The 72,089-nt window shown below is 35.0% G+C and overlaps 1 protein-coding gene across 1 annotated transcript; it reads right to left on the bottom strand.

Moving 5' to 3' along the window:
- Positions 1-42,124: 42,124 nt before the first annotated feature.
- Positions 42,125-49,636, bottom strand: LOC131039478 (lipase-like PAD4). The gene is made up of 4 exons (XM_057972252.2): positions 49,187-49,636; positions 48,590-48,881; positions 47,270-48,034; positions 42,125-43,171 (listed from the first exon to the last, which is right to left on the bottom strand). Exons 1-4 carry the CDS (start codon positions 49,216-49,218, stop codon positions 42,425-42,427), a joined length of 1,836 nt encoding a protein of 611 aa, XP_057828235.2. The 5' UTR covers positions 49,219-49,636; the 3' UTR covers positions 42,125-42,424.
- Positions 49,637-72,089: the final 22,453 nt, after the last annotated feature.

Raw genomic sequence — 72,089 nt, 5'->3', positions numbered from 1 at the left:
GGACCATCAAGCAAATGGTCATGTGGTGGATGGTGAGGGGAGTTGAAAACAAATTGTCCTGTATTCCCACTCTCACGTCCTCTCCCATCTCCCTTCAGCCTTCACGTGGTATGTGTTATGGTTGCAGAAGACCCCAGGCTTCTATGTGGGTGTTGAAACCCTTGCATGGAGTGTAGAAGAGTGTTGGTTGGGTGTTGAAAATGCAGCAGATTAGCAAGGCAAGTATGCCAAGAAAAAACCACTTCTCACATGCCCTCCCATCTCCCTCCAAACTGGGCGAGGTAAGCTAAGGAATAATACTTTGAACCCAATGCAATGATGGGTGTAAAGCCAATACCCTGTGTAAAAGGGCGTTGAAATTTTCAAAACCTCCCATAGCAGCAATGCCTCCTCCTACGTGATGTCTTGAGGAAGGCAGAAATCGCCAAAGACAAATGTAATTTCCCCTTTCTCACGTGGCATGTTTGAAGGTTTATAAACCTTCTAATTTCCTCCTCTAGTGTTCCTTTGCATGGCTTTGTAGGATGCATAGAACTTTTCAAGCAATTGCAATTAGCAGGTGCATAACTTGTGTTGGCTTCTGTGGTATCTCCTTGTTGTGCATGGAGTGGTGTAAGTGCAGAAACTTCATAAATGAATGCAATCGATAGCCAATGCCTCCTCCTTGCATGGTGTGTGGAGTATAGAAGGCGTTAAACCTCCTGTGCATGGTCGAAAAGGGCATTGAAATTTCAATCAAGTGCAAAGAGGAGCCATTACACTCAGAGAAAGCTTAAAAAACATAGTCCCAGGCTAAACACATTATCCCACATTGACTGGGAAATGAACATTTTCAGTATTTAAAAGCAAGAACACACACTAGTAATATGTCAAAGCCATTAAGGCTTTTGACGGACGGTGCCCGTTGGGCGCCCAAGGTGGGCTCACACGTGGGCATGGATCCCAAGGCGATCGGAGGAGGTGATAGATGGCGATAGGTGGACCCCACTCAAGCACGCTTCCCAAGGCAAACGGGCAAAATTTTGCAGAGAAACGCCGACTTAACCAGCGAGCATGTCCGAGATGGATCGACGATCTGCGCTGCTTCGTGAAGGTGAGATGCATGAACGTTAGAAGCCGCGAAATGGCGAAAAGCATTTCCGAAAATTGAGCAGGGTAAAGATCGTGCATGTTTCAGGAGATCGGACGATCCGCGCTGCTTCGCGAAGGTGAGATGCTCACTCGTTAGAGGCCACGAAATGGCGAAAGCCAGGCGGCGCTCAGGTGGCAGGTACAGTCAGATATCTAGCAGGCGGGTCCCATCCCAATGGCGCCTAGGTGGCGATGAGTTGGTACACAGATGGCGACAAGTGGACAGACAAGTGGTGGTGATGTGGCATACACATGGCAGTGATGAGGTGTCATCCCAGGTGGCGTCCAGTCAACCCTATCGACCAATCAGGTCCCACCACGTGGCAAGACATCAGGGCACAATTAGAGCAAAAATCAAAGTTAAATGCATGTTAATTATATAGTTCAGACTATATGAATAAATGAAAAATTTAAATGATGTGCACACATGTGAATGATTAATTCGCCTAGGGCTCCATTTTTGGTCAAAATGGTAAGTATCATATATCACCGGAAAGTTCTCAAGATGAGGAATGCAGTTATGAAGTTTGTTTCAACAAAGATTAGATCTTTTGAGAGCAGTTTCCATAGGAAAAAGGAAGGAATTGAAATTCAGTTGGAAAAGGAGACATCTGGCAATTTCGGTTGCAGACCTAATTTTTCCCTCCTCTTCATATTTCCAATTTCTTCTCATTTGTAAGGATCTCAAGAATTTTGTAAGAAAACTCTGGCAAAAAATATATTTGGGGGCCTTTTTCTGGATTTGAAGAATTACTCTGAGTTAGATGTAGAATTTAATGATGGATATCAATATACATACCAGATCATTTTGAGCTCACATTTTTGTTGTCTTCTTGCATGCATTTATTGATTTACTGTGTTCTTCTAAATAATCAAGGGTTATTTGATTGGATGGGGATTGCAAGGAAATCTTGCAGAGGTATTTTAGGTTTTTCTCTCAAGGGGAGGAATTAAATATACGTAGAACCCCTCTGTTAGTGAATCGGTAGTGTTTTCTACTTGAATTTGATGAACAGGTTTCGCAAAAAGGAAAAACTTACATATATGTCAGGCATAATTAATGAAGTTGAAATGATAGAATGTACTGAAATGTCCAAATTCAGAATTCTTGTATAGCTTAGGTGACTCTGAAGCCCAGGATAAGGCACTGGTATAGTTTTTCTAGGTTCCATAACCTTCTTGGTGATCAATATTGAAGATAAACGGATATTCTTTTTAAATGTTTTCAAGTATTTGCAAAGGTGATGAGGTTCATAGGTTTTTATGCATTGGTTTAATGTGGATCTCTGTTTAAAAGTGTGAATTTATTCACAAAAGGTATACCCACCTGAACTTTAGACAAGTTCAAAGTGTAGAAGGTTTTCAAACCTTGTTATATGTTGTTCTTGAGTTCTATTTCCCTGATCTCTTCGTATGCAGACAGAGTTATTCATTTTCTTACAAGAGGATAGGAGGGGGAAATCAAAATTTGTGACCAACAAAAGTGGCGACTCTGTTGGGGAGTTGCTAAATAAGAATTACCTAATTTCATATCCAGCCAATCTGTCCATTGTGTATGCACAAAGTTTTGGAAGTGTTTTTATGATGAAATAAATGTTCCTTGTTCTAGATCTGAAGAATGATATGTGTTTCATGTCATATTTTATGGAGTAACAGTGAATGTATGTTGTTGAGTTGTGAGCAAGTCCTTGCAGCTGTATGCAAGCTTTTCCCCAATTCCTTATTTGGGTGGCAACTCTGTGGTTCATACCAGTGTTAAATAGCCTGGAAGAATTTTTGATGTAGCAAGATTGAAGGAGGAAATAGAGATTTAAACTTGTGTTGAATGGTGTTCTGTTGTTCAAAATATCCTCTTTGCAAGAGGTGGTGACTCTGATGTAAAAGACCTTGCTAAAATTGGAAGTAAATCTTCAGATCTAAAGTTTTATATAGCTGCGAATCTCTAGGTATTTTCAGAGGTTTCAAATGCAAAGGATATTTGTTCTAAAAATTTGAATGTGTAATGTTGTTTTCCCATTTAGTGAATAGCACTATTCTAGAGGGAAAGAGGAATCACAAAATTAATTTGCATATCTATGATGCTAAAGTATCCAATGTATATGATCTTCCATAGTATGCAAATTCGGAAAACCTTATGTCAAGCAATGTTAATGAATAGATTTGAATAAGGGTATGTGCTTGAAGTTTTTTATCCAAGATTGTATAATCATTTGTGGGAGGAGGAAAAAATGAGCAGTGAAGTTTTTCAGCCTTGTGTATTTCCACATATGACCATGTCCAATGAAATAGAACAACCATGTAATAGGAAGAGTTTCAATATGAAGTGTTATGCTACTCTAAACTTTGAAGGTATTCCGGGTTACCCAAATCCCATACCCACAAAAATTAGAAAGTATTTGCCAATTTTCAGTGGGAAGAAATCAGAATCAGCATGTCAACATGTGAAAAGATTTTCAGATTTGATGGGAGAGTTTGAAATTAGTCAAGAAGATGTGTGCATGAAGTTGTTTGTCCAGTCAGTGAAAGAGGATGCAAGGGATTGGTTCTCTTTTTTGTTAGTGAATTCTATTACCTCATGGGAAGAATTGATTTCAGATTTTATGGATCCATTTGATGAAAAAATGAGTGATTATGATATGATGAAAGAGTTCACTTATATACAAATCAGGGAAGATGAATTGGTACCAACATTTAATATCAGATTTTCACAAGCATTGACTAAAATTTCCAGAAAGTATAAGTTTGATGATACGGTATGTCTGGATATTTATATGAGTGCTTTTGGTAAGAAGATGGGTTTCCTATTGAGAAACAAAGAACCCAAAACCTTGTATGAAGCTTTTAACACAGCTAGGGACATCGAAAATAATTTGAAATTTGGGATAGCCAAGAAATTTGTCTGTTGTAGTTTCTTGTCAAAGCACCTTCAATGGTGAAATACCACTTGAAACTGATCAAAACATTTTGTGTCAAAATATTTCAAGCCCTGCTGTTCCAAGTGGTTTTGTTGATATATATGATTCAAATTTAGATGAGAGTCAAGAACCTTTGCTGTCAATGTTGGTTGTCTCTCACAGTAATGATGGAATGATCAGTGGGAATTGTTGTGATAATGCTGATATAGAGATAGACATATATAAGGGATATGTACCATTTGATTTGTATGCCAGTTATGCTGATTATGTAGCTGCCAATTATGAAGTGAATCATGCATCTCTAAAGGATAGTGAAATTGAAAACAATGATGGTAATGACCATCGATCTTTACATGGTGTTGATGTATTAGATGTTGAAATGCCAAGTACTGAAGGATCACCAAATGTGGCTGATTATGCAAGTGAAAATGTGCAATACAATATAAATCAGATTTTGTTTAAGTCTGATAAATCTGAAAATGAAATTATGAATGATGTTGATGATGTGTTCAGTGCAAGTGTACCCAGTGATGAATGTGTTTCAGAATGGAGTGGTGTTGCTGATTATGAGGACAATGAGTTCTATTCCCAGCACCTTGAAGGTATGCAAATGAACAATGAAGATCAATTTCAGAATGAGAACGATCTTGGCACAAGTGTTTCACTTTCTTTTGATCAGCAAATGAATGTCAGTCATGCAGCTGATGATGGTTATGAGAATTCTTATTATTCATCTTATGAAGATGATATAAGAGAAGACCAAGTTATGTGCCTCAGTTATGAATCTGAAAACGAAAGTGTTTTTGAAGATAAGAATGTATGTGACAGTATTGATAATGCTCTATTTTCATATTTAAGTAAACCCGTGTTTGAATGCTTTCAGAGCTTGAGGTACCATGAAGAGAATGAAAATGATGATAGTATGCTTGAACCAGATATGGAGTTCTTTGCTTTTGATACTAATGTTCATGGTGCTGATTTCATTGATGAAAATGCTGAAGTTTTCCCTTGTTTTTAACAAGTTTGTAATGCTGATAAAGTTTCGAACAGCAGTAACATGGGTTGTAAAAATTTACTTCATGATGAAGACAAGAGGCATGGGTTATGTGATGATTAATTCAGACCACAAATGGAAGTGTTTCAGGTGGATGTAAGCTTGAATGAGAAAGATTTAGCTGAGGATTTGCTTCAACCAGAGGTATGCATTCTTTTCCATGAATGGGATATTGAGGATGTAGATGTGTTGAGTTTGATAAACAAAGACAATATAGAGTGTGATCAACATAGTGAAATATCACATCTGGATTGTGATATTTATGTTCCTTGTTTTTATCATTCAGATAGTAATGCCCTTCATTCTATGATTCTAATTGGTAATAAGGCATGTGCTGATGAGGATTACAATGTTGAGAATGAATGTTTTATTTTTGAGATTCAGCATGATGATGCCCTTGCAAATGGTAGAATTGATTGGGATAGTGAAGTGCACTGCAGCTTGTGGGAAGGCCTCTATGGTGAATTGTCTCATGTTTTTACTTGTGTTGAAGTAGTGTGTGATTACAAAGTTTAGAATCAGACAAGAGGTATGTACACCAGTTGTTACAGTAATGAGACAACAGAGGTTGATTATAAAAGTTAAGCTCAGTTGTTATTGAAAGGTGCCTTTGTTTGGATCATGATATCAAGAGATGAAAATCAGATTTTTGACAGAGGTAAATGTTGAGAAAAGTTGAGCAGCTTTTACAAAGTTTTAAGCATGTTTGTATCTATTGTATAGTTTATTTGCTTCAGTTGTGTGGTTTTCAATAAAGTGTCATGTTGTTTGGGTAGAATAAGGAAGCCCTATTTTTTAGAAGAGAAGAGAAAGTGATCCATTTTTGGGTGGTCTGCTTAACCATTGATTCTATGTTCTTGTGTTGATCTTGCAATCAACCATCCCCAGTCAGAGCCACTGTTGGGACTCATTAAGTTTGAGTCAAGTTTAGAGGCCCATTTCAAAATTTTGCCCTGCATTTCCAAATGATAAAAATGAGTCTATTTGAATGGCCTAGTTAGAGAGGGGGTAAAATGGAGCCAGTTGATTTTCAGGAGGTAAGGCTCGGAATTCATGTCCTACACCTTTCATTTGGCCTATTCAGTGATGTGCAACTTTCAGAATTCAGTTTGGATAAGTTTACCAGGTACCCATTTCGAAAGGTGAGCTGAAAGTGCATTTTAGGCACAAATGCAGATTTTATTGAGTAGCCTACTTTGAGAAATTATATCTTTTTCCCTGTTGATCGTCATGAAGAAATTAAAAGTGGATTAGATTCTATGCATAAATTTGAGTCAGCTTGCAAAATTTCAAGTCCTAATGAATCCATTTGCTCAGTTTTCAAAGCCAAATCCGTTTGTAGTTTGTGTGTTTTGGCAAATACCTGTTTCGACAGCTAGTCAGAGCCCTGTTTTGCATAAGTGTAAAAGTTGCCTCAGTGGGTGTCATGTCATAATGTTTCTTTTGGGATGTTTTTGGTATAAATAATGAGCTATGTTTCAAATTTCAAGCCTTTGCCAATCCATTTGATCAGTTTTCAAAAGGGTTCATTTAGCCATCGTTTTCAATTATCTGTACTTCCAGTGTTGTATCAGTTAATGTAGCCATTTTTGTGAGCACACCATTTGCATCCTATCAATATTGTGATTGAACTAAGATTTCCAAGTTTTAATATGTACTTCAAGGTACCTATGTTTCAAATTTGAGAGCCTACGGAGGTCGTTTGATATTTTTGAGAAAGGCATCATGTGTTGCCAGAACATTGACTTCATCAGGTCCGCAGTGTCAACAGAGCCAGTTTGTCATTTTCGCCAATTAATATCTCTTCGCTCGAGACTCGTTTTGAGAAACCGTGTGGTAGAGTTCATCCTTGTATTTCAGAGTACACGCCTGTCAGATGGCGAGGTCCAGAAAGGTGTTTTGACCAGTTTGAAAAATACGTCTTCGCGATTAAATGCGAAAATGTGGCACAAGTGCCTGAAAGTTGTGAAATACGGATTAATGATCTGAAAACAATGCCGATCATTTCCAGAGGTAAGGGTAAGGTTCCTGAAGCATTTTTCGAGTGTCAGTTGCATGGAAACGAAAATTTTGTTTAGTCGGACCCACTTTGGGGCTCGACTTGGCTCATGCTTGTGCACTATTTTTTGTGGCAAACTATTCTTATTTTATGGCATCCAATCTCCCATTTGACAAATCAATCTGGCACATGGTGTTTGAAGGAGGACTGCATAAGATGCAAGTAAATTCAACTTCAGCGTAGCATCCTCCCTCACGTGCCCCCCATCTCGCAAAGCTCACGTGTGTGTCTAAAGGGAAGCAACATGGCACATTGACTGCAACGTTGCTGGTGAAGAACTCCCCTCTCTGCGTGACAGGGAAGATAAGGGAGCAACAACAATGACCATCAAGCAAATGGTCACGTGGTGGATGGTGAGGGGAGTTGAAAACAAATTGTCCTGTATTCCCATTCTCACGTGCTCTCCCATCTCCCTTCAGCCTTCGCATGGTATGTGTTATGGTTGCAGAAGACCCCAGGCTTCTATGTGGGTGTTGAATCCCTTGCGTGGAGTGTAGAAGAGTGTTGGTTGGGTGTTGAAAATGCAGCAAATTAGCAAGGCAAGTGTGCCAAGAAAAAACCACTTCTCACATGCCCTCCCATCTCCCTCCAAGCTGGGCGTGGTAAGCTAAGGAATAATACTTTGAACCCAATGCAATGATGGGTGTAAAGCCAGTACCCTATGTAAAAGGGCGTTGAAAGTTTCAAAACCTCCTATAGTAGCAATGCCTCCTCCTGCATGATGTCTTGAGGAAGGCAGAAATCGCCAAAGACAAATGCAATTTCCCCTTTCTCACGTGGCATGTTTGAAGGTTTATAAACCTTCTAATTTCCTCCTTCAGTGTTCCTTTGCATGGCTTTGTAGGATGCATAGAAATTTTCAAGCAATTGCAATTAGCAGGTGCATAACTTGTGTTGGCTTCTGTGGTATCTTTTTGTTGTGCATGGAGTGGTGTAAGTGCAGAAACTTCATAAATGAATGCAATCGATACCCAATGCCTCCTCCTTGCGTCGTGTGTGGAGTATAGAAGGTGTTAAACCTCCTATGCATGGTCGAAAAGGAAATTGAAACTTCAATCAAGTGCAAAGAGGAGCCATTACACTCCGAGAAAGCTTAAAAAATGCAGTCCCAGGCTAAACACATTATCCCACATTGACTGGGAAATGAACATTTTCAGTATTTAAAAGCAAGAACACACACTAGTAATATGTCAAAGCCATCAAGGCTTTTGACGGACGGTGCCCGTTGGGTGCCCAAGGTGGGCCCACATGTGGGTGCGGATCCCAAGGTGATCGAAGGAGGTGATAGACAGCGACAGATGGACCCCACGCAAGCACGCTTCCCGAGGTGGACTGGCAAAATTTTGCAGAGAAAGGCCGACTTAACCAGCGAGCATGTCCGAGGTGGATCGATGATCCGCACTGCTTCGTGAAGGCGAGATGCATAAACATTAGAGGCTGCAAAATGGCGAAAAGCATTTCCGAAAATTGAGCAGGGTAAAGATCGTGCATGTTTCAAGAGATCGAATGATCCACGCTGCTTCGCGAAGGTAAGATGCTCACTTGTTAGAGGCCACGAAATGGCGAAAGGCGAAATGCAAAATGGTGAAAGCCAGGTGGCACTCAGGTGGTAGGTACAGTCAAATATCCAGCAGGTAGGTCCCATCCCGATGGCACCTAGGTGGCAATGATGTGGCGTACAAATGGCGATAGGTGGACAGACAAGTGGGGGTGATGTGGCATACACATCCAACGATGATGAGGTGTCATCCCAGGTGGCGTCCAGTCAACTCCAACGGTGATGAGGTGTCATCCTAGGTGGCGTCCAGTCAACCCTATCGACCAATCAGGTCCCACCACATGGCAAGACGTCAGGGCACAATCAAAGCAAAAATCAAAGTTAAATGCATGTTAATTATATAGTTCAGACTATATGAATAAATGAAAAATTTAAATGATGAGCACACATGTGAATGATTAATTCGCCCAGGGCTCCATTTTTGGTCAAAATGACAAGTATCATATATCATCGAAAAGCTCTCGAGATGAGGAATACATTTATGAAGTTTGTTTCAACAAAGATCAGATATTTTGAGAGAATTTTCCATGGGAAAAAGGAAGGAATTGAAATTCAGTTGGAAAAGGAGACATCTGGCAATTTCGGTTGCAGACCTAATTTTTCCCTCCTCTTCATATTTCCAATTTCTTCTCATTTGTAAGGATCTCAATAATTTTGTAAGAAAACTCTGGAAAAAAATATATTTGGGGGCCTTTTTCTGGATTTGAAGAATTACTCTGAGTTAGATGTAGAATTTGATGATGGATATCAATATACAAACCAGATCATTTTGAGCTCACATTTCTGTTGTCTTCTTGCATGCATTTATTGATTTACTGTGTTCTTCTAAATAATCAAGGTTATTTGATTGGATGGGGATTGCAAGGCAATCTTGCAGAGGTATTTTAGGTTTTTCTCTTAAGGGGAGGAATTAAATATACGTAGAACCCCTCTGTTAGTGAATCAGTAGTGTTTTCTGCTTGAATTTGATGAACAGGTTTAGCATAAAGGAAAAACTTACATATATGTCAGGCATATATTAAGTTAATGAAGTTGAAGTGATAGAATGTATTGAAATGTCCAAATTCAGAATTCTTGTATAGCTTAGGTGACTCTGAAGCCCAGGATAAGGCACTAGTATAGTTTTTCTAGGCTCCATAACCTTCTTGGTGATCAATATTGAAGATAAATGCATATTCTTTTCAAAATTTTTCAAGTATTTGCAAAGGTGATGAGGTCCATAGGTTTTTATGCATTGGTTTAATGTGGATCTTTGTTTAAAAGTGTGAATTTATTCACAAAAGGTATACCCACCTGAACTTCAAACAAGTTCAAAGTGTAGAAGGTTCTCAAACCTTGTTATATGTTGTTCTTGAGTTCTATTTCCCTAATCTCTTTGTATGCAGACAGAGTTATTCATTTTCTTACAAGAGGATAGGAGGGAAATAAGAATTTGTGACCAACAAATTCTACTCCCCCTTTGATAACAATGCCAAATTGAAAAAGAAAAAAAAAAAAATATATATATATATATATATATATATATAGAGAGAGAGAGAGAGAGAGAGAGAGAGAAAATGTGTATCAAAGTATTTATCATATACATCAGCATCTTGAAAAACTTAAATCAAAGTTTATGTATAGGCAAGTCTCATGAAAATAACATTGAAGTTCTGCTTCAACTATGACAAGGCATTTTTTTCCAAGTTTCCAACACGTTCTCAGTGTACTTGAATGTAGTCATAAGTTGTGCATGGAACTCTTCCATTGAATCAAGTGTATAGGTTTCAGGAGTTGCTAAAATAGCTTCAGCATTTGAGTGGGCTCTCTGAAGTATATCTACTTGTGATGTGAGCATACTCTTGATTTCCTTTAGAGACTGGAGTCTCTTTGCCTTCTCTTGATCATAAATGTCCAACCTATTATGCAGCTCATCTAAGGATTTGCTAAAGGCAAATATAGAATCTTGGAGTGGGGAAAATGCATTGCATAGTTTTGCTAGCTCTTGCTCTGTTTCTCCTCTCCTTTGTGAAATGTCAGAATAAAAGAAAGAAACATTAGAGATGGAGGCAAGATATTTTCTGCCTGCTTCAATAGTATTTCTCAACAAATCTTTATTGTGTGATAGAGCCATTTTTCTATTTTCAATGTTCTTTGCCAGTTTTTCTCCATACTTCTTCTTGTGACTCTTTTCAGCATAGTTTTGAGTAGCATCTTCAAGTGACTTGATTTGATCAGATGCATCTGCAACTAACTGACCAAGTTTGCTAATAGGGGTAGATAGATGTGTTGTAGATGTTTCTGGTAGCAGACTAGATAAAATATCTACTGCGGGCTGAATTGTTTTTGCCTCAACCCTTTGCTCTTTTAGTCTCTTTTTATGTGCCCTAGATTGCATGACATTAGCAATCTTCATCATTTCTGATGCGCTCATTTTGTCTACATCAATACGTCCTAAAATGCTTAACGAATCATCATCATCCTCATCAGCATTTGCTTTGTTGGTTCAGAGGATACAACTTTAATGATCGCTTTCTCTTTATTCTTCTCTGGTTCCTTTTCAAAAATCTGTGTGACAATATTTTCTATAGACTCTTTCTGAATAACTTGAATGATCGATGGAGATTGGGGTTTCTCTAGTTGTTCTGTCTTTGGTGGATCGACCACTTTTAGTTGAGTAGCCAGCTGCTCAACTAATTTGACCCGTGAATTAGTTATTTCACATAGAGTGACATCTACAGATTGAACATCATCAATAACAAGAATAGGGGTGTCTTCCTTCTTTTTAATAGGATAGACCACATCTACTCGAACAATTTCTTCTTCATCCATTTCTGATCTATTAACGACAACATCTTCTGCATCTTTAGAAGATAGTACAATTTATTCCATCCTTTTGACATTATGAGCTATATGATGGGTCTCAGTTTCAATAATTGACCTCTTTCTACTAAGAAGCTTCAATCTTCTTGGTTTGAACATAAACTGAGCTATGTACCATTCAACTAGATCACTAATTTCATCCTTAGATAATTCAGGAAAATATTGTACAATTACTTCATCAATGATTTCTTTTTCTATTTTTACAACTTCCTCCCATTTATTTAAAAGAATAGTATATAAAGAATTTGAAATATCTTTTTCAATATCATGGGGCAATCGACTATAATGGCAGAACTGAGTAACTACATGTTGAAGAACTTGCTCTTTCTCATCTTCATTGAAGGAATCAAAATGTTCCTTGACATTGTCAAATCTATTTCTCCCCAATGTCTTTATTGTTCTTTCAAAGTGGCTCTCGGGTTTGAAGGTAGAAACGTCAAGAGGCACATTTTCCTTCGGCACTTCTTTCACTTTCTTAGATATTATGTCGGTAGCCTTTATCTTCTTAGGTTCTTCATCAGAGTCTGTACCCTAAGATTCTGCTTGCAGAATTAGCTTTCTTCCTCTCTTCTTCACTGCATTCTCCTTCTTTACACATACCTTAGGTGTCGGTTCCTTCTTGGTTTGGATACTCTGAGTCACCCTTGTACTTTTGATTGCAGGAGATACTTCCTCATCTTTCTTTTTCCTTCCTTTTCCACTAAGAGCAATACTGGTTTCTGCTGGTGCATCCTGGACAACCATAATATCCAGTTTTGCCTTCTTTTTGTCCTTAGGAGATGCCAACAGGTTATTGGCATAACCAACCAGTAGGTCATAGTTAACCTCATAACTCATGTCCTCCCTTTCCTCCTCTCTCGGTTCAATTGCTTGCATCAAACAAAAATCAGTGGTAATGGTAAAGACTATATCCTATGCAAAATGACTTACCACATCTTCAGGTAATCGCATCCTCATGCTCATTTTCTTCTGAAATTCATTGAAGTGCTTATTCATAGCGGTAGGGAAGATATTCTTTACAGCCTTGATGTTGTTCTTGATTTGTGTTGATACCAGTAGGTCCTTTGACCATTTAATATCACCTATACCTGGTAGGAAATTTTAAAAATAAAAGAATAACCCAACCAATAACCGCCCATACTTGAACTTCTGACTGCTATCCTTTTTTATTGATTGCAACTTTTGAAACAATTGTCTTCTAATAGCCTCGCAAAGATCATAGTCAGCATTTTCAGCTATCATCATGTGAGCTGTGTGAATTGTTGCAGATGGAACATTGTTTAGTCTGTTGGAGTAAAATACTTGGTAACTAATCACCATTGTTACCAATTTTACAGCTGGGTCCCTGATGGTGTTGATAGAAAAAGCTCGTTTGTCAGAAACTGAACCGATTAGTGAGTATACCGTCTCTTTTGAAATTCTCCTTAACTCAGGTACTCTACCAGTTGAGAAATAACTAGTTATAGCCTGAATGGATTTCTTGGTAATTGTGTGAGTTCTCTCTAAATACATGTTTTCACCATGAACTCTACTCAAAATTATTTTGATATGCTTTTCCTTGAAATCCTCAAGAAAATAAGTGGCATTATGGAAACCCTTCTCGAAAATCCTAGCATACTTTGTTTGAAGCTTTCCATTCTCATCATAGAGGGATTTCAATTGAGTGTAAATGTACAGATATCCTAGATCTTCTATCTTACAGTCAATATAACTTGACAAATCACCTTTAACCAAAACTCCACTAGGAACTTGCGACAATGCGTTATATGACACAATTTGTTCAGTCTCTACAACTTCCATTGGCTCAGATATAATTATTAATCTTTCTAAAGACTTCAAAGAAGATTCCATTGCAGATAAACAAGATTCGAAGCAAAATTTTCAAAATACCTTTTCTTGCGCACACTGCCTCGTTTTGTGTTGAATGTCCCAAATGCACACTAGTTAGATCTTTTGCAACCTTCAAGTCAACTTGATCACAAATCTTAATGCAAGTTCGACAATTATCAACCAACAATTTTCTAAGCTCAACAGTCACTCCAAATTTCTTTCTCGAATACGTTAGGGTAAAAATGACAAAGTAAAAATAGCTTTTATCCTTTTTACCTACTGCATTAAATGCTCGCCTGTTAGGGGTACAAACCCTAATTTCACCGCTTAAGATAAAAACCAGTTGATAACTAGTGACAAAAAGTTATCAAAACTCTATGCATCAAAAATTCTCTTACCACTCATTCATTTCAAGGGGTCTGAAAGTGGATTTACCGTTAAGCTCCCCTTTGCCATATGAAAAGGCTTGATTCACCGATGCAGGATTCTCTTCACTAGGTGAAGGAACAGCTTCCTCGATAGGTGAGTCATCACTCTTTTTCTTCCATATCCTATTCATTTCCTCTCTAGTTTCTTCAACATTAACTTTTGGTTTTCCTTTTTTATCCTTGGAGGGATTGACCGGTTTGTTATTTCTGGATCTACAGAATTTTGCAAGATGTCCCGGTTTGTTACAGTGATAACAGGCCATACCAGATGATTTCCAAGGTCTTGTATTTCCTCTCCCAGTTCTTCTTCTACAGTTCATAGCCACATGACCAAAGTTATTACAAATAGTGCAAATGACATTTGTTACCTTTTCCATCTCAAATGGACTAAACCGGTTGTCATAGGGTCTTGGCCAGTTCATGTTGACCCGGTTGTCAAAATTCCTCATCCAGTTGCCATTAGGTCTTGGATGCATATGTAGAATGGGATTATTTGCTCCATATCTGCACTCAACTGATCTATGTCCATACATTCTACATGTGAAGCAATGACCTTCAAATTTCTTCGACACATACCTAGCATTAGTGTTGTAACTTGTATTTCTGTTAGGATTGTCTCTACAAACATTTGTAGTGTGACCAGTTTTATGGCAAACAAAACAAACAGGTTTAAAGATCTTCTTACTGGTAGGATTTTTAATCTTAGGAGCAGATCTATTCTTAGGAATGTTGCTCTTGGTACTGAAGGATTCACCTTTTTCAAATGTGTGAAAATCAAGTCCAGAGGTATCACCTTTCATCCTTTATGATTTGATTTGTTCATCTAGCAAGGTAGAACTCTTGTTGAACTTTTCCAACTTCTCATTTGCTTCAGTAAGTTGTGTGGTGAGATTTTCATTATTCTTAGACAGGTTCTCTCTCATATAGGATGCTAGATCAAGATCTAACTGCATATTTTCCTTCTCTTCTCTTTCAAAATTCAAATGCTCATGCAAGATAGCATTTTCTCACTTGATCTTGGCAATCTCATGATTTCTTTCCTTGATAAGGTCTTCAGTAACCTCGGTGGAGGATTTCTGAATTCAAACTAATGAATCACCTTGTTAAAGGATTTGAACATAGAAGCTTGTTAGAGCTTACCTGGTTAGGGGATTTGATATCTGTTGTGATTGTTAGAAAATAATAGGAATAGTTTGATATGTCTGAGTAGCACAATAATTGCTTAATTAGATCCTTCTAAACATTTTCAACACTACTCTTCAGCACACTCCTCACCTTATCACTTCTTCTCTCGCATACATAAAATCTTTTCGCTCTTCATACATAAAATAATTCACTCAAATGCCAATATATAGACACTTGGATTTCATGTCGGCCTAAGGAAATCATAATACAATTTCCTAGGTGCAGTGTATCTAGTCAAGTGATCATAACACATCACAAAAATACCGCCAAAAAATTGTTAGTGGGATAACTCATCACGAAATTACCAAAATACCGGTTGGTACAATCAATACCAGTTTGAGTTAAACATATGAACTGTTATCCTTTAATCTTTTGTCATGATCTCTACTTGATCTTCATGTTGATGCCGAATAATGAATATCCATTATTGTCTCTAATACACATATCGGTTGTCTCAAAGTACCGGTTAGAGATAAACCTTTAGTATACCGGTTGTAGTGTAAACATCTTGAAGTTACACCGGTAGACAATATGAACATATGTGTGTGTATGTGTTTTATCAATGATAACATATGATGAATATATTACAAATCATCATCGAGCCAACACTTTCTTTACCATTGCGTCTTCTATTTTCAAACCATTCTCAATCATCTTAGCAAAAGAAGGAGGACATTGCATTTTTAGACAATGACTCATTTCATTGATAAGATTATCAATGAATATGTCCATCTTTTCTTGGTCAGGTACATCTCTTGGATACCTATTAAACATTTGTTTCCATCGCTGCAAGAAGATCATAAAAGATTCACCATTCTTTTGTTTAACATTGCATAAATTTGGCATTGTTATCTCATTCCTTACATTGTAGGAGTATTGTGAAATAAACCTATTCATGGGTTCTTCAAAAGATTTGATTCCAGATGGTAATCTGGAGAACCATTCCATTGATTGAACATTTAAACTCCTACAGAATAGACACATCAAGTAAGTTTCATCATGTGCAAATTCCATACTCATACTACAAAACTCTCTAATGTGGTCTTGAGGATCAGATTTCCCATCGTATTTGTCATATTTAGGGATCTCGCAATGTTGTGGAAATGGTATCATATTCAAACTTTTATTGAAAGGATATGGGTAGATATCTTCCAATGAATACTTCTTGGAGCTTGTTCCATTTTGCATATCTTGTATTTGTTGTTGTAGAGTTTGCATTTGCTAAGTGAGATTTAACAATGGATTATCCATATGGTTTCTCCTTGTTTCTTCGTAAGTTCTTCTATCACTATGCTCTCTTCTTGTGTCATCGTGTTCTTTTCTTGTTTCTTCACAACTTTCTTTGTTCATATCTTCGTTATTTGGATCATCTGTATTTTGAGTATTACTCATGTCCACATCTTGTTTCAAGGCTTCTATGTTAAAGTCTTATGGCAATTTAGCTCTTGATTTTGCCAACATCAAAAGATATTTTTATTTTTGCTTTGCTAATAATTTTTTCATCAGTCTATCAAATTTGAAATATTGCTCAAGGTCTCTAATGGTGTTGTTAATTTCTTCTTCATCAACAGTTGTATACCCAAAAGTGTGGAATGTTGAATTATCTTCTTCTTCTATTTATTTTTGTTGTTTTCTTAGTTGTTCGTATTGAGCTCTAGTCCAAACTAGCATGTGATCATTTCAATTTTTTTGAAGTTCTGACCTTCTAAAAACAACTCAAAAGGTGATTATCGGTTTAGGAAGGTATGATTTGTTGATTTTACCACTGTTGTTGGTTCATTGTGATAAAGCATCTCTTTGTTGAAAAGCACGTCCTTGAAAAATTTCTTCATCAAATTATGTCCCGCAGCCACGTAAAAAGTGACGAAAATGGTGTAGGAATGTCCTATTTTTTAAATATACAAGAATCTTATTCTTTTCTGAGTAGCTTTATAACTGGGTTTTCTTTTCTTAAGGTGGTACTCAAAATTCATATAAGCATATGATAGTTTACAAGTTCACTTGATTCCAATGTGAGCACAATTTTGATTTTGATACAACCTAGGTTCAAAGTAGGAAAGATATATCCAAGATAATGAACACAAGGTGGATTGATCAAGTTTTTTGATAGAGGATTTGATATATCCTGATTTGAAACTGATAATGATGTTGGTTTTATGTGCTTAATATGATTGAATCACTAGCTTGTTGATATGCTTTATGCTTATGGAAACTTTTTGGGATTAGCATGTTGGATTGGCAACCCAATTATCGAACTAGTTTGAAACTATGTGATAGTTTAAAGAAAATTCTAATCAAGAAGTTGTTACTAATTACTAAGTTGCCATTAGTTTTATATCCAAAGTCATTCTATATACTCTAGTCAGTTACTACTACTGAAATATTCAGTCGGTAAGCATAGAGCAGTCGGTTATAGAAGAAAGTAGTCACAGAGCCTAGTATACACCGAGCTATCTACCAAGTATCACTCTATGTCTACCAAGTAGCAATAATGATACACCGAGTTGATATACACCGAGTGAAACGTGTTACCAGATTCATTGAACCTAGACACACATGGGAAACGTGTTACAAGATCGAGGAACAAACAGTTGTTATCTCATTGGAAATTGCACTTAAAGATTTTGTATGATTTTGAGGTCATCTATCCAATGAAATATTTTGTATGGTTATTCATTTGATGAATCATGTTTGTAAGATCGAAGCATGATCAGATCACCGACATAAGAGATCTATTTATACAGCATGAATTGGGATCAGATAAAGATATAAGAGACATATGAAGCAAAGACATGTGCAATAGATAAGGAAGCACTGAGTATTGTGACTATCAGAGACACAGAGGTCACCGAGAAGGATTTCAGAGAATAGTCAAGGAACAGAGTAAACAGATGGGTTTACCGAGTTAATCTATGGATTACCGAGGTATGCTATAAGCAAGGTAATCTCATTTTGAGCACATAGAATCTGCTATAACATTTCAGATGTAAAGTTGCAAATATTTGTAAAGATTTTATTGTAATATTTTGAGTTGTAAAAGAAACCTTTAACGAGGTAAAAGACTCTAACAAAGTTTATAAATTGTAAAGCCTTTAACCAGGTGTAGCATTTAGAATAAGTGTTGTAAAATCCTTTAGCAAGGTAGATCTAACGATCTTGATACTCCTAACAGGGTAAGCTATCAGAAATAGCTAAACATGTAGCTCTAACCGAGCAACCTTTATTATTGCAGTAGTGAAGTTGTGGGTGCCATCCCCACCGCAGTTTTTCTCTCTAACCAAGAGTTTCTTCATAACCAAAATATATGTGTTATGGAGTGAATCATGTATGATAAGCAGTTTTTGGTTTATGCATAACAGTAAAGTTATTGTTGAAGAAAGAATTTGAAGTATTGATTCACCCCTCCCCTCTAGTACATTAGCTTTTCATATTGGGCCTAACATTTGGTATCAGAGCTTCAATCTTGGAAAAGGGATTAATAGCCTAAAGAAAAAGATCTTATCAATGGAAGGCTATAAACAATCTCGTAGAATTGTGTATCTGCAAGAAGAGTTGGATCATGCTAATCAAGTGATTGCAGACATGCAAAGACAAATGCAAAAATCATTGAAAGTTAGAAGAAGATTGTCTGATGATTTGCAGGACTCTCAAGAGTTAGTGGAACAAATTGAGACATTATTTGAGAACAGTATATCTGAAGAGACTGAAGAGATGATTGGAGAACTGAAAGAAAAGAACAAAGCACTGACTGATCAGCTAAAAGCAATGAAGAGAGGACATGAACATTTCAGCACACAGATGACTGAAAATCTTGATGCATTGAGGACAGCCGAGGATAAAGTAAGAGATCTAGAAAGAGAAAAACAATAGCTTGAAGCATTAGTATCTGAAAATAATGATGAAATCACAAGGTTGACTGGGATTCAACAAAATCTATCAGATCAATTGGGTTATGCACATCATGAAGCAAATCTGAAAGATGATGAGAATCAAGCATTAAAACTTGAACTATCAAGATTGACCTATGAACTTGAAATAGAGAGGAAATCCAAAGAAACACTGAAAAAGAGTTATGAAGCATCAAAGATGTTGGATGAGCAACTAAATACAAAAAGACCCAACAAAGTTGCAGAACTCGGTTACAAAGGAAAAGACTCTACCGAGAAGAGAATTCACACTACCGAGAGAGGAGAACCATCAAAGCAAGCCGGAAACAAGAAGAAAATCAAAGGAAAGAAGCCTATTTGCAACTACTGTGGAAAACAAGGACATACTGCTAATATGTGCCAAATCAGAAAAGGTAAACAACCAAATGTCACTAGGTCTAATGGTTATTATCACAATTGAAATAAATATGGTCACGCATCTAACTAATGTAGGACAAAGTCTGCTAGAAATTATTAGAAGGCAAAATTCAAAGGATTTTGTAAAAATTGCAATAGATATGGACATAGTACCAAGAAGTGTTGGTTTAAGCAAAAGAACTATATGTGGTCTGCACACCGAGCAAATACTAGAGGCTACCGAACTCACACAAATCCTAACCGACAGTATTCTATAGTACCATGGGATTACAATACAAGGATATGGTGTGAATGTTGTCGAAGATATGGACACATAAGTGCCAACTGATTTATAAGGTTTGGAATGAACAACCGAAGATCATGGAGAAATCCCGGTATGGCATGTTTTCATTGTCACAAAGTTGGACACTTGGCTAGAGATTGAAGAGATCAACCTAGAGGAGACACTGAGGAAATAAAAGGCAAATTACAGATGATTTGGATAAAGAAGTAAATTGTGTCAAATGAAGAAATCACCTTACCTACCGAGTTAGGTGCACCTATTCCAAATTAATCGGTGAAGGTATGAAGGGACTGCATTCTCTCAAGGTTAAATCTTAACAGTTCCTATTTTATCATGTACTTAATTCAAAATCTGCATAACTAAGATGCATAAGGAAAATTGAAATTCTATCTAGTCTTTCAGAGCACCAGTCAAGTCGGTAAATAGAGGAAGTTTGGCTACTCGGTAAAAGCATAAAAAGGAAGTGGTATCGAGTGCATTTAATGTTTTTGACCTAACTGCACAGATCCCGATAAGGTATATTGTGTACTTAAAGCTTTTGCGTGGTCATTTTACACTTACCAAGTTTTCAAGAGAGCAGAGCAAAGCGATTCAAAGGCAATCAAACCTCCTACGAAGCAAAAGTCAAGGTATTTACACATTGATCTCAAGCATTTCTAAAAGCTAGCTACCGGGAAATATCAGTGTGATTATCTGTTTTATATTTACTAAGTGAAAGCATTTGTTGGTTAAAGTTTTCAAACCCTAAGGATCTTTTGTTAAGTGATTATCTGAAATTTGCAATGGCACCTAAGATCCAGAAGCCCATTGTTGTTGAAAACATTGAAAAGCCCTCACTGAAATACTCTCTAACTCCCAAAGTAGCATCTGAACCAGATGATAAAACTGCATTTTCACTCATTCCGGATAGAATTTTATTAGTTGAGGAACTAGGTCATGTTGAGATCAAGGACAAATATGATGAATTGTGTACCGATGGGAAATTTGATAGCAAGTATGAACACATCAAAATCAAGGGATTGATCGAAGCCCTAACCTACCCGCGAGTCTTCGAACCCCAGTGGGTCAAGTTTGTTCTGAGCAGGGTTCATGATGATTTCATGTGGTTAGAGGAGAAACCATTCAAAATCACCAAGGAAATCATTCATTTGATCACCGGTTACTCTATTTTTTATCATGCTTGAGCTCAGAAAATGATATCACAGAAGGAATTGATCACTCTAACCGGAGTTGAATCTGATTGCAGAGGTCTAAAATTAAACAATGTGATAGATGCAGAGCTGAAGTTTGCCATTAGAGTCATAGTTTATTGTTTCTTCCAATCGGCAAGCGAAAACAGTGTACCCTGTACAGCAATCAATTTAGCATATAAAATTGTGAAGAAGGGAATGAAAATTGATCTTTGTGAAGTACTGTTGAAAAACCTGTTTGAGAATCTAAACACCATAAGGAAGTTGAAGAAGAACAACTCGGCTAACACACTGAAGTTTGGATCACTTCTGGTATGCATGTTTTTCTATTTTGAGAAATTCTTTCCATAAGTCGGTAATGTAGTTTGGGAGCTACACCGACCAATCACCCATCAAATCAATGACTTCATCAAACAACTAGGTGATAACTTTAATGATATTATGGATGATTACTTTAGCAAGTTTCAAGAAAAGATGCATAACAGGTATAGAATTCCACCCCAATTAGTAGAGAAATACAAGGATGACATATGCTTTGAAGTAGACACCGACTATTGCTATGTTAATGTTGTGGAACCGAGAACTCAATCTTTGCCACCTATGGGTTATGAGATTGATTTTGACATAGCACAATACCAGATAGATACTTTTCTTACATTACCAAGGCATGCTACTGAGCTGAGATACGATACATATGAAGAAGTTAAAGAGAAAATAAAGATGAGTATTGTAGTACCCAAGGCTACAAGGAAAGGAACAAAAATGATCAAGGCATTAATGGAGAAATTTGGAGAAGGTTCTTCCTCCACACCTGTCAAGGACACTCTAGTCATCACCGAGGAGGAATCTGAAGCCCAAGAGGCAGCTATTACATTGAGCACCGAGTTGCCTAAAGGGAAATTTTTGAAAAGGAAGAAACAGGATACATCAAAGGTATCACCGACTCCTTCAGTAAAGCGCCCAAACACAAGATCATCTATAGCATCACCAAGTAAGAAACCAAAGAATGTTGCCACACCCAAGATAACAAAAACTTATGAGAAATCAACTCAGAGACTCATTTTGACTAAAGAGTCTAGTGACACCGAATCTGAAGACAAAAACAAATTTCAGATTGTCAAGAGTAAAAAGGTAGATGTACATAGTGTTGATAATTTTTGTGCTAATCTGAAGCAATATGGTGGATTTGGAGCATTCAGATATGTTAAGTATGAATCCAAATCTGGTGATGAAAAGAGACAAATAGAAGAAGTTGTCATCTGCACACTTCTGAAATTCCAATTGGTCCCATTGAAAGTATCTAAATCTCTTCCAAATGAATTATATTTGCATATTGATAACAGGTGGAAGTATGCTATGGACTTAAAGAAACATATGAGAGAAAGAAGTCCGGTACATCTCTTTCCAGACATGTCGATAGATGAGATCAATGAACATCTGAAAAACTGCCACATAAACTTCCTAGTCAAGCAAAGAGCCTTGAAATTGATGAATGGCCTTTACTTGGATGTAGAGAATGAGACCAAGGAAAAGTGGCAAGAAATCTTTCGAATCAAGAATGCTGGTGAGCAAGTTGAAGTTGAAATAGTTGATGTCACCGAGCAAGACCCTGCTGACACTATACAAATTGATGAGGATATCATGGACACCGAGGCACAAGAACAGGAAATGATAGAAGGGAATGCATATGATAAACTGGTATCCAATGAGTCTATTTTGGAACAAGTTCAGCCCTACCCTCTGGTCACTCAGCCTGTTTCAACTGAGGCCCCTCAGGGTACTGAACAAGGAATAGAGGATCACAAGTCTACAGAAGGAGAAGCTACTTCTCAGGCCACCGGGGGACAAACTTCTCAAGCACCTGCAAACACAGAAACTGTTGCCACCAAGACCCCAAGCACAGAAGCACCGAAAAACACAACAGAAGCTACATAAACTGACAAAAGTGTTGCATCTACCGAGCAACCTACCAAGGGTCAACAAGCCTCCCAAGCCATTGTGCTAGTTCAACCGGTGAAAACCAAAGAAAAGAAAATGAAAAAGAATAGTTTCAAATTAGATTTGTCAAAACCAATAGTGTTGCCAAATGTAGACATATCCAAATTAAAAGGGCAAGCACTCATTGAATTCAGTGAACTATGCAAAGCCAAAGCAGAACAAGAAAAACAAATGGCTATTCAAAAGAAAAACAAAGTACTTCAGAAGGTGAAAGCACTATTAACAGATATGCTACCTGAAGCTACAGTGTCAAAAGATGCATCCATCCATATTTAACTGGATGAACTCCTAACTAAAATAGAGACATCTAGAGTAGACGCATCTAAATATTTGAGCAAATTGAAGGACAAAGAGCTCACTGCTAAAACGATTGAAGAGGTATAGAAAGCTATTGCCATTGGCAAAGTAAAACTTGTCAATTTTATTGCTGAGTTGTCCCCTCAACTCAAGCACATTCTTTATTTATTTCAGAAACTCTATACATTTTCTTTATTCATTAAAGATATCAAAAATAAAATAGAAGTGATTGAGAAAGAGATCGCCGATCTCTCAAATAAGTTGACCACTGAGCCAAATTCTATTCAACATTTCTATACAAAGTTACAAAAGCTCATGGCTCAACAATTGGAACTTAGGAATGAAGAGCACAAGATCAGGATGGATATAATGACTCTTCAAACATTATTCATTCCTCATCTTTCATCTGTCCAAGAGCAGATCAACAAGGCTACCTCCCTATCCACTCAACAAGAGGGAAGCACCTTAGATGGACTAATCTCACTGTTAGCTGACATTACAGCTCAGAATTCACTCATGGATAGTGTCAAGGATACCCTCTCTGTCGCTCTCACCAATGCAAGGACAAAGTACAAATCCATTTTTGACCAATTGCCTCCACCGAATGGTAACTAAGTTTTGATGTTTGTCAAAAAGGGGGAGTGAGTATAGCATCAAAGTATCAAAGGGGGAGTGTAGTATACAAGGGGAGTATACCGAATAGAGTGTCCAAATGTACAGCACCGACCAGTGATCACCGAGTAGTGAACCAAGCAATTAATACAAAATATTGATCACCAAGCATGCAAAATCAGAGTTATGTATAGTATATTGATAAGGGGAGTATATCTGAATATACTATTTCATTGACAAATGTATATACTGTCAGTTTAGTCAAATTTTGTAAGTATATAGATTTTTGAGTTATGACTTCGAAAGAAGTTTTGTCAAACATCTCAACTAATGTCAAAAGGGAAAATTGTTACTACTTACTAAGTTGCCATTAGTTTTATATCCAAAGTCATTCTATATACTCTAGTCAGTTACTACTACCGAAATATTCAATTGGTAAGCATAGAGCAGTCGGTTATAGAAGAAATTAGTCACAGAGCCTAGTATACACCGAGTTGTCTACCGAGTATCACTCTATGTCTACCGAGCAACAATAATGATACACCGAGTTGATATACACCGAGCGAAACGTGTTACCAGATTCATTGAACCTAGACACACATGGGAAACATGTTACAAGATCAAGGAACAAAGAACTGTTATCTCATTGGAAATTGCACTTAAAGATTTTGTATGATTTTGAGGTCATCTATCCAATGAAATATTTTGTATGGTTATTCATTCGATGAATCATGTTTGTAAGATCGAAGCATGAACAAATCACCGACATAAGAGATCTATTTATACAGCATGAATTGGGATCAAATAAAGATATAAGAGACATATGAAGCAAAGACATGTGCAATAGATAAGGAAGCACTAAGTATTGTGACTGTCAGAGACACAGAGGTCACCGAGAAGGATTTCAGAGAACAGTCAAGGAACAGAGTAAATAGAAGGGTTTACCGAGTTAATCTATGGATTACCGAGGTATGTTATAAGCAAGGTAATCTCATTTTGAGCACATAGAATCTGCTATAACATTTTAGATGTAAAGTTGCATATATTTGTAAAGATTTAATTGTAATATTTTGAGTTCTAAAAGAAACCTTTAACAGGGTAAAAGACTCTAACAAAGTCTATAAATTGTAAAGCCTTTAACCAGGTGTGGCATTTAGAATAAGTGTTGTAAAATCCTTTAGCAAGGTAGATCTAACGATCTTGATACTCCTAACAAGGTAAGCTATCAGAAATAGCTAAACATGTAGCTCTAACTGAGCAACCTTTATTATTGCAGTAGTGAAGTTGTTGGTGCCATCCCCACCGCAGTTTTTCTCTCTAACCAAGAGTTTTTGCGTAACCAAAATATATGTGTTATGGAGTGAATCATGTATGATTGTTATTTATTTGTTTTAGCTTTATGTTATGTTATAGTAGTTTTTGGTTTATGCATAACAGTAAAGTTATTGTTGAAGATAGGATTTGAAGTACTGATTCACCCCTCCCCTCTCAGTACATTAGCTTTCCATAATGGGCCTAACAGAAGTGTTGTGATACTGACTTTGAAATTTTGGTTTGATATGATTTGTCTCAAATGTGAGAAAGCATTTGTACTAACTCTTTTGGTCAAAAGTGCTAACTTATGGGACAAATGCGCTAATTTGTTGTTTGAGAGTGCTGCTTTGACTATGTTTCAAGGACTCTTTTCAATTTTTCCAGCAAGTTGTTGGATTTTTGCTCATTTTTAAATAATGATTTTCTTCAATTTTTTACCATTTTGAGCATGTTATAGATATAGAAGACACAATGTTTGAAAAACAAAATGCACAAGCAAGTACAAATCGTATGGCTAGCTGAGAAAATAATCGTTGAATCTCACATGGGGTTTCCCCCGAGGCTATGCTATTCAAAGCGGATATTTAGATGCTTGACCCCACTGGCTCCACCCTGGGCACTCACTTCTACAGGGCAGCCAAGCACCAGTTTCCATGAAAACTCCCCATGGAAAACTTTATATCTCTACTAAGAACCGTATGTGTGTGAGCCGCTTCGGAGGTCCAACCTCTTGCGCCAACAATTAGAAGGATTTTGGCAATTAGTACAAGTGGTTTTTAGTAAAGGCTTCCGATCATGTGGCCATACATGTGACACTTTCAGCTCTATAAATACAGAAGGTTCCCAGCCTATAGAGGTTACGCTCCATAGGGTTTATGGGGAAACATAGTGTCGGTATGAACTTATCAGCACATGTTTCTTGTGACTTTCGTCACAAACATGATTTATTTAGAGTGGATTGGAAGGAGTCGGTATTAGCTCGTTTCCACTTTAGGTCGTTCCCCTCTCATTGGCCCCCTCAAGGAAACTCGGGAAGGTAGACCTTCTAAAGGCTATACATAAAAGAAAGTAGGTCTAGTTTTCTGATCATCATATGAGGGTGAGAGCATACTTACCTACTACTTCAATCAAGCATGGAAAACACAAGTTTATTTTAGCTTTATAAAATCTATGTGCAACTACTTTAAAGAAGTCACTCAAAATGCAAGTTGCATGTTGTAGATTTATCCCATTAATTAAGCTAAATGAGCAAGATATGATGTGCTACTTTTCAAAATAAAAGTTAATTAACTATGTGAGGAAATGAATGAAATTTGCTTAAAAACAACCCTGCACATAGATACGTCGGTAGTTTGAAAAATTTAACTTCTTGGACATTCGGACCTGCAAAAAAAGTTTGTTGGTTGCAACTAAAAGCGTTATCCTAACAAATGCGTTATCTTCCACCTCAAAAGCGCAACATGTTAGTTTCACAAAATACAAAGGAAATTCTAGAGGAAATCCAAACTCAACTAATGAAACTACATGAAATGAATATTAAAATAAAAACATTACTTTTACCTTCATGATTTAAGTCTCATTGTGTCCTAACTCCACTGTTCTTGGTTGTAGATGATCTTCTCTTAGACAAGCACTGGTAGCTTCCAAGATGGCATATGAAGAATGTACTGATAACTAATAGTTAACTGATACTATGATATGCAATGCTAAATTGCTTATGTAAATGAGAAATGCAAAATTTCTTCAAGATAAAACTCACAGATGCATAAGTTTTCGCAAATGGTTAACGTGAAAACTCAATTCAAGACTAACTTGAAGACTAACTCTTTCTCAACTCAAACTCCCACATTTATAGACTTTCAGAAGATAAGATGATGTGGCTTGGATCAACGGTCATGATCAGATCTGCAGATTTGGATTGTTGTGAGCAAAGGTGAAGGTTGAGAGAAAGGGGGAAGGAGAAGACAAGTGTCACACATCTCACCTTGACTGGGTTGCTAACTGAGGGAATATAGGGATGGTTGGAGAAGATTTAGGCATGAGAGGACAAGTGGACTCAAGTCCTTCCTAAGATGTAAGGATGTAGGAGACAATATAGAAGAAGGTTAAGAAATATGCGTACGTACACAATGTTTCATTTATTTAGGAGGTTGGAGATAAGTGGCTAATAAATATTTATTTATTTTAATTTTGTTGAATTAATTTAGCCACGTGATGGATGAGTTGGCAAAGGGAAGATGAAGTGGAGATGAAAGGATGAGTTGGAAAAGGAATTAAATAATTGAAGAAATTATTTAATATTTGAGACTATAGGATAGAAGAATAACTATTAAATATTAGATATTTAATTGATTGAGAGGAATAATTAAATATTAAATATTTAATTAATTAATCAGAAGAAAAGGATAAATGAATTAATTAATAAAATATTTCAATTAAATTAATTAATAGAAGGACATGAAATGAATTAAATAAATTAATCTTTTCAAATTAACTATTTAATAGAAGAATATTTATTTAATTGCTCATAGTCATTTTTATGTGTATATAGACTCCACTAACTATACTATTGAGGAGAAAACTTTAGCTGCTAAAGTTGAAGAGAAAGATGAATGGGTGATTGGTAGTTGTTGTTCACATCATATGACCGGTGGTAAAAGCAATTTTGTAAGCATGGAAAGATATGATGGTGGAATAGTCAGATTTGGAGATGACAAAGCCTGTGTGATCATGGGAGAGGTTCTATTTCTTTTGATGGTAAGAATAACACTGATGATGTCTTGTATGTTGAAGGTTTGAAGCATAATCTTTTGAGTGTTGGACAGATGGTTGATAAGGGTTATGATCTATAATTCAAGGATGGTAAATGCAAGATCTTAAATGCCTCTGATATAGAGATTGCATCTAGAACTAAGACTTAAGGTAACATTTTTCATTTGAATGTTGGTGAGAAAAGTTGTGTGATTCCTTAGATTGATGAGAGTTGGTTATGGCATAGGAGAATGTGTCAAGTAAATTTTGATTCAATGATTAAGATCTGTTCAACACATATTGTTAGAGATCTACCTAAGATTGTTAAGCCTGCTAAGGTCCTCATCATCCAAGCCCTCATCTTTGCTTAATATTATGTGGAGATAGAGATCATGAATGAAATGCATAACATCATCTTCTCTACAAATGTTTTGATGTTTAAGATAAGCTCTTGGAGAATAAGGAGGATCTAAAGAGATGGAAACACCGATATTTTGATCTTACCCCCCTTGCGCAAGGGTGTGTGTATGAGAAGAAGATGGTGCCATGTTTCTCTTCAATGCTTTCTCTCCATTAGAGAGATCATTGATAGGAGTATTATTTCTTTCTTCATTCACATTAGATACCCTAGGATAGGTACAAGTATTAGATTTCTCATTGTCATCTCTAGGATTAGGATCTACAAAAGCTTTTAGGTGATCTACGTATGAAATGCATTTGCCCAAAAACATCACCATAACACAACGTACATGGTAAATGAAATATTTGAGATCTAATTTATCAAAAGGAATCAACTTGGAAATCCAAAAAATGCAATATGTCCAAGTGCTATGAATGAAAAGAAGTAACATGAAGTGAAAGAAGCCATTATCCAACACATGATTATAATAAATGTACGTAAAAAGCAATGTAACATATGTGAAATAGAAAATAAATAAAATCCATTAATTGCCATGATGAATATTGAAATTTAAGTCCAAACAAATTAATTGAAATAAATTAGGATTTTATAGATAAAACCACTTAATTTATGTAAATTGATGAGATTCAAATTTGACTGATTTTTTTTTTTGAGATTTAAATTTTGAAAAATGTAAAATGAAAATTTGAAAGTTAGAATTTGGAAATTGGAATTTGTAAAATAATTGAATAATGTAAAATTTTAGAAAAATGATTATTCAATTTTTTAAAAATTATGCAACCTCTTGGGAAATTTAAATTTACAATTAAGGATTTAAAATTACCCACTAGAAGATTTGAATTTACCTAATAAAAATTTAAATTTAAAATTAATGCTTTGCTAAATAACCTCTTAACTTTCAAATTTAAATTTAAAGTTATCCATAAGAAAATTAAATTTAAAATTAGGGCCTTGTAAAAAGAACCTCTTAATTTTAAAATTTAGAATTAGATCTAGGATTGAAATTTGGAAATTGAAATAATTAATGCAAAATGCACAAGGTTTATTTAAATTTAAAAATTAAGGCTCCTTTAATTAACCAATTAATTTTTAAAATTAAAGTTGAAATTTGATCCAAGATTGTAATTTTAAATTGGAATTTAAATTAACAACCAAATTTGAAGTGTGAAATTCAAAATTTAAACAACCCACAAGGTCAATTTAAAAAAAAAAATTAAATTAGGGTTTTTGAAATTAACCACTTAATTTTTAAAATTTAATTATAAAATTTGACTTGTAGATAAAAATTTGAAATTTGAAATTGAAGAAGCAATCAAATCTGAAATTGTAACGTCCTAAAATTGCACTTCTTAAAAAAATTTACTGCATTTGGGTCTTCGACATAGTGTTTGCACCCCTCAGCCTGATTGGAGACCTAATTATGCTCATACATATCAAAAATTTCATGCAACTCAATGATGCACCCTGTCTGCACCTTGATCCTGCCCCAAATTAGGATAAGACCAGGGCATGTCTCCTTGGTCCCCCTTAATGGGGACCTATCTTGGACCCCTCTCCCTCTCCTACCTCAAATTTGAAGCGGTAAAATCCCCCCTATGTCGGCTCATGTCAGAAAATTAGTAAATTATCCTACGGACAAGTATATAAGGGGGATTTCTCCTCTCATTTGACATCATCCACAATCATTATCAAGCATTTGAGCATTCAAGAGATCAAGCATTCAAGAGAAATTGAGCATTTTCAATCTTCCTTCAAGCTTTGGGGCAACAATAGAGTCAAGATTTCAAGCATTGAATAGGAGATCATCATTTTACATCATGAAATTATAATTCCATGTGGAGGCAAGCAAAAATTTACAAGGAGGTATAAACATTTCATTTTCAGTCAATTCAACATCCCCTCAAAGAGGAGAATTTCTATTTTCAGTCATTTCAATTACATTATTTCAACCACTTGGTTAATTCCAAAACCGGGGTCTTACCTAAAGGCAAAACCCCTAGTCCTGACATATTTCCCTTTCCTTCTATGTATAGAAAGCAGGTGCACAGTTATACTTTTGGAATTAAGCTTTATTTGCAAAGAAAAAAAATTTTGATGCACGGAAAGTTCGAAGGACAAATAGGAGGGCAACCTAGTATAGACACACGGTCCCTGTAACTTTTGGCAGATTTCATAGAGCGGCTCTAAATCATCTCAAACTTCTCTGATCCAGGTGCACAATGAAATACCAAATATGTAGCTTGTTGTTTTCTCATACTTTGTCTTTATTCAATTAATCAACTTACAAAAGAGGGTCAATTACATTCCAAACACAACACATCTACTTAATATTCAATCCTTGTATCATTTAGGATTGGATCTAGTAGACTCATCCCCTCTTTTGAATGTAAAGTCTCTCCAATTGAAAATTGAGCTTAGCGAACTCTCCTTTCCCTATGGTGGATTTTCTAAGCTCCCGATTTTTCGCCTTACAAAAATAATTAACCCAAATTAAGCAATTCACAAGCTCAATTTTGAATTTTTAAAAATCAGGGTTCTAGTGAAATTAACCTCTAAATTTTTTAAATTTGCAAGGAAATCAAACTTGTAAATGAAAACTTGAATTTTAAATTGCATACACTCAAATCTGGGAACAAAAAACAAAACTAAAGGTGTAAGGCGTCGGGTTCACCAAAATGTAAAGGGGAAAATTTGATTTGGCAATTTGTAACATGGAAGGAGAAATCACAAAATCAATTTTTGCTTTGGGGGACGAATTCTTTTACATTCAAAAGAGGGGATAAATCTTCTAGATTCAATCATAAATCAGATAAGGACATAATACTAAGTGTGTTGATTGATTATGATGTGTTTTTCCCTCTTTTGTAAGTTGAAATGCTGATTTAGGCTAAAGTGTTGAAATTAAAGACAAAACTGAGGAAATAATGAGCTATAGGTTTAGGATTTTGTCATGCACCTGGATCTGAGTAATATAAGTTGATTCAGATCTGTCCCATGAAAATGCCCCAAAAAAGTAGGGATGGTGATGTGGCCACACGGTCCTTCAAATTTTTTGCACACCAAAAAGGGTTGTTTTGTCTTTGTGTCTAAATCTTATCCTAAGAAGTATAGTTGAGCACATGTTTCCTGCACAGAGAAAGAAAGGGAAATAGGTTGAGAACAAGGGATTTCCTAAGTCAAACCTTGGTTGAGGAATCAACCTTGAATGAAATATTGTAAATACTTGAAATAAAATGACAGAAAGGTATATACCTCAAACCTGCAATTAATGATGATGATGCTTTTCTTCTTGAATGTAATGACACATGTATGAAATGGCATGAACATGATAAAACCCTAATCACACACACATTCTTACAAATTAATGATGTAATGTTGCTCCACAATGGATATATGAAGAATGTCCTACCTTGAAGACCTCTAGAAATGCTTGATGATGAATGTTTCAATGCTTGAATGCTTGATTATAGTTCCCCTTGCCTTATCACCTCATTGTCATCTTATATCGAATGAGAGGGGAGGACCTCCTTATATACTTGCCTATCGTCAAACATATTAATTGTCTGACATAGGCTGACATGAAGAAGTAATTCCCGCTCAAATTTTGGATAGGACCTAGGGTTCAAATTGGACCCCAATTGGGGAGGATCATGGTGTGGTGCCATGGTCCCAGTGAGGACCAAGGCGCTACGCCCTGGTCCTACCCCAAAATGGGCCAAGGTTAAGGGGTCCCAACAAGGCACAAGATGAAGATATCACATTTATTGCATGGCAATAGGTCCTGATCAAGCATGAGGATGAGAACACTAAGGTGGGAACCCCGAATGCGGTCAAAATTGCAAAGGGTGCAATTTTAGGACGCTACAGTTGCTCCTCACCCTATGGCACTACTAGTAAACTTCATTGCAGGCTCTTTGTCATTAGTGGTGATACATTTTCAATTACAATCATACTTGCATAGAAACATAATTCTTTCTTCTCTTTTTCTTAGGGAGAAAGGATAGTACATTCAATTCTCTCTATCTTCTTTTGGAAGATTATCTCTTCTTTTGAGCTGTATCTTGCATTATTTGATGTCTTTTCTTGCATTGAATTTTTCCTTCATTTGAGTACCTATTTGTTCCTTGTTTAGGACCTTTTCTTTGTTTGAAGAGCTACATCTTCTTATGTATAATCTTTCTTTGGAAGTTGTGCAACGCTTATCTTTGTCCCTATGCTTAAGGGTATTGATTTCTTTTATGCTTTCTAAGGATCCACTTCCCTATTGTTGAGTGGTGTTTGCTTATCATACAATATTATTCCTTGTGTGAAGAAGGATTCTCTCTCATGCAAGAGTTGTGTATCCCTGTGGAGCAGTCACGGATAGGAGGGTCCTTAAGGAGAACAGTCCAGACTATGCAGCAAGAGTAAACACAATAGAAGCAACACCATGTGATAGAGGCAATGCAGAATCAACTTTTATTATATCAAGGAATTCAAACACAAATTAGTCGGCAAAATGTGGTCTTACAGGTTTGGCACACAAGCCTGATTACAAACATGCTCAAAATTTAGTATTCGGGCTCAAGCAAGAATGTGAACCAACTCTATATCTCTTAATCTTCCAATTTTTCTTCTACATCTTAAAAATTGTCTACCATATGCTTAGTTACATTAATTTATATGATATTCACAGCTCTAGGATAATCTGTGTCGGTCCAAGATGGAACAATTATCGATGAATAAAGATGTAACGTGTAGAACAACCAAGTCGGCCTCCACCAAAAGAATTCCTCCGAAAATAACATACAATGATGTGTAGACCTAGGTGAAGGAAAGCCACAAACAAAGGAACATTGGGGGATATGAAATTAGTCTCCGCAAGCAATGAAAATGATCCACAAGATTCTCCAAATGTTAGCAGATAGGTCCAAGTAGCTCTGGTGCACAAGTCAGAAAACTATGCCACATTCCAGAAGTGATGACTTTCCAAAAAAAGATCCAAACGACCCATGGACCTAGGATAAGGTAGATGAACATGTCCACAAACAAAATCCAGCTCCATAAGATCTAGTGAATAAATGCAATAAAACATAAAATAGAATGTTGAAACTACAAGACCAAAATGAATAGGAAACAAACTGAAGTGTAAATGTTTTTGGTTGATGCAAGATTGCCAAGAACCAGGGATGCTCCTGCATCAGACATCCAGGGTTGATGAAAAGTGAGCCCCTCAGTTTGTAGGGCCCAGAGGAAAATCAAGATGATCTACCTCGTCCTAAGAAATCCATGACGATTCTTCAACTAGTTTTCTCTTCCAATTTACAAGATACTCTTTGTATTGTCTGCCTCGGGTGCTACACCTAATTCTATTATCCAAAATGTCTTCAATTTGATCTGATACCCTCTAGGGCATCTGCTTCTCCAAGTCTATTGTGTTTTCTTCACTAAGTTTTTCCTCGTGATATTGATATAGGTCTGCAATGTTCAATATAGGTGAGATATCCAAGGTATCAGGTAACTCCACTTCATATACATTTATGGAACTAAATTTCCTCAAGATCTTACAAGGTCCAAACTTCCTCATCTTCAACTTATTATGGGTACCAAATGGAAAATTTTATTTTCTTAGATACACCATCACTTCATCTCTAACTCCGAATTATTTGTGTTTCATCTTTTCATCTGCTTTTTCCTTATACCAATCGTTCATGTCCTCCAAATGTTGTTTGACTTGACTATGTATAGTCTTCATATGTTCTACAAATAATTCTGATTGTACACTCATTTTATTTACTGATGTCTCTTAATTCTAATGTGCCTCTAGGGTGTACTCCGATAACAATCTCAAAGGGTGTCTTTTTGGTAGTCCTATTCACTAAATTGTTGTAGGCAAACTCTGCTTGTGCAAGAACCAAATCTCAACTTTCAGTTTTCTCTCCAACTAAGCATCTCACAAATTTCCCAGATTTCTATTTACTACGTTTGTCTATCCAACAGTTTGTGGGTGAAAAGTAGAACTACATTTTAAATCTATCTTCATCTTCTTCCAAAGTGTTCTCCAAAAATATCCAATGAATTTAATGTCTCTGTCAGAAACTATGCTCCTAGATAATCCATGTAGTCTCACCACCTCCTTGAAAATAGGTCAGCTATATGCATAACATATGTTGTCTTCTTACAAGGTATGAAATGTGTCATCTTTAAGAATCTATCCACCACCACAAATATAGAATCATTTCATTTTTGTGTCTTAGGCAATTGAAGTATGAAATCCATGATTATGTCCTCCCAAGGTCTCTCCAGACCTGTCAAAGGCTTATACAATCCAACATTCTGGTTTCTACCTTTTTCAAGTTGACAAATTCTACAGCTTTGAACAAATTTCCTAACATCCTTATGAATTTGAAGCCAAAAGTAATTCTCACTAACCAAGGCTATTGTCTTATCAACACCAAAGTGTCCTCACAGTCCTCCACTATGCTTCTCTTTTTATCACATTCTCCCTCATAGAGCTCCTAGGTATACAAAACTAGATTCCTCTCAACAACATATCATCTTAAATGAAATAATCTAGCCACCTACACCTATCTACCACAACAGGTTCCTTACAAGCTTTCCAAGGTTTTACAAAATCATGGTCATTCTCCTACAAGTTCTTCAACTCCTCAAAACCCAGTACCTATACTCTTATCTCTATCAACAAGTTCCTCCTACTCAAGGCATCAACAACTTTATTTGACTTCCCACTTCTATGCTTCAAAACAAAGGTATAACTCTCTAAGAACTCTACCAATCTCATGTCTTCGATTCAACTTACCTTGACTATTCAAATATTGCAAAGCTTGATGATTGGTATACAACACAAACTCTTTAGGTAGTAAATAATGTCTCCACTTCTTCAATGCTTGGATTATTGCATAAAACTCTTGATCATACATAGAATATCTTCTTGCATCATTCAATTTTTCACTAAAATAAGCTACCAGTCTTCCTTCCTGACTTAACACTACTCCAACTGCATTCCCACTTGCATCACAATCCACTTGAAATACCTTGCTAAAATCCAATAAAGCCAACACAGGCTACTCTGTCACCTTTTGCTTCAACAACTCAAAACTCTTATTTTCTTCGGATGTCCACTTGAAATCATTCCTATCTCCTCTCATTGTTTCCATCATAGGACTACAAATTGAACTGAAATTTCTGATGATCTTCCTGTAGAAACTAGCCAATCCAGGAAATGATCTTACCTCCCAAATGCTTTTCAGTGTACGCCATTCAACAATTGCTCTTACCTTTTCAAGATCCATCTTCAATCCATTCGTAGATATCACAAATCCCAAATAGACTAACTCTTCCTTGATGAAACTGCACTTCTTAATGTTTATCAACAACTTGTCTTCTTTCAACCTCTGCAAAACTTGTCTCAAATGCAACATATGTTCTTCCTTTGTCTTATTGATAATCAAGATTTCATCTAAGTACACAATAACAAACTTACCCAAGAATTTCTTCAATTTCTCATTCATCAACCTCATGAAAGTACTTGGTGCATTAGTCAATCCATAAGGCATTACAAACCATTCATACAGTCCTTCATTTGTCTTGAATGTTGTCTTCCACTCATCCCCTTCTCTGATTCTGATCTAGTGGTATCCACTTTTCAAATCTATCTTTGTGTGATATTTGACTCCACTTAAACAATCCATTATGTCATCCATCCTAGGCAAAGGAAATATGTACTTCACTGTGATCTTGTTTATTGCTCCAAAGTTAGTACACATCCTCCATTCTCCATTCTTCTTAGGTGCAAATATTGTTGGGACTACACAAGGGCTCAAACTTTTTATAATCCAACCTTTCCTTAATAACTCATGCACTTGTCTATTCAACTCCTCATTCTTGTAACCATCATTTTATTTTCTCCGGTAAAACTTTTTGTCACCCCTCTAATATGAATTATCATCTTTGCTAACTTCCTTGTCTTTATTATGATATACACAGGGTCCTCTTCCTCAGGTATAGGTTCTTCCTCCTTGAAATCTTCCTCCTCTACCTCTTTTCTTATGGTCATGTCTTTTATTCAACTTATCCTCCGCCTTCAGGGCATACTGGTAAGCTTCCTCAACACTCTGCAACTTGATTAGACTGAGTTCATCCTATATAGCCATTTGAAACCCATTCAAGTATCTAGCGACTAGTTCAATCTCATCATTTGTGTGTCCGGATCTGATATTCAACTTGTAGAATGATTTAGTATATTCCTTCACACTAGATTCCTTCTACTTCAAGTTCTGCAACTTCCAGAACAGATTCACTTGGCAATCGGCAGGCAAGAACTTTGATTTCAACTCGTTAACCATCCGCTCCCAAGATTTAATCTTTTCTTTACCTCTTCTCTATCTACCTACCTACAAGTGTTCCAACCAAAGAGACATGTGTCCTTTCAACTTGGTACAAGCATATTTCACCTTCTTGTCTTCGGTAGTGTTCTCAAAATCAAAATACTTTTCCATCTCCATAATCCAATCGAGCAATTCATCGGAATCTAACTTGCCATCATAGTCCAATGGGTTAAAATGTGGTCTGGTATTCACTCTTGTCAGGGCTCTTATGAGCCTCTCTTCTTCTGGATCATTCGTTAGTAGATTTGCTCCTTCTTCTCTCGCCACCTCTTCTTATTCATCATCGCTCATATCTTCAATATGTCAGTCCCTCTTCTCAGGGTTGTTTCAACAACTTCCAATCAAGCTGCAATTCCTCTCAGCATTTTCATCACAGCAAGGTCTGCATTTTCACGCACTCCACCACCTCTAACATTTCTCTGGGCCATCTTTACGCAAGTCCTCTACAACTGCGAGTCGAATCCTCAATCTGCCACCCCACAACAAAAATTCTTATAGGACTCTGCAATCCCCGAAATGAAAATTCACTTTGATACCACTTGGAGCAAGCACGGCTAGGAGGGTCCTCAAGGAGAATAGTCTGGACCGCACAACAAGAGTAAACATAACAAAAACAACACAATGTGATGGAGGAAATGCAGAATCGGACTTTTATTATATCAAGGAATTCAAATACAAATTAGGCAGCAACATGTAGGCTTACAGGTTCGACACACGGGCTTGATTACAAACATGCTCAAAATTCAGCATTCGGGCTCAAGCAAGAATGCGAGCCAACTCCAGATCTCCTAATCTTTTGATTATTCTTCTACATCCTAAAAATTGTCTACCATATGCTTAGTTACATTGATTTATATAATATTCATAGCTCTAGGATAATCCATGTCAACCCAAGATGGAACAATTGTCGATGAATAAAGATGTAACGTGTAGAACAACTAAGTCAGCCTCCGCCAAAAGAATTCCTCCAAAAACAACATAGAATGATGTGTGGACCCAGAGGAATGTCGGCCATGAACCAAGGAACATTGGGGGATACGAAATTAGGCTCCACAAGCAACGAAAATGATCCACAAGATTATCCATTAGCAGATAGATCCAAGCGGCTCCGGTGAATAGGTCAGAAAACTGTCCCACATTCCAGAAGCACTAACTTGTCAAAAAAAGATCCAAAAAACCTACGGACCTAGGATAAGCTAGATGAATATGTCCACGAACAAAATATAGCTCCATAAGATGCAATGAACAAATGCGGCAAAATGCAGAATAGATTGTTGAAACTGCAAGGCTAAACTGAACAGAAAACAAAGTGAAATGTAAATGTTTTTAGTTGATGCAAGATTGTCAGGAACCAGGGATGCTTCTGTATCACCTTGTTTACAACCTCTTCTTCACTTGGCAATGTATATCTATTATAAACAAACCCTTCACTTTGGGTCAAAAGTGTGTTATCCTTCATCAATAATCTCTTTACCAAGCAATAGGAGGAAGATATGCATTCTTGTTCTCCTTCCTTTCTTTTGGTGGATGATGTTATTTTTGTTCAAAATCTCCTCTTTGAGGTGGATATCTTTGAGCAAAGATCTCTTCCCCTCCAAGGAGTCCCTTTACACTTGTTGCAAGATATCTTTTTAATACAACTATATTTTCCTTTCTTATAGGAGTTAAAATCTCTTTGCTTGGAATTATGCACATTATTGGCAAAAGGATATCTCCTTGGTGTTGAAGGTATGTGGTGCAGTCATAATCCGGAGGGTCCTCAAAGAGAACAATCCAAATCATCCAACAAGAGTAACACAACAGAAGCAACAACAAAACATACAGAAAATGTTGATTCAAACATCCACAACATCATAGATTCACCATAAACCAACTGGCAACATCCGGTGTACATACAAACTAACAAGCCTAGAACAACTTAATTCCAGAATACAATCCATCCGAACCCCCAAGAGGTACCCAAATTACATAACATGAACTCATCTCCTTACCATATTTCACTTCCCTCTAAGGATCAATTACAACAATATATATAGCATCTAGAACACATCTGAGTTGGCCACAAAAGATCGCATTCCCCAAAGACAGGAAAAGGAAACATGTAAGATAGATTAGACCCAAAACGTGAAGATCACCTCTGCCAAAGACAATAACGATGTGCGGACCACCAAGGAAGATCGGCCAAGGGCCTAGGAACATCGAACGTGGTGCCAATTAGATCCGCAATTCGATAAATTGCTCTACAAGAAAAAAATAAATCTCCAACTAGCCGTTAAGCTCAAAAATTGCTCCAAAACCAAGAAAGAGCCAATCTGGAAGCAATAACCTGCCAGAAAAGAGTCCAAATGAACTGGAAATCTAGAACAAGGAATAAGAACACGTCTGGAAGCTAAGAATCTAATCCGCAACAAAAAATGAACAACTACCAGAGAATTCTGGAAGTAACACAGAAACAACAACACAGAACAAGAATAAACTAAAAAGCAAATTATATATTTTTGGTTGATGTAAGATTGGTCATTCACTGAGGATGCTCCTAAATCAGTGTGTATCATTGTTTCCAACTCCCTTAAGACGTCAACATAGGACTATGTTGACATCTTAAGAGGAGGGCATATTGTTGGCATTGAGTTTTCATTGATGTCAACCGGTATTGCAGACTGTTATCGGTAGGGTTTGTCAACCTAGTATGAAGAAGATTGAACCAGCATAAGGAAGATTGACATGAAGGCTTGTCAACCGGTATGGTGGAAGACAACTAGGTATTGAGACTGTCAGTGACATCACCGGTAATAGGTGATATGAGGTTGTGTGTTGGCTTGACCAATTGTAACCAGTATAAAGGTTGGTTGTTTGCTTGTGATAACGATTGTGATAAAGAGGCAGAATGACAAAGAGATCACAAACTACCAAAAGTGAAATTCTGCTACCAATGTAGTGTCCACTATCGGGTAGCAGAAGGAGAAGGTCTCACCGGTAAGGGCTTGTGCCAGTATGAGTTTGTTGAATGTTCAAGTTTAAACCGACCTTGTGTCGGTAAGCTGAGTGTATGCCGATGTGATGACACGTGGAGCTGAGGTGGTAAGCATGCAAAGGTCGGTGAAGTTTCTATCGACATGGTTGTTGGAGCATTTAGTCAACATTAATGAAACAACCACAAATCATGGGTCGATAACAGATTGATGTGACTCAAGGAAGAATGAACGACAAAGAAAGATCAGGGAGTTGTTGGCGCCTAGATCGAAGCAAGGAAATTGGATTGCAAGAGGACCTCAAGAAGGAAACAACTAGGTCATAAATCAGTCGACAGATTTCAAGGCCAGAAATCATGGTCAGAATTGCTATTTTTGGCAAACATACCTTGGACAGATGGAAAACGTGTGATGGTTTATTCCTCCAATGCAGGTGTGTGATCCAAGGCGGATTGAATCAGATTGGATGTAGATTTGGTCAGTAGAAGAAAACCCTAGCCACCCTTTGTTTGAATTGGTTTTTGGTGGGAAAGCTTCAATTTAAATATGGCAACTCAAGACAGATAGTGGTGTTGCTAAAGAGTGAAGGAGGGTGTGAAATTGTTGTCTAAGAACCAAAGAGATAAACACTTGAAGTGTTTATGACTGAAGAATGTACCGATAAGGAGAAGTGGGGTAAACCGATGTAAGGAACAAACCGGTAGAGTGAGCATAGAATGCAGAGGTGAAAAACTGAAGGAAGCAATATCTGATAGAGAGTAACCAAGTGTGATTTGAATTTAGCAGAATAGATGGAGAGAATATTAAGCAAAGTTAGAACCAACATAAAGGCTGAGTTGCAGTGTGTATTGAGCTGATACAAACCGATAAGTTAGTAACTGATAGTGGAGAACTTTGAAGGGTTACAAATCTTCATTTGCAGCAAGGATCTCATTTGTATATATGAATTTTCATATTATTTTCACTGAGTAGGTTCTTAGTGCAAGGGTTGTAGCTCCTTTAGGTTGTAGCCAATAAATTGTGTAGAGGTTGGCGCTCCTTTGAGTTGGTTCTCATAAATCAGGGGTTGGTGCTCCTTATATCGGTGTCCTAAAGTTTGTAATCAGATCTTTTCATTGTGAGGTTGGATTGGAGCAGAATATCTCCAACAGCTATTATCACTAAGGTTTTTCCCACATTGGGTTTTCCTCGTACATTTAGTGTTATGTGTTGCATATTCATGTGTGTGAAATATTAACCCTTTAGTTATTTCTCCTACACGCATTGTTTGCATTGCTTTAGTAACAAGTTTGTATCTTGTGTATCTCACCTTGAACCGATATTGCTCTGATTAAGTAAAAAATGTTTGAATCACTGATTCACCCCTCTCAGTGATCTATTGTGTCCAACACATAGATATATTCCTCTTTGAACGATATTTTGCATGTCTTATAATGGTTGATTTATTATACTACAAACCTTTATTTCAAGGTCGGAATTATGCCAAATATGTAAAAAAAATGAAATCCTTTACGAACAAAATGATCCTTTAGAAATCCTTTCAGCCCAATTGATATTTATTTATGTATGTTTTATTGTCTAATACATATGATCATCATGGTGAGCTAAAAATTTTATTAAATGTTGTCTTAAACAGTGTACAAGGAGGCAGGAATTCAACTAATTTACTAAAGCAAATTGAAGAATCTATTAAGAGGGATATTATATAAATACCCACAAAAGAGCAATACATGTAAAAAAAGAATGTTCTTGGTATTTAGTTAAAGAATTTTCATTGATATATTATCTTCTTATGAATTTTACATGGATAGAATATAAATGAATCGTGGATTTGATCATTTAAGTTGGAAAAAGACATGTATAAGGAAGATATAAATTTATAATTATCTTTTTAAGAAAAATCACTCTTATGAAAAATTTTGTATATATATATATATATATCTCAAGAATTTAGCAAGGAAAATATATATGGACTTAATTAATATATTGTAATCAACATTTAACATTAAACATTGCAAATCAATTTTAGCTAAACTTAACACGAAAGAATTATGCTTAGTAAATCACAAAGCAGGATAAAACATTTAAGAACTTTAAATAATATATATATGAACCCATCTATGAATAGAACCAATCTATTAAACTCTTTCCAGATTATTTTTGTAAAATTCAATTTCGTGTAAAGATAGTGATCTAAAATATAAGGAACAACATTCTGCCTTTTGTTTGTGGCTTTTTTTTAATTTTAATAAATTATTTACACAATTTAAATTTAATACAATTCTTAATGAAAAACCCTTAAGAAACATATATTTTATTAACAGTAAAATATTCACACAATTTAAATTTAATATAGTTCTTAATGAAAAACTCAGTAAACGTATATTGAAGATTGACTCTTTTACTTAAATTAAGTCCTTAACAATATTATGCAAATGAATTTCCAATTTAAAACTCTAACTAGCTAATAATAAATAAAGGTAAGTTTGTCCAGACTTTCAAAAATAAAAAACAAAAATCTTTCAGATGAAATATTAAATTGTTAAACATCATAATAGATTCACAATCAACTCTTTTATATGAGAGCAAAGATTCACAATCAACTCTTTTATATGAAAGATAATATTGTTAAACATCATGGCAAGACTCACCATGAGATTTTGGAACACATTTATAGGAAAACTAAAAGAAAGGCTTATTGATCACTGTAAATCTGATCAGGATAATATCTCATAAGAGAATGTTCATGGCAGCATAACTGAATGTGACTAAAATATCGACTAGAATATATACATAATATATATTTTATCATTCTACTCCATAGACTGAAAAACTCATATCCTTCTACTCTATAGACTGAAAACTCTTAGCAACTATTGAGCTATCATGTTGAAAAGAGGGGAGAGAGGAAAGACTCCTCCCCCACTTTGTTGTTTCAGCTTCTTCAACAATTCTGTAAAACTGGATTGTACCATCAGAACCTCTTCCACACACAACTGATCACTTATTCCCTTCACTTTATTCTGGAAGTTGTCACACTGGGTCTTTACATCCTCTTCCTTTTCTTTTGGGTTATTCATTAAACATGAAATTTCTTCCACATAAGCCCAGAAGCAGGAGTCCATTGTTATCTTTGGTTGATTACTCTTGTCCTCCATTTTTTTGTCTGCCAACCATTTTTCAAGAGCTTTATAGCGACGAGGCCTTGCATTTTTCATATAATGACCAGAGTCTTCATGCTTGCCCAGCCTGTAATAATTAGCAATGTCCAGAGGCTCCACATAAAGCCTATATTCTGTCCCTTTTCTTATCAGTTCTTCATTGCACTGAAAGTCATCAGGCAACTGGTGGGTATCTACCAGATTTTCGATCCTGTCATACAGAGCAGCAAGCTTTAGCCTGTTAAGATTGGCCTTAAAATCAGTCTCTTCTTTGTGTGCCTTGAAGGCCTCATAGTATGGCATGCTTTTCTGACTCAGAAATTTGTTTCTGTACTCTTTCAGTTTTGTCATTTCTGTTTTCTCCAGCTTGTTCAGTTCTTCCAGCACTTCACTGAAATTTTGCCTGAGCTTATTTTCATGCTCTCCTGCAGCTCTCAAGGCAAGTCTGGCCTGAGCGTTCTGCCAACAAATTCAAGAAATTGAAACACCAGTTAACATGCTATAAATGAATCTCTCAGAAGCTTTAAATTGCAATACTAAAATTCTATGTAACAGTAATATATTCTTTTCTAATAAATTAGATTGTGCAAATCATGTGAAATTGAGGTTTAAGATGCAGATTTTAATGGAAGGCTATAATGTGTAGTTAACTGTAAAAAATATGCAAGTTCAACCAGCTACACCTCAACCTGCTGTTTAAGACTGAAAGAAAACAGAATGCAAAGTAGAAATTCTCTTGCACATGTTTGTAAAGGATTTAATCATCTCTGAAATATTTCATATCAATAAATCTGTTGGTGCATGGACAATGCTCAAAGGTTCGTCTGAAATTACGAGTGCAAATACAATTTTATTTGTAAAAAGGAAACTATCATCAATCAAAATGGAATCAAATGAAAGTATCAATGATTATTTGTTCAGAGTTAAAGATTTAAGGGATAAACTAAGAGATATTCGTAAATAAAATGACATTATCAAACAACACACAATTTTTCATAATCCATAATAAAATGGAGTAGCTAAGAGCAAAAATAAAACTATAGTCGAGTGTGCTAAAAGTACGTTCAATTAAAAGAATCTCCCTATCAATTTGTGGGCTGAAGCTATAAGTACAACTATCTATTTGCAAAATAGAAATCCAACCAAGTTCTTAGGAAAAGAAATTTCTTTCGAGGGTTTCATTTGTCATTAACCAATTGTTAGTCATTGGATAGTTTCTGGAAGTAATGCATTCTTTCATGTTTGAAAAGAAAAAAGAAAAAAAAAAACTTTTAGATCTATTTTCATTGGTTATTTTGTCGATCATATGGCTTACAAAATGTATAGTAGAAATAGTATAATTTATTAATATGCAAATTATATTCAAAAGGAATATGGTATAACTTAATAAAAACTTCTTGAAGAAGACTTCGAGAGTACAAAATTTGTAGATCAACAAGATGATGTTCAAAGTGGTATTGAAGTTACAAGACATATCAAAGTTACTCCATCAAGCAATGAAGCACTAAAAGATCTATGAGACAATCAAGGCACCAATCAAATGTAAGGACTATTCTTTAATGGCTCAAGTAATTAATGCAGGTAAGCCTCTAATTTTTTAAGAAGCTAAGAATCATAAAGAATAGATGTTGGTTATGCAAGAAGAAAATGATTCTATAATGTCTAAAATAACACTTGGGAATTAACACATTTGATAAAATTCCTACAAGTTCAAAATGATTGTTCAAGTCTCAATTTAACGTTGGTGGTAGTAATAAATTTAAAACTAGATTTGTTGCAAAAGACATGAATAAATTACAAAAGGAACATGAATAAATTATGAAAACACATGTGCACCTATAGCTAAAATGAACATCATTAGATTTATGATTGCACTTGCTACTAAAGTACAATTGAGATTTATATCAAATGAGCGTTGACATTTTTAAATGGTGATTTAAAAAGAAGCAATATATCTTGTTCAGCCAAATGGTTCTGTAAAGCAAGGGACAAGAACATCGTATATGTCAAGCAAATAAATCATTGTAAAGTCTTAAATAGGCTCCAAGGTCATCATATGTAAAATTAACAACTTCTTCCAACAAGGATTTATCGAAAGTAAGAGTGGTCCAAATTTGTACATAGAACAAGATGGACATGTAAATATTGATTTGATTTCATTGTGTGTTGATTACTTAATCATAACAACAAGTGTGATAAGTTTGATTGATAAGTGGAAGAGATATATCACATATTTTAAAGTGAAGCATCTTGAAAAGATGCATTATTGATTGGGAATCGAAGAATGAATGGAAGATGGCAATACTTTGATTACTCAAAGTAAGAATGCAAAGAAATTGGTTCAAAGATTTAATATGCATAATTGTAAGTCAGTCTTTAATCAGTTAGAATAGAATGTTACGTTTTTCATTGATGATAGCATAAAAGAAGTAAATGGCACCTTGCATAAATAGATGGTCAAAAGTTTGAACTACTTGATCATACTTAATATTACACTTTTAGTTAGTATACCTAACCAATTCATACCTAAACCTCATTAGGCTCATTCAAAAGCAGAAAAGAAAGCTATTCAACACTTGCAACGAATCATTAACTTTGAAATTGAATATACTAACTATTTGAATATTGAGTTGACAGGTTATTCAGATTCTAATTGGGTAGGTGTTCAAGATGGTAGGCGTTCTAATAGGCTGAGTGGGTGTGTGTTGTGTGCCAACTAGAATTGTAGATGTGTGTGGGATGGGGAGGTGTGGCTAGGTGGGTGTGTGTGTGGGAAGTCAATAGATTGTTGTGTTTGAGTGTGTGTGAAGTCAATAGATTGCCATGGAAAGATCAACAAAAGATGTGTGTATGTATGTGTGTGTGGGAAGTCAATAGATTGTCATGGAAAGATCAACAATCAGCTACCATTGTAGCTAAATAAGCCCCCAAAGATCTAGCCCTTAACAAGAGAGGAGTCTGTGGGGCATGGAATTGGGTGGGTGTGGATGTGTGCCAACTAGAGTTGTAGATGTGTGTGGGGTGGTGAGGTGTGGCTAGGTGGGTGTGTGCGTGGGAAGTCAATAAATTGTAATGGAGAACAAATGCCATTTAGCTAAACAAGCCCCTAGAGATGCAACCCTTAACAAGAGAAGTGTGTATATTGTGTAAGATAGGCTATAGTATTCAAAAATATTTTGTGTGTGTGTGTGTCAAGTCAATAGATTGCCATGGAAAGATCAATGACCAACTACCATTGTAGCTAAACAAGCCCCTAGAGATCTAGGCATCAACAACAAAAGTGTGTGTAGATTGTGTAAAATAGTCTAGAATATTCAAAAATACTTTGTGTGTGTGAGTGTGTGTGAAGTCAATATATTGCAATGGAAAGGTCAACAAAAGATCAATGACCAACTACCATGGAAATATCAACAATTAGCTACCATTGTAGCTGAACATGCCCCCAAGATCTAGTCCTTAACAAGAAAGTTGTGTGGGGAGCGTGGAGCGTGGAGCTAGGTGTGTGCCAACTAGAGTTGTAGATGTGTGTGTTGGGGAGGTGTGGGAAGTCAATATATTGTCATGGACAACAATTGCCATTATAGTTGAATAAGCCCCCAGAGATATAGCCCTTAACAAGATAAGTGTGTGTAGACTAGGTAAGATAGGCTAGAATATTCAAAAAGACTTGTGTTTGTGTATGTGTGTGTGAAGTCAATAGATTGCTATGGAAAGATCAACAAAAGATGTGGGTGTGTGGGTCTGGCAGGAGGGGAGGGGGAGAGGGGGGATGGCTAGGGCTAGTTGATTGACTATCATGGAAAGATCAACAACCAGCTACCAATATAGTTGAACAAGCCCCCAAAGATCTAGCCCTTAACCAGAGGTGCGTATAGATTGCATAAGATACGCTAGAGTATTCAAAAAGAATTGTGTGTGTGAAGTTAATAGATTGCCATGGAAAGATCAACAAAAGATAAGAGTGTGTGTGTGTTTTAAGAGAGGCTAGAGTATTCAAAAAGATTTCAAATTAGCGGTCAAAATCAATAAATCTAATAAAAAAGGTGTAGGAGAGGGGGGAGAGTAAATAGATTGCCATGGAAAGATCAACAAGAAGCTGTCATTGTAGCTCAACAAGCCCCCAGATCTAACCCTTAACAAGAACAAGTGTGTGTGTTTTAAGAGAGGCTAGAATATTCAAAAAGATTTTGAATTAATAGTGAAAATCAATAAATCCAATAAAAAAAATATTTTTGAATTAATAATGAAAATCAATAAATCCAATACAAGAATACTTTAAGAGTATCTCTTACTGTCTTTAACTTAAATTTTTCTAAAGATTCATAACCCGTCCTAAGTTGATAGATTACCAAACTAATCGATTTTTTTCATTACGACAGAAACTTAATATCAAAACATTTCCATTATTATTTAAATGTGTTTTTTAAATATTTAAATCAACCCAAAATTAGTAAAGATAAATATAAGTTATTAACGTAACCTGTATGGATAAATGCTTTTTTTTTTTTTGGTTTGCTGATAATCGAAAAGTAAGAAGTATGATGTCAAGATACTTACCTGAATGCCAATTCCAAGAGCGTCGAGTTGGATTTCCATGGCAGAAGACAGTGCTGCACTTTGTGACAAAGGAAGATTCTGAAGCCCTTCCAAATTGGCAATGTTTGTGTTGCCATGGAACACTTTACCATACCCAGTGTGGTCTGAGACATTAGCCTGATCTTTACAAGTAGACAATGAATAAAAGAGGATGGGCAACACAGCCTCATAGTTTTCAACACAAAGGGTTCCGTTGTCTGAGCAAAACAAGTAATACCCAAATGGCCTGTAAGGGCTTAACTTGATTGCAGGTTTCAGACCTGCTGTCAGTTTGTTTGTAGGCTCCATATTGTTAACAGTCATGAAGTTAACAACTGCACAGGCATGACGCAGGACTATGCGTAAATGCTCATCCAACTCTGTAGGAGGGGCCTCCTTCATGATTTCGTCTGTACCATCATCATTCATCTGCTCAGCAGATTTCTGCCAGTAAGGCAGCAGGACTCCCAAATGGCTACACACGGATTCCCAAGGAGCTAACAAAATTCTAGCAAAAACATCACCCCTTGTAACAACATTGAAGAAATTATTAGCCCACCCCTGCCTTCGAACTGCTCTGGCAAGAACTTCATCTCCAATCAGAGGAAACCCAAATGTGATGGCGAAAACAGGGGCATCCTTACCCCATTTCTCCAAACTCGCAAGTGTGGCGAGAGTGGCAATTGCCCCTCCAATGGAATGGCCTGTAAACAAAACAGTTTTGTTTCCTTCAAGTGCCTTTGTAACCTGCACGAATAAAATAAGAATTTGATTAAAACTCCATACAATAAACTAAACAATCAAAGTAGATAGGAGAAAAGTTGCAATGTTGTTTGGGAGATCATATCAAACATGTGCAATAAGCCCATTCTGCCATAGCTACTAGTCATGGAAATACATTACAATGTTTCCCTAACACTGTTTCCTTCTAAGCACTGAAACTTTGGAATATAAATGGAAACCCTCATTCAAGGGGCTCGCGGTTCTCTTCCATCAGAAAGCACAGAAACCAGACAACTAAGCCATTGCTATTCATGAGATTAGTCACTACATTGCAATGTTTTCCTTTTGTCAACAGGAATTTGAACTAGTTGGGCTAGTTCTATTGTATGTGGTAACCATTGATGAAACTCAGGGTGTAGATGGAAAGATTCAAACGCATGCATTGCAATATAATCATCTTTAAAAGTTATACTCAGGATTCAAGGACATTCAGTGCATTCTAATCCAGAGATTCAAACATTTATAGTAAAAAAGCATAAGTAAAATCTAGAAATGATTGATTTTGATGATACTACTAACCTTTGTTTCAAGGTCGGAATTACGACAAATGTCTAAAAATTTGTCAAGCGCCCCTTTGTGCACAAGGGCTTGCTGGATTTTACCATTTGCTGGACTCCAATGTACGAGGGAACTAAAATACCCATTATTCTCATTGATTGCACACTCCCCAAATTTGGTTGTCGTTTTATTGAAGGCATTGGCACTTGAAGACCCACAAAAGCCTATGATGAGTGTGTCTCCTGAGCTTGTCTCCTCGAAGTAATTACCACTCTTAGAAGCAGCACAGCTCACCTTCAGAAGATCCTTGTACCTTCACCCCATACAAACAAGAAAAAACTTAATACAAACATGAAAAAATGCTTGAACAGTAAGCTTTACAGACAATAGTTCTTCAGAAATCCTTTCAGCCCAACTGGTGTATGTTTAGTTTGTCTAGAACATACAATCATCATGATGAACTAAAATTTTCATAGATGTTATCTGAAACAACGTCCAAGGAAACAGGAATTCAACTAACGTACTAAAGCTAATTGAAGAATCCATAAGAAAAGGGATATTTTATACAGGCTACAAAAGATCACGCATGGAAAAGAAAAAGTTCTTGAAACAGCTGACCTTGGAGAAAATGAACTCGAATCGAAACCCATGAGAACTGAAAAACAAATGGATCTGAACTGCAAACAAGTTCTGCAATACAATGAATGGCTTTCCTTGCTTTCTTCCCCCGATGAACCAATATTGAACTGAGGTCAGTGTTTTATAGAAAAATGTGCATTGCCGTGTTTGAGGGAGTCAAGTCACCGAAAGAAAAGTCTGGCTAAGCAGCTTCCTGGCAGGACTCATGTCTCTTCAATCACTTGAAGACAACAGACAACAATCTTGTTGGATATATAACGAATGGGTAGGTATCTTTGGAAGAATCTAGCAACGCGGAAATAATTATTACTTCACCTGCTCCTCTTTCGTGTTTTTAGCAGCGAAACTGCTTAAGCCCATACGCAATGAAACTATGGGTTGTGGCTGATCTTCGTATTATTTTTATTTTCAGTATGGACACACTATTATTTGATAAGTTTTTTTTACAGCAAGTCAAGCTTATTTGAGTTGGAGTAGTATTGAAGGTGTGATACGGAGAAAAACCTAATGCTTCACCTTTTGAGGGTCACTTTACCATTCATTCTCATGAGAGAAAGGTTCTTGTGAACAACTACTCACTAAACATGGGTCAATGAGTTTGACTCGAAAATTATACTAGATCCAACAAACAACTTGTGTGATGTACTAGAGAGTACTTACTCTAATTTAAAAATAAACTTTCATGCGATATAAGTAAAGACTAATATGATTTGTTGAGGTGGGGACCTTTCTTTTTTTGGTATTGATAAAAAATAACAAGAGAAGGATTTAGAATTGATTAGCTATTACAATGTGACTAGTGATTTTAGTTTTCGAATAGAAATTTGACAATCATAAATAATAGTCATTGATATTGATGTTTCTTAAATCTTAGATTGATATGTTATATCATTTAGATTTTTTGGGCATAGTCTTATCCTTTAACAATGTCATTGTCCTTCTAATGTATATTTGTCTCCTATTGACATATAGACTTGTTTAGATCGAGTCATCTTCATCTACATCTACATCTAAAATAAGAATTGTTTTAAACACACACTGAGGATTGTTGTGCACAAAGAAAAGGTTAATGACTTGCTTGATAACAAGTTAAACCCTTTATTAAGGATACAATATTGAAGAAACACCAAGTAAACAATGCAATGTTTGTAATGTTGAGGCTAATTATATATGTGCTAATGTATTTTATAGCTCTAATTTAAACCAACCTTTGTAAAATGCTTTGCAGTTCAACCCTTCATGGATACTAATGACCTATGACTATGTGTGCATACACAAACAAACCTAGATACTCAATTTGTGGCAGCTCAATATAAAGAGATTTTAAATTTTAAAATTATATCAAACTAGGTCATGGTGTGGCCTAGCCCAAAGCATAAGGCCACAATCATTTGGTAGAAAATTTCCAACCATACATGATAATTTCCACATAACTCAAAAGCCAAATCTAGACAAATAAGTATAATCCATATGAAAAAAGAGTAGACAATGTATCATCTAGGATGACATTAGATAAACCCTGGGAAAATCCTCAAAAGGGAAAAAACCAACATCCAAAAGCATCCATCACTCATGTATTATTCAAAAATAAGATTATTAAAATAAATCTTTAGAGTTCTCTATGAGCACTTATGAAACACAAGCTCTATACAAGCACTCCCTGTGAACAAGCATGTAACTACACATCCTATGCCATTCTTCAAACCTTACAAATGCAACAAAGAGATACTCTCAAACCCTTAGCCAAATCAACTAACCTTAGACAACTACCCACATTGTGCTTGCTTTTATAGGCACAAGCTCACACAAAAACACCATGTCGTGTTACATTTAAAATCACATGACTAATACCATGAGATTACAAAACCCTTCCCCCTCATTTACTTTTTGGTATTAATTTTTTCCAACATTAAATATGTATCTAATGTGCAACCTCATATTAAATATATAATCTAATATTATATACCACACATAAAGTGGCCCCATGAATGTCAACACCATATGATGCATGCATCCCTAAGTCCCCTGGGTGCACCATAAATAATAATAAATTGTTATGATATTGTGCAAGTTGTACAACACACCTTTTCCTAACATTCTCCCACTTGTTGTATAAATTGCATAACAGGCAATAAGTAAACTCAAACATGATCAAAGGAACAATCCCTATAGCCACATATACCATTAAGGAATCAAATGTGCTCCATCGAAATACTTGCAACAAGAATCAAGGTGACTACCATCTGAAGCACAAATGCTTTCACCCTCTATCATATCAATACACATAGATAAGAAGTCATCCAAAGAGATGTCACACTATTTGTCACAAAGAATCATAACTCCCACCTCCAACTGATATTCCAAACACAAAATTCAATCCAAAGGCAACAATATACATCAATAGCTACCAAAAAAAAAACTCCAAAGCTAAAATAGCACCCACATCAAGTGCTAATGTATTTAACTAACCATACCTCAAAGGTATACAAATTATAATAATTTAACCTCATGCCAACAACATATACAACCCATAACATGTTATCACAAGCTTCAAGTGCCAAACCTATGAATGAAGAACATACGCATCTAAGAATTTCCACTGCATAGGTAATGTCAAATTTGAAAATGATCAAGGCATCCAAAGATCCACTAATAGCATTGCATAATGAGTGTAATCAACATCATGTAATAGCAAAGAACATCCACAATGATATGCAAAACTTGCAAACCAATATATTGCAAAATAAATCTTGCCACTAGTCTTCATAGCTCTCCCAATTTCTCCACACCCAACAAAGGTAAGAGATAAAGGAACATCAATGTCATATAACCACATATACAATGATCACCATAGCTCCATAGTACCACACAAGACCTCACCTACAATGTCATGGTAATACAAACATCCGAGAAGATAAACAATACCAAAGAGAGAACTTGCAAATCAAAACTTGTAGCATGTCCTTCTATGCACCCCTCTAAATGATAAGTTGTGATAAGTATGATCTCCTCCATAAAACCCAAAAGAAAATAGCATTATCCACATCTAACCATGACTTCTCAAATAAAAGGAATATCAACCCATTTATGTTGAATGAAACTATATAAGTTCATGGTCTCTTTGATGAGCTAAAGGTATTATTGATTGAATTTCTTCTCAAAAATTCCTCATGTTATAGTCAATATATCATAATTGGTCATAGTTCATAGGGGATTCAACCACAAAGATGAGTCACCCTCTAAATTAAAAATAACCACTCAAGCCCTAGTGTTGGAACTCATATCCATAAGTAGTAATCACTTATTCATAGTATCGCCACCAACTAGGCTATTAAACTTAAGTGACTGCATCATCTATAACTCCTTGAGTAGCGGATCTTCACTCTTTTTATGAGGTGATTCCTCATGATGTGAAAGATGAATTTGAACAAAATCAAAGCTTTATTATTGCCATCATGTTCTTCCCTCTTAAGAAAATTCACTTGTTTATCTTACTTAACATCCTCCCTGCCCCCCACCTTAATGTCAATTTGGTCCAAGATTATTTTTTGCTTATGGAAATATAAAGATGATATCGATTCTCAAGTACTTTCCTAAAAACTATTACACTTCAAATCCTTAATTAAGGAAAAACTTCAATTCGTTCAACTACAAAGTCTTCCATGCTTAATCTATTCTCACCCAAAACATATCTTTTGTGAATGCAACTTCTCTTGTCACCACTAGCATACCATCTTGAAAGATCCTCTTTTCATCTTTGGTCAACAAGTTATTTGGAAAACTACTCTTGTGGGATCCAACACTACTTTGAATCTTCATTTAGGATTTATCAGACAAGTTGTGATAAATCATCCATGAAAGCTTCACTTTGACATAACTTCTTAGATGAATTCATAGTCAAATCTTTTGCAAGACACTCTCAAAGCCAATCATCAACTTTCCTAATAGACGCAACAAGTACAAGAGAAGATATTTATTTAGTGAGTCATTCAAGACAAACATCCCAAATACATAAAAAAATAATAATAAAAATCTCTTAAACGTTACTACAAATTCAACATTTCATAACTAAAAAATTAACTACACCACTCTACTTTAAATCCAAATCATGCACTAAACAATATAAAATAACATTTAATTTAAAAACAACCATTCTAATCTAACTATCAAGAAATCATAAACAACAATGCACCTAGGGGAAGAGCGCCAGTAGTGGATCACATTCCAATAACCAATCACTCCCTGTGCACCAATCCCCCAATTACTAATTTTAAAGGAGCCAGAAAAATGATAATGAAAAAGCCCATTAATAAGTTTCACATGTACCAATAGCCAATCACTTTTTAGTTTTTTTGATCCATAATTGGCCTATTTGTGCACCACTATTGGGACATTTATGCACAATTATCGGGACATTTGCCCACAAGTATTGGTAATTTTGGGTGGATGGTTATTGGAACATCTTTAAGTAGGTATCGGGTGACACTTTGAAATGTGTACTTTTTTACCCTTGTATGCATAATTGATCTCATAGCGTGCATTGTTACTACCTAGAAGCCAGAACCTTAGCTATAACCAGTTAAATCACATACGAAAACAACAACAACAAAAATCGTCGAAATCTGATATGCCATTTAAGCTCTGTAGATATACTAAATTAACTATAACCACTACTAATAGACTTCCCCTTATACATTTTTTTCTTTTTAAATTACTTTAAAAAAAAAAAACTTACCATATTCTCAATAAAATATTCACTCTCCCCTTTAAGATGGAGAAGGACTTCACACAAATCACCATCAAAACGTCTATCATGAGCCACTAGTGACCTATTCATTCCTTCCGAGAAAGTTCATCTTTAAAAGAAAGTTCAAATAAAGCTCCCCTGTTCATCCTTAAGGAAAGTTCCTGGTCGGTGAGTAACTATACATTATACTTTTCAATCAACATCATTTCTTTTCTTTAGACAAAATGAAATAATCACTCCAACCATGACATGGGGTTACACTATTTTTTATTAAGAAAATTTTGGACTACATGCATGAATTTTGCCTTTTATTTTAAGAAAATTGGTAGACTTTTCTTCAATCCAAATAGTATCTGATTTTAAAAATGGAATTCAAATCGTGGCCCAAAGTTGATACTAGTGTCAAAAATTTATTTAAAAAGTTAAAATAAAAAGTTTGAAAAGATTAAGCTAGGTGTGAATATGGTTTTAAAAAATCTATAAGGTTAAGACAAATAGTAAACTAGAATAAAAATAAACATAAATTAGAGCACTTAATCTGAGTATAATACATGATTAAAAAAAAGTTGAAGGGTATATAAATTTATTTATTATTTTGTTCTTTTATTTTATGACACAATAAAGTAGAAGAAACACACAAAAGTAAAAGTAATTTAAAACATAAATAATCATGTAAATATAGTGAATAGAATACAAAAAGACATATCATTCTTTAAGTTTACTCTTTAATTTTTGTTCGTGTATCTAGTCTTACAAAACATTCAAAGACAATAATCATTATATGCATGTAAAAGAAATGCTACCTATTAAAATATAGGAAATATAAATATAATAATATTTTGAGCATAAAAATATAAACATGGAACACATACAAGCAATGGTGATATAAAGACACAAACACAAAAATATTGTCACAATTAAAATACACTCAAATGTACAAGGTAGCACTATCTTTCATGGGGGAAAATATACGGAAATTTGCTCTACAAACAAGAGAGGAGGTGGGACAATAGCTAGGTCATGAAGAAGGCACCTTGACAAATGTGCAATAAAACTAGGAAAATGAAGAATAAAAACTAGATATTAAAATTGCAAACTAGCTAATAGAAACTAGTCATGAGAATTAGGGTTGTAAAGTGGCACCAAATGCAAGGCCATACTAGGAAAGAAGGTATATGTATTAATGCCAATGATAAAAAAATTATGTAGACAAGACTGGTGGGTCTTATCAAACTACCCAATCATGTCGCCTTTACATATCATCCTACCCATATAAACACATTTGAAACAAAGCTTGAAACATATCTTTATCACAAATTCATTCAAGAAAAATTACATATATGGAGGATTTCAACAAGGAATAAAATTTAGAAAATTTACAAGAGTTCTAGGCACTTCATGACTTTAAATCTTCAAACCCTCTTGCCTTCAAATTTCTTCATTGCACTCATATTTGAAAATCTGATTTTTTTCTTCATCTTACAACTTTCATGGCTGCCTTGAACACCTACAATACACACATACAAATTCTTCTTTCTCTTATTTTATCTCTCTCACCTTGGCAAGCTAATTTGTCACACCTTTATTCACTCAATCTTTGGAGCAACTTGCAAGTTCTTCACTAATCTTGTTGCTATTGATTGATGCCTTTAACATGATTAAATGTTGCATTTTATAGAGATTTTAACCTTGTTAGGAATCCAAAAGAGACACCCAAATCTACTCTTCCATTTCCTTCAACTTGACCATTGAAAATTATTTGTATATGCTTGAAATTCTTCATTAAATGCTTCCAAATATGAAACCCAAGCTTGATGCACCATATCCAACAACCTGCTTTTACGAATGTTTGCCAAAAATAAATGAAAAAAAAAACCAAGTCATGCTCCTTTGGAATTTGAAGAGTCATTAACTATTTTATTTCCAAAATACTTTTTCCTGCCATTTAGGTATCCTAACTAAAAGAATAAGAAATGAATGAAATGTCAAAGATTAATTTCTTTAAGAAAACTTCCATGGGCATATAAATTGAGTAATTTAATTGATTTTCAACTTGTAATATTCTAATGATTCTCTTCAACCCTTGAAACCTTGAAATTGTGCAATATAATACTTTTAAAATTACATAAAACATATTGTTTGTCTCTAATTTTTTTAATTAAAGTCAAGTACTGTTAAATGAAGATCTTATCCTTTCAACACGCCATGAGATGCTCTTGAAGTTCCAACCCAGTAAAAAAATGAAAGAATTAAACATAAAAAAAAAGAATTTTTTTTGGTGATGCAGGATTGTTTGTGAATGGTAAAGGTGGTTATCTAGTTGTCATCCTTGGCTATATAATGTTTCCACCCTAAACAAGATCAATTCATGCCAATAAATAAAAGAAGGAAAAAAATGATAATATCATCAATAGCTATGTGGTAACCAAACGACTAGATAAAAGGAAAGGCAAGGCCTAAGCTATAAAAGTTTTTCTATCATTATGATGATGAAAAAAGAGAAAGAATGGAAGATGTAAAATAAATACCCCTCTTAGATTAATTGACAAAAGTGAAAATATATCATTACTCAAAATTACCTATATTCTCTTTTTCCTTTTATCATATCATATTTTATTTAAAATAATTATCTATAAACAAATTACATATAATTCATTCACATGCAGTAACCTTACTTTATGACTTTAATTGCATTTATTTAATTTAATATTTTAAAAATCTAATTGCTTAATAATTATAGGATTTAATTTTTAAAATTTCTAAATATGTATAATTATAGTTGATAGAAGAATTCGAGTTTATCATTATATTTATGTAGCCTCCAAATCACTCTAACACTTCTAATTTCTAACAAACTTTTTTAGCACTGAAAAACAAATTGTTGTTTTTTGTTAGAAGAAAAAATGATTGTTGTCCTTAGAAAACGAAAGGCACGGGAATGTGAAGCCTAGTTGTAACATGTTGATATAACTATTAATACAAATTGTTTAAATATGAAATATTATTGACATAAATTACCAAACAATTATTCAATGGTGATTCCTTCAAAATTATTATTATTTTATTGAAAATTGCAATTGTATCAACCCATGTGCTTTATGGTTTAAATAGAGTCTTACAAATATTCTCCAACAATAAATCAAATATTCTCCTCTTTTATAAGTTTAGTGGCAGAATTAGAAAAAAAAAGATGATGGCAAAATCATCAATAAAATATTGAGAAAATTATGCATTCTCCCCTCTAGGGTGGAAACAACCGACAAATCATATCAAAATGTCTTTAAACAAAAAAACAAAAAACATAATAATATTAAATAGATAAAATGTCTATGCTTAGCCACTAGTACTACTCATTCCTTCCAAGAAAGTTCAACCCTTCATGTGTGAAGAAAAGTCCTTGACAGAAAGTTCTTGGTGGGCCCATAAGAGTTATTCTCTAGTATACCTAATAGCTCCATTCTACTTTTCAATCAACATATTTTTTCAACATATTTTTTTATTTAGACATCGTTGAAGACAAACTGATGTAATGACTCCAAGCATTAACGTAACATCAATGGGAATATTTACACTATTTGTTGTTAAGACAACTTTGGAATAAATGCATGAATCTCGCCTTTTTTAAAGAAAATGGTCGTACTTTTCTTCCTTGTATTTCTAACCATCTTCCTCAATACAAATAACTCGTACTTTACAAAATGGGAACTCAAATCGTGAGTTGGACTTAACTAGATTCTTGAGAAGGCAAGCTTTTCTATGATGCCTTAAATATGCCCATTCAAGTTGCTAACTTAGTTGTATCAAGTCATTACTTTTTTAAACTTTAATTTTTTAAATTTATATAATGGCGAGTCATTACAAATCAAAATTATAATAAGACGTAATTATAAATAATTTATTAGCATATGTAATAATATAAAATTATGAAGTTATGAAAACAAACTTAGTAATTATGATAAATTGGTTAAAACAATATAAGAATAGTTGGAAACATATTGGTAACGAGAAAAAAAAAATAGTAGTAAAACATAAGTCAAGACTTTGTAGGTCACTATATAAAATCATAATTTGTTATGAAAGAAATTTTCCACCTCTATGATTGGCAGTGTATTGTTTTACTTGGCATTTGCTGATTTGAAGATGACTATGTTTCAATTGATAGCCACTTCCTTTATTGGTATTTGACAAAATCTATAATTGAGATGACAACAAATCAATTTGGAGGGAGGTAAATGTTAGTGTAGAATATTGAAATTCTAATTTATGGATGATTGTAAGAAATAGAAATACAATTGAACATCTAATTATCCACAAATGCAAAAGATTAACATTTCCAACCAAATTTGCAATAGTATTATTCTTCAATCCCAATCTAAACAAAGCTTCTTTCCAACCAAAATGATGCCCAAAAAATTGTATGTGAATCTCTAAAAATAGAAAAACACAATTATTTACCATGATTGTGGTCCCAATATAGACATGTTTCATAGTTTCCTCTACATGATAAAATGAATATTTAATGGGTTGAAAATGCAAGCATTTTAATCTCTCTTGTCAACTAGTAATTTACAATGTAAAATTTTTCAAGCAAGTGTTTGTGCATATGCATCAACTTTGAACTTTTGGATTTGAGAACTCAATTTAGACTAATTTTACGATCAAATTTATATTTTCATTTAATATTGAGATTGGGGATTAAGCATGGTTTAAGAACTTAAGAAGATAGACCTTCTTTAATTTAAATTAAGAAAATTTGTGAGAAGAAAGACAAATCAATTCTCTTTAAAAACTAAAAAGGAGTTAGGGTGTATAATTTTGTAGCTAAATTAAGTGGGACCAAAGATTACAGAAAAACAAGAAATTTTTTGTACTTATTGTTCAAGTTATATTTTGTTTTGTAACTAACCAAGAGGACTATTCAAAGAAAAGAAGTTTCATATATCACTAAAATATTTAACCCTTTCTAAAATAAATGATGTTTTCTTAGGAAATATGATGGTCAATGGTTTTCCTTGAGATAAGGAAGTTAAAACCATATTCCAATGAAGGTTCCTTTCTTTTGGTTTTCAATTGAGTTGTGTCTAGCCACACTCGAATCCCAACTTTTTAGTTTATTTAGAAATCATTGTGCACGTCATTTATAACCCGCCTAAGATCATTTCTGATGGATATCCCTTGGTCAAAATTTTCTAAAGTGTTGTTCTTAATCACCCCATGTGCCTACCAATGTTTTGGAAGTTGCTTAAGATCATAAAATTCATAAGCCTAGGGTGTTTTATTTTTTTTCCTAAGTGTGTGCAAATATAGTTTTCCATTGTGTGATACTTTTCCCTTAACCCCCGATATTTCCCTTGTCTTTGTCAAACATTTGGACTTTCTTTTATCAAAATTATGTTCCAAAAACCCCTACACTTTTATTCTTTACACTGAGTTGCCTTTTGGAGTTGCATTTTCAGTAATCTCTTTGCCAACATCCTTTGTGGCATGAGTTCCTTAGTATTTTGGGTCCTCATCTCCTGATATTTTCTTCTCTGTACTTTTAAAAATTGAAGATGTTAGAATATCTCTAACATGATACTTTTAGGTATGAGTTATGAAGTATTCTTGAATCTCAACTATTTCACATTGTTATTTTATCAATTTCATGAGTTTGGACCTATCTTGACTTGCATGTCTTATGGGGTGAATTATTTGGTAAGCTTCATCCTTGAATCCTAATATTTCATTTCATCTATCTTCTTAGAGTCAATAATGCAAAAACATTTATTTATTTAGTCATGAGATATGGTCAGCTCTTGATCCTAAATTATTGATAGGCTCAAATCTCTTAAAATCTTATATTTTGCATCGTTCACTTAATGGCCATACATGACCCAAGTCATCATTAATGATCATATTTGATATCTACAACTACTCCAAAGGTTTTTTCTACCCAAAAATATTTGTTTATCTCAAGGAAAAAATCCAAGTGCAATTTCAACAATACAAGATGAGGATGATCCTTGCAGTCATTATGTGGTAGTTGAGTTTTGACTCTTGATGGTCCTTATTCCTATTCTAGATTATAGTTTTAGCATATTTTTGGGGATCTAAGCTACCCTCAATTGTCACATTCATGATCCACAATTCTTACTCAATTTCTAAAGTGATAGGAAGACCAAAAGAGTGTTGTATATGCCAATTCATTTTCCAAATAAAAAAAGTCAATCATTTTCACTCTTCCACATGATTGCAAACATTGAGAGGATTCCAAGGTTTAAACTCTTTCAATTCTATTACGCGTTAGAGAAACATCTTTGTAAATCAAAAGTAAAATATTATATTATAAATTATTCTTGTAATTGAATGTCTCCATAGATCTATTTGTACATCTTGAAGATAATTCTAGCTTATAGTTTCCTCTTTCCATATGTGTTAATATGAATGTAATAGATATTTGGTGAATTTCATATCATGCTAATCCATTATGTCTTTCTAATACTCATTTCTTGGATTCATATGTGTTCCCTATAATTTGGGGATTGATCATTATGCATGTGTCAATTGCTTGATATCATTATATGTGGCATATATATTTGCATAACTTGATAGTTCTGATACTTAATGTAAGTACAGATCCAATAGCCAACAAGATGAGAGTGGGGGGGTGAATCATACAAACTTAATCTTCCATAAAAACATCAGATTCAATCTCGGTAACATATACTTCAGTAATATAACCAAAAACTGCTAAACATGCAAACTCAAAAGCATATAAACATTATAAACCTCATAACACCAGATTTAATGTGGAAACCCAAATAGGGAAAAACCACTGTGGGATTTCGGACCCACTAAGAAATATACTCTTCTAGAGTATGCTCGGTTAAAAGCAAATCCTGTTAAAGATTATAAACATATTGCTAGATGTGACCCGGTTAAGGGATTTCCCTCAGATCTGTTAGGATCTTCACCTTGTTAGAAGTGACCTTGTTAAAGGATTTCAAACACTCAATCAGAATGTCACCTTGCTAGAGGGTTTTAAAAATAATACTGTTAAGTCCACTCGGTTAAGAGATTTTCTATCACTTTCACAAAATAACAGTAATAAAAATCTATCTGCAACTTCACATCTAAAATGCTAAAGCAGATTCTTGTTTGCTCAATACAATTTAGACATAGAACTAATCGTGTCCATCTGTTGGGCTTCTATACTCTGTTATTCGAATAGGTCTTCAAGCTTTTGTGCTCGGTAATCACTATGTAGCATCCCTGTGCATACATTTGCCCGCATACTTTGTTTATCGACAGTTCCCTATTTATAAACAATTAGCTAACCACTTAATCTCCTTGATAACACTTCCCATGATCAATCATAACCATCAAATCTTCATTCTTGTCCAGGTTCAATGTATCCTTCGATCTGAAAAACATTTTACCCCGCCTAGGAACTTGCATACATTTCTTGGAACTTGTGCTAGGGTAATATGGTTCAATCTACGTTGTAGATCTTCATGCCGATTTTCCTTTGCCATAGATTCATTAACAAACTTCATGCACGACATACCAATCATTTAATCAGTTCCAGCTCATCAACTTCCTTCATTAAATAACGCATGTAACCATTTAATGTATTCTGTTACAGCTCGGTTACAACTCGGTAACAACTCGGTGAATACTAAACTTTACTCGGTAGACATTCTGCCTTCATTAACCGATAGCGATAACCTTAGGGTTTACCGACTAGGTTCTTTGCTCGGTAACATAGTATAGTATTGACCTTACAATTTACAACATATGTATGATGTTAAAACAATCTAAATATCATGATCTCATCATTGTCTGACTCGGTAATAGTTTCCCATTGAACACCTTATTCATCCCCTTATTCATCATATTCTTTATGTGTCTTTTACCGACATCTTTATACTCATCAAATCATACTTCTCAAGATATGGCAACATCATACTGAGTTAGAAAATCAATTTCTTGACATCAATGACAAAATAATAATATTAAGACAGTAAACATCCTTAATCAATTATATCCATAATCATCAACAACCTTCTCAATATCCTTATTGAAATGCCAACAATCTCCCATTGTCTGTTATAATGCCAAATGCCAACAATCTCCCCCTTTGGCATTGATGGCAAAACCAATTGATTTGACCTAATTGATTCAAATTGATGCGAGTTGTTTGTGAGATTCTAAAATTCTCTCTTCTTGTCATCAGAATTCTCCCCCATACATTAGACTTCTCCTCTTTTCTTGGTCTTTCTTTTCTAATTTTTCTTTTGGTCTTCTCAGTCTTTTCCAGTCTTCTTCTTCAGTCTTCTCCCCCTTTGACAACAATGCCAAAAAGTAAAGAACTTAAAACATAATTTATTCCTATATGAAGTGAATTCCTGTTGTAATGTGTCAACTTAGTCTTGGTCAGAGCATTTTGTCTTCAATTCCTGTTTCCTGTATTGTATCCTGCACTGCTTCCTGCACACCTTTAGAAAACATCCTAAAGTGTGTAAATCAGCATCAACTCCTAAAAGATATTCAATAGAGTCATCGAATTGATGCTTTCACCAAACTCGGTCAGTGAGTAGAAGATAGGGGTAGGACCCCTAACTTACTTCTAAGATACTCAAAAGTGTCCCTTGGTAGTGGCTTGGTGAAGATATCTGCTATTTGTTCTGTTGTGCTAATATACTCCAACACCACTTTCTTCTCTTGAGCTTCTTCTCTAAGATAATGATATTTGATAGAGATATGCTTTGTCTTAGAGTGCATAATAGGATTCTTTGAAATGTTAATGGCATTAGTATTGTCACAGAATATAGTTACTGGCTCGGTAACTTTCTCATTTATACCTTCCAATAGTTGTTTGATCCATGCTATGTTGGTACAATTCAATTTTGTAGCAACGTATTCAGCTTCTGTTGTTGACTGTGAAACACATCCTTGTTTCTTGCTAAGCCAACTTATTAGTCTTTCTCCTAAAAAGAAAGCTCCTCCACTTGTGTTTTTTCTGTCATCAATGTTGCCTGCCCAATCAACATCAGTATACACTTTTAAATCAAAATCATTTCCTTTCTAATATACTAAGCCATAATCCTCAGTGCCTTTCAAGTATCTAAAAATTCTTTTGATTGTTGTCATGTGTGTTTCCTTAGGATTTGCAGAGAATCTTGCAACTATACCTACTGCATGTGCTATGTCTGGTCTGCTGTGAACAACATATTGTAGCTTTCCAATCATGGATCGATAAAGTGTCTCATCAACATATGTAGATTCATCATTCTTTGATAGTTTATAGTTGGTAGTCATAGGAGTACTTACTAGTTTTGAATCCTCCATTCCAAATTTCTTCAAGATTTCATTTATGTACTTGGATTGAGTAATGAAAATCTCATTTTTCATTTGCAGTATATGTAAACCTATAAAATACTTTATCTCACTGATTAATGACATCTCAAATTCTTTGCTCGTTTCATTTCCAAAGTTCTTGCATAAAGAGTCATTTCCATAAAATATAATATCATCAACAAATATGGCTGAGATCAATATTCCATTTTCATCATTCTTCATGTACATATTGTTGTTCTCACTTGTCCTTATAAAACCAATCTTAATCAAATAAGAGTGCAATCTTTCATACCATGCTCTAGGTGCTTGTTTCAGACCATATAATGCTTTGTTCAATTTGCATACCTGATCTTTACTCTTGTCTTCAACAAATCCTTCAGGTTGTTCAATAAAAACTTCTTCTTCTAATATTCCATTCAGAAATGCATATTTGACATCCATTTGATATACCTTGAAGTTTTTGAAAGCAGCATATGCGAACAATGTTCTTACTCCTTCAAGTCTAGCCACAGGTGCAAAAGTTTTACCATAAGCAATTCCTTCTTCTTGAGCATAACCTTTGCATACTAGTCTTGCTTTATTTCGAATGACCTCACCTTTTTCATTTAGCTTGTTTCTGAAAATCCACTTTGTACGGATTACATTTTTGTCCTTCGGTCTTGGGATCAGTGTCCATGTGTCATTATTCTTGATTTGATCAATCTCTTATGTCATATCATTTATCCAATCTTCACTATTAAATGCCTCTTTCACTATTCTCAGTTCAAATTCAGATATCAGACATGTGTTCTATCTCAGTTTGTTCCTTGTCATCACTGGATCATCCTTATCTCCTATAATCTGACTTGGTGCATGATGTCTTCTGAAATACTTGGCTAATATAGGCTCGGTAGGCTCTGTATGATCTTCTTCATCACTCGGTAACTAGATATTTTCTTCATTTTCTTCAACAGTTTTCTCGGTAGGACTTATCGGTTGAACATAGACAAAATCATCATAATCTTCTGGTTGTTTGGAATTTCCTTCATAATTTCTTTCTGCAAATTCATCAATTTTCACATTTGCACTTTCTATTATTTTGTTAGATGGTTTGATCAGACATTTAAATGCTTTGCTTCTAGAAGAATAACCTAGAAATGTTCCTTCTTCACTTTTTCGATCAAACTTGCCATTTCTATCATCTTTGTGTACATAGCATCTACTTCCAAAGATTTTAAAATAACTTACATTAGGTTTCTTGTCATACCAAATTTCATATGGTGTCTTCAAAGTACCTTTCTTCAGTTGTACTCGGTTTAGGGTGTAAACTGTTGTGCTTATTGCTTCCCTCCAAAATATTTGTGGCACTTTCTTTTCAATCATCAGGGTTCTGACACAATCCACAATAGATCTGTTTCTTCTCTCAGCAATTCCATTTTGTTGTGGAGTTCTCGGTGCAAAGACTTGTCTTTTAATACCATGATCATTGCAGAATAAGTTGAACTCATCAAATGTGAACTCTCCTCCTCTATCTGATCTAAGACATTTCAGTTGTCTTCCTGTTTCATTTTCAACTCTTTCTGTGTACCATTTAAACATTTGAAAAGCTTCTGATTTTTCTTTTAAAAACATTATTGACATCATCCTTGAGTAGTCATCCACAAATAATATGAAATATTTGTCACCATAATAACTTTGAACTTTCATAGGACCACAAAGATCAGTATGCACAAGATCTAAAATTCCCTTAGAGGTGTAAGACTTACTTGTAAAGCTTGATCTTGTCATTTTACCCATCTGGCATCCTCGGCACATAGCATTCTTAGGTTTTTCAAGACTCGATAGACCTCTTATTCGATGCTTCTTACTTATTTTGATCAGATTATCAAAATTTACATGACAAAACCTTTTATGCCATAACCAGGTATCATCTATCTTTGCATACAGACACTTGTTCCGAGTTGAGTCAAGGTGAAATGTATTACCTTTTGTTTGTGTCCCGGTAGCAGCTAACTTTCCATGTTTGTCATGAACTTTGACAATTCCTTTCTGAAATTCTATTCGGTAACCTGTATTGTTTAGTTGTGCTACACTCAACAAATTGTATTTCAAACCTTCAACCCAATAAACATCATTGCATCTTGCATTGTCAAGAAGTGTTATAGATCCTTTACCTCTTATTGGACATGGTGCATCATTACCAAATCTTACATAGCCTCCATCATAATCTTCTAACATAACAAACTTGTGTTTATCACCTGTCATGTGATGTGAGCATCCACTATCTATGATCCAAGAATCATTAGTATTTATGTGAGATATTAGGGCTTTTTCTTCATACCTTTCTTCATCTGATCCATCTTTGATAGCTACATAAACTACTTCCTCTGTATCAGTTTCATCTGATTTATCATCATTGGATTCCTCATCGGCTATTAAGCATGTCTTTCTATCTCTTCTTCTGAAGTCTCGGTGTCCTCTATAATGATTATCTTTCTGTCTGTCATCTTGGTAATCTCTCTTTTTAGTAGAATCTTTGTCAGGATAGTTAGAAGTCATATGTCCTATTTTATCACAATTGAAACATTTCAAAGGTAGTTTTCCTTTATACTTACCTTTGCCTCTCGATAACCTTCTGGCTAATAGTGCTTTAAACTCTTCCTGCTTTCTGATTTCCTCATGCAGTTTGTGTACTTCTTCCATGTTCTTAAGAAATCTTTCACTTGCTCCAATGTGATCTCCTTCAGAGTACTTGTACTTTCTTTCATTGTAATCATTAGATTCATCAAGATGAAAAGAACTAAATGCAGATTCAACTTTATTTACCAAAGATCCATTGTTATCAAAGTTACTTAACTCAAATGCATGTAGCTTACCAATAGTGGCATCTAAAGAAACTAGCATATTAGGTACGTACCTCAATTCATTGATTGTAGAGACTTGGATTGCATAAGCCGGTAGAAGGGTTCTTAACAACTTACTTGTTATATCCTTTTCTTCAATAGTTCCACCTACTCCTTTGATTTGATTGACAATCTCCTTTAGTCTTGTACTGTACTGGGTTATGTTCTCACCTTCATTCATCCTCATAGATTCGAGTTGTCCTCTTAGACTGTCTACTTTTTCTCTTTGAACATGTTCATCACCGCCATATACAGATATGAGCTTGTCCCACATTGCCTTTGCATCATTGTAGCCTTCTAGATCATTAAACTCTGAGTCGGTCAATGCAGATGTTATTTCAATCATTTCTTGGATATGTTCTTGCTTTGCCTTTATTTCTTCCATAGTCAATGGATAGGTGCTCGATGTGATGAAATCATTCTCCATATAATATACACCATATTCTCCAATTCTTGATAGGTGCAACTTCATCCTTTTCTGCCATGTAGAGAAACTTGACTTGTTCAGCTTCGGTACATCCCTCTTATACATCTTTGGATCTTTGCCTCAAGTACCTTTAAACTTTTTCTTCCGGAGTCCAAAGCTCTGATACCAATTGATAATTCTCATACTTAATGTAAGTACAAATCCAATAGCCAACAAGATGAGGGGGGGGGGGGGGGGAAGGGGGGTGAATCATACAAACTTAATCTTCCATAAAAACATCAGATTCAACCTCGGTAACATATACTTTAGTAATATAACCAAAAACCACTAAACATGCAAACTCAAAAGCATATAAACATTATAAACCTCATAACACTAGATTTAACGTGAAAACCCAAATAGGAAAAAACCACTGTGGGATTTTGGACCCACTAAGAAATATACTCTTCTAGAGTATGCTCGGTTAAAAACAAATCCTGTTAAAGATTACAAACACATTGCTAGATGTGACCCGGTTAAGGGATTTCCCTCAGATCTGTTAGGATCTTCACCTTGTTAGAAGTGACCTTGTTAAAGGATTTCAAACACTCAATCAGAATGTCACCTTGCTAGAGGGTTTTACAAATAAGATTGTTAAGTCCACTCCATTAAGAGATTTTCTGTCACTTTCACAAAATAACAATAATAAAAATCTATCTGCAACTTCACATCTAAAATGCTAAAGCAGATTCTTGTTTGCTCAATACAATTTAGACATAGAACTAATCTTGTCCATCTGTTGGGCTTCTATACTCTATTATTCAAACAGGTCTTCAAGCTTCTGTGCTTGGTAATCACTATGTAGCATCCCTGTGCATACATTTGCCCACATACTTTGTTTATCAACAGTTCCCTATTTATAAACAATTAGCTAACTGCTTAATCTCCTTGATCACACTTCCCATGATCAATCATAGCCATCAGATCTTCAATCTTGTCCAGGTTCAATGTATCCTTCGATCTGAAAAACATTTTACCCTGCCTAGGAACTTGCATACATTTCTTGGAACTTGTGCTAGGGTAATGCGGTTCAATCTGTGATGTAGATCTTCATGCCGATTTTCCTTTGCCATAGATTCATTAACAAACTTCATGCACGACATACCAATCATTTAATCAGTTCCAGCTCATCAGCTTCCTTCATTAAATAATGCATGTAACCATTTAATGTATTCTATTACAGCTTGGTTACAACTCGGTAACAACTCGGTGAATACTAAACTTTACTCGGTAGACATTCTGCCTTCATTAACCGATAGCGATAACCTTAGGGTTTACCAACTAGGTTCCTTAGGGTTTACCGACTAGGTTCTTTGCTCGGTAACATAGTATAGTATTAACCTTACAATTTACAACATATGTATGATGTTAAAACAATCTAAACATCATGATCTTATCATTGTCTGACTCGGTAATAGTTGCCCATTGAATACCTTATTCATCCCCTTATTCATCATGTTCTTTCTGTGTCTTTTACCGACATCTTTATACTCATCAAATCATACTTCTCAAGATATGGCAACATCATACTGAGTTAGAAAATCAATTTCTTGACATCAATGATAAAATAATAATATTAAGACAGTAAACATCCTTAATCAGTTATATCCATAATCATCAACAACCTTCTCAATATCCTTATTGAAATGCCAACAATCTCCCATTGTCTGTTATAATGCCAAATGCCAACATAACTCATAGTCCTTTTGACTTCTTTATGTTGTCTCTCAAGGTGTGATGTAATTTTGTAACCAAATAGATAGCCATTATTCTTGGAAGTAACAATCCACCATGCATCTAAACTAAAAACATATCATACTAGTAAATAAGGACCAGGAGGTAGTTTGTATGGACTTCATGATTAAGTGTTATAACCAAGGAAATATCTTTTAAAAATTAAAACTATTCTCATCTTAGAGAATCATGTTTTTCATACCCACATCATATGTTGTTTAATGATGAACTTGTAAGATTAATATAGGTCTCATGTGTAATAGGTTAGTCCTTAGTCTAGTAAAAAAAATTGTTACCATACGTACATTAGGTACTATTTCATGTCTGTCTATTTATGAATCTTTACTTGCGGTCGATCAATTCAACGATAGATCCATAGAATCATCTTTTGGTTTTACTTGAGACCAAATTTAAGGAACTCAATTACCCATTCTCAATAATTTGGTTTAGTTTTTCCCTAACTAAACATAAGTTAGAAGTTTTTTGCTTTGAGTTTGACACCCTTAACACTCAAAGGACAACCTAGCTTTAGGTACTTGGGAAATGATAACTCTAAGCATCAACAATTCCAAATAAAAATGAAAAAAAAATCCATTCTTTCTAAGTGGATTGAACTGGAAAAGAAGCATTAGTATAAAAAAAAGGAGCAAGTAGAGTATTATTTGGCCAATTAACATTTTTCCATTTACTTTTAGGAGGGAAAAAAACTAATTTATGCCTTAGTATACTTTCTATTTTTCATCACCTTTAGGTAATGCGGTGATCCATTTAGAAACTAAGCATTTCCCTTGAGTCTTAGGATCTATAATTAAAAGGCCACTTTTATATTTCAGCTATAAATAGTGAGTCCCTTAGATGATTATAAAATCAACTATGTCGTCCCACTTGGACCAAAGGAAATGACAAGTAATTTTACATAAATCCTTGTATATTTATTTGCTACTTGGACCTTTTCATCCAATGATAAAAACGTATTTGCCCCAATTGAATAATTTTTTTAAGTCTATTCAAATAACATGTGCTCATTTATAGAAAGACAATATCCTATTCTAAATAAAGTATCAAGATATTGAATTATTTTACCATGTTCAATATATTTCTAATCCTATGGAATCCACTGAGGACTAAGGCCAACTTGAGACATTAATAATTATAATATATGATGAGTTATTTATAATCCTAAAATAGAGAAATATAAATTTAAAAAAAAATTAAGTGTCGATCATGCATACCAAAATTCAACTATAATTATTTTACTCTTTATAGAAGATATTCAAAGCATTAGTAGTGAGTACATAAAAAATGGGTGAGAAAGAGTAACCATGTGTGATGGTGAAAATACTAGGGTTTCCACCCTTAAGGTAGAAACCACAAAAATTTAGGCTTGGAGACCATTAAATTGAAAGAGGCGTGAACCTAATAGATCTAGCCACAAATAAACAAGGATAGGGTTGATAATTCTTATTAGATTTATCCTCTTTTAAGTTGAATTGTGAAAAATGTTTAAATTAGGGTAAATGTCTTGGAATTGAAGTAAAAATGCATGAACAGTGTGCTATAGTTGTTGGAATGAACCACAAACCCAGATCTAAGGAATATAAGTGTATTCATAACTGTTCCCAAAAAGAGCTCCTAAAATGTTGGGACCAATATGCCTGTTGCACTGGTCCTCCACACTTTTCATTGTCCAAAAGAGAACCTATCATCACTGTAAATAAAGCCAATTCTTAAGATCGCGTCTTTGTACCTGTTCCTTTTGACTCTAAATTTTACTTTGAAAGCAAACAACCTTATGGGAAATTCAGTGACGGGCGACCTATTGCGCAAAACTCACTGAATGACCTTCGGATTTAAGAAGTCGACTCTTCCTTGTGATTGGGGAAAAAGGGAAAGAAGAATCTTGAAACAAAATAATCTAAACTATTGAGGCGATGCGCCAGAATATTTTGGAAAAGCATTGACAACTTATAAAACTCAGAGACATCCGGTTTAAAGCCCATTCAACAATTTATATATCCGAACAAAACCTCAATCAAGACACAACCGAGATGCTTTTGAACATAAAAAAACATACATCACGCATCCACCAGATAACAAGTGCAAAACATAGTTTAATCGGTAGAGTATTAGACATATATCTCCAAAGTCATCAGAATTACAAGAATGCACAGAAAACTATCACAGTATACTGAAAACAGACATCACAAAGGCCATAGGCACAATTTGAATTGGAGGGATATGTTAGTTAATTAATAGTTTTAATAAATTATTTATTTATTTGAAATTAAATTTAATTAAATAATAAATATTTAATTAATTATATAGAAATAGCTAAATGATTAATTAATTAATAAAATAGAAAGAGAATAATTAGTAATGTTAAAATGTGATGATTAAAATCAATTCAGAAAAATATGAATTAGCCTAATTACAACATTATTTAATTAATAAGATGAATAATTAGTACACTAGCGATGAGACATTTTTAGGTGTCTACAGGGTCTCACATTCAAGAAATATATTTAATTTAATATCAGGGAAATATTAATAAAGTGAAAACTTAGTACCCAAAATTTTAATGAGGGATAAATGATATTTGTGTTCACATCATTTTGTGGCACATGGTTTTACTATACCACTTGGTTGTATTTGTGTGAGCTTGAGTCTATATAAGAAAGCACATGTTTAGTGGTTAAGGTTGGTTGGGTTAAGAGGTTGTCATATTATTGTCTTTTTGAGAAGTGCACATGTGAAGCATGGCATAGGATGTGCAATTTTATTCTTGGACACATGGAGGATGCATTGGAGAAGCTTGATGTTTCAAAAGTGTTCATTGTAACTCCCTAAGTGTATGTATTTTTTTTTTTTAATAATAAAATGGATTATGGATGCTTTTTGAGGCTAGGTTTTGCCCTCTTGAGGGTTTTCCAAGGGTATATCTTGTGGCCTGTGTATTTGATCTATAAATATTAGTTATTATGTAAACTTGTATGCATGCTTTTCTCTCATGGGTTATGTAGGAAATTGATTAAATAAAATGTGTATTGATTTATTTTTTCCCAAGAAGTGGTATTAGAGCTTTCATAGTTGGATTTTGTTGTATAGCCCTAGCTTGATTGAATAAGGTGCAAATGTGAGGTCGTGGCTATGCAATAAATATTTGGAATAGTTTAAGGTATGGAATACATCTGCAAGTTGTTTTATTACAAATCCAAGGGTTTTGGATTTTCTCTTATAATAGGTTATTCATAAATCCAGGGTTTGAAAAAAATGGGTCAAAAGGGTTTCCTGGAATGGGCTTTCATATGAGGGTTTTGTAGGGGAAGTTTTACAAATGACATCTCGAGACAAAACAGACCTCACCATTAAATCCAAGTTGGCCAATAAACAAAGATTAATATAAAATTTGCCTTATTTTGGCTAAGTTGGGAAAAAGAAAAAAGAAAAGAAAAGAAAAGAAAATCCCTTGCACTCTTGGTTATAGATGCATCAAAAATTTAAAAAATAAACCCCCCCCCCCAAAAAAACAAAAAAACAACTAAAACACCATCGCCCTTGCAAAAAAAATAATAATTAAAATTACTTGGGCAACCTCAAAAATATTTTACTTGTAGAAATTACATAAAAACAAACAAATAAATAAAATTAGTACATATGGTACTCTAAGGTACTGCAATACCATGTCGACCCCCAATACTATAGAAAAATAAGTTT

This window comes from Cryptomeria japonica, chromosome 9, assembly GCF_030272615.1.
Source record: "Cryptomeria japonica chromosome 9, Sugi_1.0, whole genome shotgun sequence".
Classification (NCBI taxonomy): domain Eukaryota; kingdom Viridiplantae; phylum Streptophyta; class Pinopsida; order Cupressales; family Cupressaceae; genus Cryptomeria; species Cryptomeria japonica.
The sequence above is the reverse complement of the archived record's forward strand: the minus strand, read 5'-3'. Positions and strand labels throughout refer to the sequence as shown.

Coding starts and splice junctions, on each gene's coding strand:
- LOC131039478 (XM_057972252.2), bottom strand. CDS start 49,218: ATGGGTTTCGATTCGAGTTCATTTTCTCCAAG. Junction 48,882..49,186: donor TCGAGTTCATTTTCTCCAAG/GTCAGCTGTTTC, acceptor TATGGGGTGAAG/GTACAAGGATCTTCTGAAGG. Junction 43,172..47,269: donor CTCTTGGAATTGGCATTCAG/GTAAGTATCTTG, acceptor ATTTGTTGGCAG/AACGCTCAGGCCAGACTTGC.